Below are 72,089 nucleotides of genomic sequence, written 5' to 3'. Positions count from 1 at the left end.
ATGGTGGGGTTAAGTTCATCATTCATCATCCTTAAATAAAAACTAATGGGGAAAATAAAGAAATAAAAGCACAAGGAGAAGAAAACTCTCAAATAAGCTATTGCCGTGAAGCTAGGACCAGCGCCATGAACCTCTTTACCTAACTAGCCTCTCTAAAGGTCCTAGCTTCTACCCCCTTGAAGCTCGGCTATGGAGGACACCACAAAAAATAGGGGGAAAGGAATAAGATGAGGAAATGGTGACTTTTCGCCTCATTGCTTAAGTCACTCCCAAAAGTCCTTCTAAATGTAGGGTATCCTTAGGTATTTATAGTGGGGAATTTTCTAGGGTTTTAAGCCCAAAAAATCCATTTAAACCCTAGGAATCACACCCTACACGTGAATATGAGGCAGCCTAGCAGGTGGTCCTAGAAATATCAGTAAGGCAGTGCATTCATGTGAGCTTTGCAGAGCTAGCAGCTAGTTATGTTTTGCTATTTTGTCCATTTCTTCGCCCAGATTTGTTGTAAAGTTTTTCTGCAGCAAAAAATTTTGTCCTTTGCTCCAGAATGTTATAGAGAAACTTTTGGCTACCTTCCTTTCCTGCAAAACACCACTGCCACAAGACCCTTCTCTTCAGTAGCATCAGTTTTATCAATAAATTTACGATGCAACAAAACTTTTCCACCACAGGCAACTATATGACCTAAATACAATTTAATGCTTCTAAATGCTATGAAAATGACTTTTAGACAATCACTAGCTTAAGTAAAAGGATCTTAAAATATCATTCTTTCACAGAGTTATCAGTGATGAATGAGAAATTGATGCTCAAAGTATGGTACTTGTGAATTGTGTTGTGTAAGGAAAAATGGGAAAACCCATATCCTACATTGGTGAGATATCAAGCAAGAAATGGTTTATATACACAAACCAACTTACTAGTCATTAAATGACTTGGGTTGAAACTGTGCCTCACACACAGGCACAAGTGGGACGGGTGCAAATTCAAGTACGCTGAACCCATCGAGGTGGAGGTGCACCCACACAACGTGGGCGACACGAATGTCCGAACCCTTCGAGCCCTCCGAGGGCCTGCAGATATTTTACCCACTACTAATTAAATTAAATGTGGCTATCTTTTTGAATATTTTGAATTAAAAATGATATTATATGATTTCCTTTTAATTCAACTACTAATTTGGTATGAGTTGCAGTTCACCAGTATATTTTAATTAAAGCAATGTTAGTTGATTATTTCTAATTTTATTCACATACTAACTAATAGCCAGAATATATTATTTCTACTTTTCTATTATGTAAAAACACTATAAATATTTTGTAAACCAACTAGGTTTTACACAACCAAAAATATTTTATTTTCTCTGTTTTTGTGATATTCCCTAGTAAGAAAAAATTCGTGATCTTGCAAGTTGTGCTATTTTAAGTTGATCATATCGTTGTTGTATCCTGGGAGATAGAAGACCAAGATATCTCAAGCACCAGGGAGTGACCGAAAATCTATCTTTAGGAATCTGTGTAATTCCAGGCCTCAACTCATACCATTTATTACTCAGGTTATCTACTCTCAATTGTATTTCTTCTCCTTTACTAATAAAATTCTATTTTATTTTATTTTATTTTCATCTTGGATTGTGTAACAATCTTAAAAAAAATCTTCTACCTTTCTGAAACAAATCTGAGGCAGTTTGAAATTTTTTTTGGAAATCAAAGCAAATAATTTGTTTTAGGAATTATCCTGTCATTTTAACGGGTTTTCATAGAGTAAAAAAATTTGTTTTAACAGAAATTATCGATGTAGTTACATTGGTTACTAATTTTTGTTCTATTTCATTTACAAAACAATGGAAGCAATATATTCCAGTTGGTTGCCCAATATAGACATAAGAATGATGGTTCCAGTTCAAAATCAAAATCTAAATAGGAATCATTCAATAGTAGAAGTTAACCACAGTGAAGGACCATCGAATTTTTTGGAGAAATTTTTATAATATGGTAGCAAAATATGAGATTCTATCTGATCATGGTGAACTATGCAAAGTTCTTGAATGAAGATCCTCTTGCTTTTAAAGAATGAGAATGTAAAGGAGATGTGGATAATATAATCGCCTTCAACATGGTATAAGCTTGGAAGCACACTGACTTCATATACTGGAATTATATCATGAATTGTCTACATGATTCAATGTATGCAGTGTATTCTACGTATCAAACAGAAAAGAAATTATGGGAGGCATTGGACCACAAATATCAATCCGAATATACTAGAGCTAAAAAGTTTTTAATTTCCAAAATCTTGAAGTATACTATGGTTGATTCCAAACCAGAAGTAAAGCAAGTAGAGGAATTCCAACTGATTATTATAAGAAATATCACTGAGAATATGGTCATAAGTGAATGGAATTATCAAGAATATGGAGGACTTGGATCTATGTGTTGTCATCTCTGAATTCAACTTGGTTGACTCTAACCTAAGAGAATGGTGGCTTGATACTGGAGCCACATGTTATATTTATTGCAACAAGGATTCTCTTTCTGAGTTGATATACTACAACAATAGGGAGAAGTTATACATGGGAAATGTTGTGACTTCTGAAATCAAGGGGAAGGGTGTTGTGGTCTTGAAGATGACTTCTGGATGGTATTTGAATCCCATAAGATGATTTTGTCTAAGGAGAATGTTTATGGGAAGAGGGTTTGTATCTAATGATATATGGAAATTAAATGTAATCTCTGTAAAAGCCAAAAGTATGAATAAGAATATCGCTTCTTCTTCCGTACATATGCTTGACTCATTTAATTTATGGCATGGTAGGCTTGGACATGTTAATTATGATACCTTGCGTAGGATAATTAACTTGGAACACATACCTTTATTTCATATCAATTATAAACATAAATGTGAAACACGTGTTGAGGCAAAGTTAACAAGATCTTTGTTTCAAACAGTTGAAAGAATCACTAAACCTCTTTATCTAATACATAGCGACATTTGTGACTTAAAATTTATACAAACGAAGGAAGAAAATAAATATTTTATTACCTTCATTGAAGATAGCACGAAATACTGTTATGTCTATAGAGAAATTTAAACTCTATAAGCCAGAAGTCAAAAACTAAATTAATAAATAGATTAAGATGGTAAGAAGTGATCGTGGTGGTAAATATGTTGAACCATTTGGTAAATTTTGTTCACAAAATGGTGTTGTTCACAAAGTAACTTCACCCTATTCTCCTCAATCTAATGGAGTAGTCGAACAAAAAAATAAGACTCTAAAAGAAATGATGAAGGCTTTATTAGAATGCTTTGGGTTATCAGAAAACATGTGGGGGAAGTTGTTCTTTCAACAAATTACCTTTTAAATAAGGTACCCCGAAAGAAAAATGACAAGACACCATATGAGTTATGGAAATGCTGAAAACCTATATACAAACACTTGAAAATGTGGGGGTGTCTTGCCAAGGTAATGGCTCTGTTACTAATGTAAATGAAATTAGGTCCTAAAAATGTGGATTGCATTTTCATTGGCTATGCAGAACATAGCAATGCATATCGATTTCTTATGTATTAATCAAATAATCCTGAGATTTATAAGAACATGATAATGGAATAAAAGAATACATCATTCTTTGAAGATGTGTTCCCTTACAAGTCTAGGGTGGTTGATCATAGTTTAATAAAATGAACTTTAGAGACTAACAATAAAGATAGTCCAAATAATCAACAAGAGATTGAAACTGAAATAGAGCCAAGAAAGAGCAAATGGGCTAGAGTGGAAAGATTGTTTGGATTAGATTTCCTAAATTTTATGCTAAATGTTGAACCTCAAACGTACAATGATGCTATACGATATTCAGGAGACACCTTATGGAAGAAAAGCCATCAAAAGCGAGATTGATTCCATCATGTAAAATCGCACATGGGAATTAGTGGATCTTCCTCTGGGAATGAAACCACTAAGTTCAAAATGGATTTTTAAACATAAAATGAAAATTGATGGAACAATTAACAAGTATAAGGCTAGATTAGTAATAAAAGGTTATCGAAAAAATGAAGACCTTGATTATTTTGATACATACTCTCTTGTATCACGAATAAAATCCATTAAAATGATACATGTAATTGTTGCTTTATGAATAAATATACATGGAACAACTTGATGGTCATGTAATTTCTAGACAAGAAAGAAAAGTATGCAGATTGGTGAAGTCTTTGTATAAACTAAAAAAAGCACCAAAACAATGGTATGAGAAGTTCGATAACATCATGATGACAAACGGCTTTAAGATAAATGACTGTGACAAGTGTGTATATGTCAAAAACAAAAACATATGATATATGATTATATGTTTATATGTTGATAACAAACTCATTGTTAGAAGTAACAATGAAATGGTAAAGAGTACCAAAGATATGTTAAATTCAAGATTTGACATGAAAGATATAGGATTGGTAGACGTGATTTTAGTCATCCAAATTAAAAGTTCATCTGAAGGCCTCATACTGACTCAGGAACATTGTAGGGACAAGATTCTTGAGAAATTTAACAAGGATGATTATCGTATAGCCAGAACCCTAATAGATCTAAAAAACATGGTCAAAGTGTTCACCAAGTGGAATATACAAGGGTCATAGGCAGTCTAATATATCTTATGAGTTGCACTAGACCGAACATCGCTTTTACTGTGAGCAATTTAAGTAGGTTTACAAGAAATCCAGGAAAAGATCACTGGAAAGCAATAATTGAGATATCTCAGATACAGTTGAGATTATGGATTGCATTATTCTAAAGAACCTGACATTCTTGAAGGATACTTTGATGCCAGTTGGATATCAAATATTCAAGATGCTAAAGGTACAAGTGGATATGTATTTACTTGGGGATGAGGAGTTGTGTCAGAGAAATCCTCAAGACAAATGATATAACTAGATCCACAATGGAATATGAGTTTGTAGCTCTAGATAAATTTGGAGAGGAAGTAGAGTGGCTTCGATATTTTCTTAAGGATATACTTGAATAGCCAAAACCTATGCCCACATTATGCATATACTGCGAAAACCAAGCAAAAATTGCTAGAGCACAAAACTTCATGTACAACGATAAATCGAGACATATACATCGTCGATACAATATCATTAGAAAATTGATCTCAAATTGAGTTATCTCTATTGATTTTATAAGATCAAAGGATAACAATGCATATCCGCTAACCAAAGGGTTAAATCAAGATCAAGTTGAGAACACATATAAAGGAATGGGACTAAAGCCCATGAAAATTAAAGGTGTTATATGAAGGAAAACCCTACCTTGTTGAAAATAGATGTGTAGATCCAAGTTCAAAGGGACAACCTAATTATATAAAATATGTACGGTCACTGTGGGGTTTATTAATCCCAAGTTCGTTCCTAGGATGTAAACAGTGGTTAAAGTTATATGGGCTAAGCAAGGTTTTTAATTACCATATGTGTTTCGATGACTCGAGCAACATAAGTCACCTATGTGATAGTAAAGTGGGCCGCTTCAAGAAAACTATAGGGCATAGTTTCTTTCAAACTCTTGTAGAACCAGGTGATGTTCACGGTTATATGGATATACCCATGAGAACTAATATGCTTATCAGAAAGACATGTGTGTTAAGTTTATCATTGTTTACATAAATGGCAAAACAGTTCAAGGACATCACGTCCACAGGTTAGCCAGTAAAGTAATATATTGTCACACGTGAAGGGTCAAAGGAGGAAACCTACCTATCCTATGCAACTATTGTTCGTAGGGTCTATCACCACATCGAGTCAAAATATTTTTGATAAAATCATCAATTTCATTCATGTGAAGAATTGTTGGAAAAATGTGATAAATTAGGAACTTTGAGGCATATTTTCTATGTGTAATGATGGAGAATCGAATAATGAATTTACGAATTCATATTATACTCTGTGAGTTCTTTACAATGGTATCTTATATACTCAAAACAGTTGAGTGATGAATGAGAAATTGATGCTCAAAGAAGGGTACTTGTGAATTGTGTTGTGTAAAGAAAATGGGAAAACTCATATCCCACATTAGTGGGATATCAAGGAAGGAAATGGTTTATATACACAAACCAACTTGTTAGTCATTAAATGACTTGGGTTGAAACTATGCCTCGTGCGTAGGAGAATGAGTTCAAATCCAAGCACACCGAACCTATCGGTGGTGGGGGCATACCTGCACAACGTGGGTGAATAGAATGTTTGGACCGGTTGGGCCCTCTAGGAGCCTATGGATATTTTACCCACTATTAATTAAATATTTTCCTTAAATAAGGCATATCCTTTTGAATATTTTGAATTAAAAAGGATATTATATAATTTCCTTTTTATTGAAATACTAATTTGGTATGACTTGCAGTTTGCGATTATATTCTAATTAAGGTGATATTAATTGATTCTTTCTGATTTTATTTGGATACTAATTAATAACCCGAATATATTACTTCCTACGGATATTTTACCCACTACTAATTAAATATTTTCCTTAAACGTGGCATATCTTTTTGAATATTCTAAATTAAAAATGATATTATATAATTTCCTTTTAATTCGAATACTACTTTGGTATGACTTGTGCTTGCAATTATATTCTAATTAAGGTGATATTAATTGATTATGTTTTATTTTATTAGTGTCGTAACCATCCTTCGGGTGGGCCCAAAATTGGGTTTCGACTTGAATTAATGTATTAGAGCTGCCACTGATCATTTTAAAATTAGGTTGATCATATACCTTAATTTACCATTTTACATTATATGTGTTTTACTAGAAATTAATCGGATCCGGGAGTCGATTACAATCAAGGAAGGATTAGCAATATTGTACTGCCCTTTCAATACCAATTTAATTTTTCGGTTGTCTTAATTGCAAAAATTAAAAGTTAAATTAAAATTTATAATTTGATCCAAATTACTTACCTTTGATTGATTTTAAAATAGTCCCTAAAAAACAAAGCCAAATGAATGTTAAATGATAAAATAAAATGATAAAAATAAATATTAAAATAAATATAAAAAGGAAAAAGAATTAAAATTAGGGTTGAAATAAAATAAAATTAAAAAAGAATTAATATTAGGGTTAAGATAAGATAAAATTTGAGAAATTAGAGGTCAAATTAAAGTTAATTGGAGGTTACAAAGAAAGAAATAAAAGTTAGGGGGTCAATTTTCAAAACATAAAAATATAAACAGGGATTAAATTGAATAAATTCAAAATTCAAGGGTAAAATTACACATGGTGACCAAAGTGGATTACGCTTCAAACTAAGGCGCAAAGGATTTAAAAATACTTTAATTACATAAGTACCCCCTCTATAAAAAACCCCCCAACACTCCATTTTGAATTCATTTGTACCAAACCACCAAAAACACTCCCTCTATTCTCTCAACCAAACCCCTCGTCCCTGATGAAAACCTGTAGTCAGACCGTCGCTCGCCACCACTTAAGGTAGTCGGAGAACATTAACCTAGCCCTAAAACACTCAACCAACAACCCTAAACCCAAACCCAATCACAAAAATTCCATGCAACAAGCCAAATACCTTAGATCTAGGCCAAAACCCCTCGATTCTCTTACCCTTTCTGACTACTCTTCGATTTTCGAAGGTGTTTGGCTCCTCTCGGTTTCGACGAACAAAACGATGCTCTGTTCCCTTTTTTATGATTTTTTGCTTTGCATCTTTGTGGGTTTCGAATGATTCTTTTTTTTAATGATTTACTCATGCCTTTTTGTTGTTCTTCATCAGGTTTATATAGCATCAAAGGGAAATATTTTCCCTTGAATCTAGGTGGCTCGATCCCGATTTAATATGGATTTTTATTTTCTGTGGAAGATTTTTCTGTTCTGGGGTTTATGGAACGTAATTGTTCTGTATTTTGCTATGATCTCTTCTGTTTTTGGTATCGAATGCTTTAGTTTAGCGTGTATCAACGCGTATTGCTCCTTTCGTCGGTGCGTGGTCCTCACGCGCTGTTATCAATAGCTTAATATCCTTATGATGCATTCTGGTAGTTGATTTACTCCCCTATTTATGGGCTCTTGATGATGCAGCGCTAGGGTTATGTGTAAAACCCTAACGTACCTTGGGTCTCTTGTTTGCCCGGTTTAGTGGCCTATTGGGTATTCGAGCTTTACTCATTGCTTCCCGGTCTTGTCCTGCTGGGTCATGCAGGGCTTGACTTGGACCCTTACCTTCGCTGTATCATGACCCTTTTTGGACTCAGACTCTTATTGGACCTTTAACAAAAACAAAATGAAAGTAAAAAATAAAAATAAAAATACTAATAATAATAATATGTAATAATATGTATATATTAAAAAAACTATATAATATATATTATATTTCTTAAAACAATATAATATGTTTTCAAAGATCATGTATATTATATACGTTTTCAAAATCCGTTTTAATATATATATTCAAACTATTATGTTTTCAAAAAACTATATATGTTTCAAAAAACCGTTTTAAAAAACTATATTATATGTTTTCAAAAATATATTTTCAAAAATTATATATTATATATGTTTTCAAAAAAATCGTTTTAAAAAAAACTATATATTATATGTTTTCAAAAATATGTTTTCGAAAACTATACTATATATCTTCAAAAACTATATATATATTTTATAATTTTGAAATTATATATATATATATTATCATATATATTATTATATGATGTAATAAAGACCCTTGAAGTCCCGGACGAAAATGAGTGTCTACAATTAAAATACTAATTAATAACCCGAATATATTATTTCCAATTTTTGCCTATGTAAAAACACTATAAATATCATATAAACCAACTAGGTTTTACACAACCAAAAATCTTTTTGTTTCTCTGTTTTCAGTGATATTCCTTAACAAGAAAAAGTTTGTGATCTCACAAGTTGTACTACTTTGCATTAATCATATCGTTGTTGTATCATGGGAGACAGACGACCAAGATATCTCGAGCACCAAGGAATGGCCGAAAATCTATCTTAAGGAAACTACGTAATTAGAGGCCTCAACTCTTACCAATTATTACTCGAGTTATGTAATGTCAACTGTATTTCTTCTCCTTTGATTCTATTTTATTTTGTTTTTGTCTCGAATTATGTAACATGAATTAACACACTCACTGTCTTCTACATTTAACCGATTATCTCTAGTTTTTTTATTGATTAATTATGTTTGTACTTAAATCATAATATTAATTTGTGGTTGCTATTGTGTTACAATTGCAGTTGTGGTATTGTGGTTGTGGGTTGATTTTTTCTCTAAAAATAACTACATTTTATGTTACAGATACGATTTATGGTATCGTAGTAACTTTGAAAAACGTTACGATACGATTGTTACACTATTTTGAGGTCGCAATTTAATATAATGAGTTAAACTTGTTTACTTTTGTTATACATATAATTTTTGGTTAGCAAAAAATACATATTATTATTATTAGAGTTAATTATGTTTTAAGTAAGTGTGAGCAAAACACGGCTTGACTCAAAAAATTAATTTTTTTCGATTAAATTTAATTCAAAAAAAATTTGACTCAAATTTACTTCGAGTTGTAATTTCATAAACACATATCTACTTGAAAAAATTTTAAAGTTTAAGTCGAGTTATATAATACAACTCAAATAACTCAAATTTTTAGTAATTAATTGTCACAACCGTCTTTCGGTTGGGCCCGGAATTGGGCTTCGACTTAGGAAAATGTGGATTGGAGTCGCCACCGATCTTTTATTTTAAGATAAATAGGTAGATTGGATACCTTATTTCTTATCTGATCTGCGTCTTACCAAAGATGTGTTGGATTCGGGAGTCGGTTACAGTCAAGGAAGGGTTAGCACCCTTGAACTGCCCTTTCGGTACTATGTAATTTTCAGTTGTCTTAAATTAAGAAAATTATAAGTTAAAATTAAAAGGTAAAAATACGATCCCAATTACTTACCTTAGATTGATTTGAAAATATCCTTAAAAAATCGAGAAATGTGTTAGATAAACAAGGTAAAGAAAACAAATAAGATAAAGAGAATAAAATAAAAGGGAAAAAATAAAATAAATAATAAGATAAGGAAAAAAAATAGTAAAGTAATAATTATATATAGTAATATTTGAAAAATGAAAAAAAATATATATACATCAAATTATTAATAAAATAAATAAGCTATATATATATACAAAAAATATTTAAAAATAGAAAAGTTACTCTCTCACTTCACCGAAAGTGGGGGGCTTTAGTCAGAAATAAAACAAAAATAGGAAAGTGAGAGAGGCTTTAGTTAGAAATAAAACAAAAAATGAGTTCTCTAGGTTAGTAATATATAATATAATGTTTAATAATTATAATGATAAAGACACAAGGTTTTAAAAAAATAATATAATAATGAATAAAAAAATGAAAATAATAAAAATAATAATATATATATATATATATATATATAAAGTTATAAGATATATTACGTAAATAAAGAAATAATCAAATAAAAATAATTAAGAATATATATATTAATAATAGGTATATAAATAAACTATTAAAAGTATAAAAAAATATATAACTAGATAAAGATAATTACAATATATATAGTAATAATAGACTTATAAGTAAAATATTAAAGAAACATATATATATATATAATAATAATAATAAAATATAGTGAAAAAATCAAATGAAAATAATTTAAAATATATATATATATATATACATATAATAATAATAACATGAATAATAAAAATAAATGAATAAAATATCCATATAATAAATAAAGGGACTAATATAGATTTTTAAAAAGCTCTTCCCCTCCTTTAACCGAAAATCAAACCGGTTTTTCAAAATAAGCCTCGAGGAAGCGTAGATCTAAGAGAAAAGATTTCGGTTCCCTTGCGTTCATCGGCCCTTTCAAAGTAAAAACGGAAAAGAAGAAGTGAAACAAGCCACATGCAAGCGAGAATCGAAGCAATATAGGTAAAAATACCTCTTTTATTTCTCTGTTGAAAATTACAAGCGAGTCTTTGGGGCTTCTTGCGTATTTGCTTTGGGTATTTTTTTATGTGTACGTAATCCCGTATGATAATCGTTTTACAAATGGGAAGGATTACATGTATTTATAGTGAAAAATACTAACTAACAATAGAATCCTAATGCAACTAGACTCCTTGCTCGGTTATTGCATCTTTGTTGTGTGGTTTTTGCTTTAAAAGATATGGTGGTGGAAGAGTCCTCTTAGGAGATGAACTCTTGCTAGTTCTATATTTTAAGAAAATGGGTGTCTACAGCTGCCCCTCTTTGTCTTTTCTCGTGGAACGAAAAATAGGACAAAGATAAAAAGACACAAATTTTCGTTCAGTGGAGTTGAAGAATAACTCCCTGTTGAATTGAGTTGCGGATGGCTCCTCCGTCGCGAAGTCGAGTCCATCTTGAAATGATTTGAATCAGAATGTGGCTTCTCGTTGTAGTTCACTTTGGTCTTCTTCTTGGTTTAAAGACCTTGGCTAAAAATTCGACTGGAAAGTAATCCCTTGACTCTATAATGTGGTTGATATGCTCTCGAGCTGAATGAAACCGAACTCGAAAAGTCTTTGTTGACAGATAGCTTTTCTCGACTTAAGCTATGCTGACGGAAAAAAAGGCTTCTTGCTATTAAGGCACGGCTAACCTAGATCTTCTTCTCGGCTTAAAAACCTCGATTGTAGCCGGACAATAGTGTGATTGAGGTGTCATCTAGCTGAATGGAATAGAACTCGACAATTTTCGCTGACAGATAGCCCTTCTTGCCTTGAGCTATGCTATAAATTTGATTTACCTCTGAGCTGAATGTAATCGAACTCGAAGGTCTTTGATGATAGATAACCCTTCTTTGAGTTGGATATCCTTCGTCGTGAAGTTGAATTCCAATATAGAGATGGATGCTGCTTGTGTGCACGATTCCCCTTCGTCGTGAAGTTGAAACCACGAGTGGCCCCTTCGTCGTGAAGTTGAGCCTGGTAATTGGATATCCTTCATCGTGAAGTTGAAATCGAAGTGGGTAGTATTGTTCCGAGTCCAATATCCTCCGTCGTGAAGTTGAAATTGGCTCCGGAACTGGGAAATTGTTTGTTGACAGCTAGCCGCCCCTTCGTTGTGAAGTTGAGCTTGTGTTGTCTCGAGTTCAATATCCTTCGCTGTGAAGTTGAAATTGGCTCTGAAATTGGGAAATTATTTGTTGACAACCAGTCGTCCCTTCGTTGTGAATTTGAACTTGTGTCGTCTTGAGTCCAATATCCTTCGCTGTGAAGTTGAAATTGGCTCTGAAATTGGGAAATTGTTTGCTGACAACCAGCCGTCCTTTCGTTGTGAAGTTGAACTTGTGTTGTCTTGAGTCCAATATCCTTCGCTGTGAAGCTGAAATTGGCTCTGAAACTGAAAAGTGGTTTGTTGACAACCAGCCGTCCCTTCGTTGTGAAGTTGAACTTGTGTTGTCTTGAGTCCAATATCATTCGCTGTGAAGTTGAAATTAGCTCTGAAACTGGGAAATTGTTTTGTTGACAACCAGCCGTCCCTTCGTTGTGAAGTTGAACTTGTGTTGTCTTAAGTCCAATATCCTTCGCTGTGAAGTTGAAATTGACTCTGAATAAAACTGAAAAGTGGTTTATTGACAACCAGTCGTCCCTTCGTTGTGAAGTTGAACTTGTGTTGTCTTGAGTCCAATATAATTCGCTGTGAAGTTGAAATTGGCTCTGAAATTGAGTAATGGTTTGTTGACAACCAACCGTCCCTTCATTGTGAAGTTGAACTTGTGTTATCTTGAGTTCAATATCCTACGCTGTGAAGTTGAAATTGACTCTGAATGAAACTAAAAAGTGGTTTGTTGACAACCAGTCGTCCATTCGTTGTGAAGTTGAACTTGTGTTGTCTCGAGTCCAATATCCTTCGCTGTGAAGTTGAAATTAGCTCTGAAATTGGGTAATGGTTTGTTGACAACCAGCCGTCCCTTCGTTGTGAAGTTGAACTTGTTTTGTCTCGAGTGGCGCAATATCCTCCGTCGTGGAGTTGAAATCGCTGATGGCCCCTTCGTCGTGAAGTTGAGCTTTGACTTGAATATCCTTCGTCATGAAGTTGAAATCCAAGTATCATATGTTGTGGGTGGACACGATTCCCTTCGCCTTGAAGTTAAAACTGTGGATGACCTCTTTATTGTGAAATTCGGCTTCGAGCTAGATATCCTTCATCGTGAAGTTAAAATCTACTCTCGAGCAAATTGTGTCGCTTTGAGTTCAATATCCTTCACCGCGAAGTTGAAATTGACTCTAGCTAAAATCTATCTGGAATATTGACTCTGGAATCTTGAATTTTCGATCCCTGGTCTTGAATTCTTTAAATATTCAAATCTAATTTTTTTTATTCTTGATCTGAAAAATACTTCTCGATCAACTCAAGTATGTGCATGAGCCTTTATCGGCTTCCAAGTACCTGTACTTTTCAATGAATCTTTGTATAGTAATATACAAATATCTTCTGCATAAGTAAATAAATCAATAAGCTTAAGCTCAATCCAAGATGCTCAAAAGGAATTGGTGTAGAAAAAGACTGTCTTTTATTCATGAGGAAAAAAAAGAACAAATAATACATGGCAAATATTCTGGAAGATGAAGACATGATGAGATGTAAATGAATGTCTTAGATTTCAATAATGTGGGCACTTATGAGCTGAAAAGCCGTTAGGTGACCTTGAATACAGCCTTTTCCAGAGGATCTTTGAGAGTGCGACAACATTCAGGAGAGTGCAACCTTTCTCCAACTCGTTGAGTTTGTGGAAAATTCAGATGCGGGGAGTTTCAACCGTCTGGATTTCTTGAATTATCCAAATCACCCTTTCGGGTTTTCAACTTAGACCCATCCTTGGTTGCAAGACGCCCTTTGCGGGTTTTCATCTTGAACCCACCTTATTTTTGTTCTTTTTTTTTCAATTTAGGGCGCCCTTTCAGGTTTTCACCCTAAACGTTTTTTTTTATTTTTTGTTCTTTTTCTTTTTTCCTTTTTCTGACTTAGGACGCTCTTTCGGGTTTTCATTCTAAGCGAAGTATTTCTTGATTGCATCCAAATTGATTGGATGGGGCAGCTCGGGTCCGTCTATTTCAGCCAGGACAAGGGCTCCTCCGGAGAAGGACTTTTTCACGACATAAGGTCCTTCCCAATTTGGCGTCCATTTCCCTCGAAAATCTTTCTGAACTGGCAAAATTCTCTTTAGTACCAGATCTCCTTCACGGAATATTCTCGGGCGTACCTTCTTGTCATGTGCTCGAATCATTCGTTTCTGATAGATCTGACCATGGTGAATGGCTTTCAGTCTCTTTTCATCTATCAGATTAAGTTGATCGTATCTGGATTGCACCCATTCTGCGCCATCCAATTTAACTTCTGTCAAGACTCGTAATGATAGAATTTCTACTTCAACGGGAAACACTGCTTCCATTCCATAGGCTAATGAAAATGGAGTTGCCCCAGTCGAGGTTCGGTAAGCGAACAAAGCGAAAGTCAACTTCTCATGCCAGTCTTTATGGGTCTCAGTCGTTTTCTCCACTATCTTTTTTATGTTTTTGTTTGCTGCTTCTACTGCGCTGTTCATCTTTGGTCTGTAAGTAGTAGAATTGTGATGCCTTATGTTGAATTGCTCACAAGCAGCCTTCATCATTTTATTGTTCAAGTTTGTAGCATTATCGGTAATGATCTTTTCAGGTAAACCATACCGACATATGATCTCTTTCTTTAAAAACTTGCAAATAACAGATTGAGTTACACTGACGTAGGAAGCAGCCTCTACCCACTTAGTGATAGCTACAAGGATGAAACAATGACCATTCGAAGCCTTCGGATGGATTTGCCCAATAACATCTATGCCCCACATAGAGAAAGGCCATGGTGATGTCATAACATGAAGCGGATGAGGCGGAACATTTATTTTATCGCCGTAAATCTAACATTTATGACATTTTCTAGCATAGTTGATGCAATCACTTTCTAGTGTGGACCAGAAATATCCGCATCTCATTATTTGTCTCGACATCATATGTCCATTTGCATGTACTCCACAAACTCCGTCATGTACTTCTTTCATTATCATCTTTGCCTCTTCAGCATCGACGCGCCTTAACAGAACTTGATTATGGCTTTTCTTGTATAAGACTTCCCTGTCAATGACGTATCCAACTGCCATCCTTCTGATGGTTCTTTTATCAGTTTCAGTGGCTTCTTCTGGATAACTTCGATGCTTGATATACTGTAAAATATCGTAGTATCAAGGCTTAGTGTCCTTTACTTCTTCAATCTGGTAGCAATGAGCCGGGTACTCATACGACTGCATATCAATTGGCATCATTTCAAACTTTCCTCCAGCTTTGAATGCGGCTGCCAAGGTAGCCAAAGTATCATCCATTTGATTTTCTTCTCTTGGCACATAGTGGAATGTGACTTCATCGAATTCCTCGAGCAGATCCAGTATTAGCTTCCGGTATTCCACCAACTTTGTATCTTTGGTTTCCCATTCCCCATGGAGCTAATAGATTACTAATGTTGAATCTCCATATATCTGCAAGGTCTTTACATTTTGCCCTAGTGCAGCTTGAATTCCCAAGACCCGAGCTTCATATTCTGCCATGTTGTTGGTGCAATCGAAGTTCAGTCTGCTGGTAAATGGGTAGTGACTCCCTTCTGGAGAGATCAGGATTGCCCCGATACCACGTCCTAATGCATTTGATGCCCCATCAAAATACATTCTCCAGGAACTGTCTGTTGAAGTACTTGCTTCTTCTAAGGATAAAGCCATCAAGTCTTCGTCTGGGAAATCAAAGTCTAGTGGCTCGTAATTCTCATCAGTTCTGCTTGCTACGAAATCTGATATGACACTTCCTTTTATGGCTTTCTGGCTCACGTACTCAATGTTGAATTCAAACAATAACATCTGCCATCGGGCTAACCTTCCAGATAGAGCAGGTACACCCATCATGTATTTTAGAGGATCTAACTTGGAAATCAACCAAGTGGTATGATACAACATGTATTGTCTAAGTCTTTTTGTAGCCCAGACTAAAGCACAGCAAACCTTCTCGATAGGAGGATATCTAACCTTGCAATCAGTGAACTTCTTGCTCAGATAGTAGATGGCTCTTTTCTTTCTTCCAGATTTATCATGTTGACCCAAGACACACCCCCATTGAGTTCTCAAATATGGATAAATACAAGAACATAGGTTTTTTTGGGATAGGGGACATTAAAATAGGAGAATTAGACAGGCACTCATTCACCTTCTCGAATACAATCTGACAGTTTTCATCCCATGCTCTAGGGTTGTTCTTTCGGAGAAGGCGAAAGATTGGATCACATTTATCGGTTAACTGAGATATGAACCGAGCTATGTAATTCAATCTGCCCAGAAAACCTCGGACCTCTTTCTGTGTTTGAGGGAAGAGGTAGATTCTAGATAGCCTTAACTTTGTCTGGATCAACCTCAATACCTTTTCTGCTGACCAAGAAGCCTAACAATTTCCTCGATGTCACCCCAAATGTACATTTTCTAGGGTTCAGTCGGAGCTGGAACTTTCTCAATCTCTGGAAAAGCTTTCTCAAATGCTCGATATATTCACTTTCGGTCTATGACTTGACAATCATGTCGTCATTATAAACCTCGATTTCTTTGTGCATCATATCATGGAACAGGGTCACCATGGCTCTCTGATATGTTGCCCCAGCATTCTTTAATCCAAAGGGAATCACTTTGTAACAGAAAGTTCCCCACATTGTGAAAAAAGTGGTCTTCTCCATGTCTTCAGGATGCATCTTGATCTGATTGTACCCCGAAAATCCATCCATGAATAAAAAGTAGTTGTTCCCGGCTGTATTGTCCACCAGAGTGTCTATGTGTGGCAGAGGAAAGTTGTCATTGGGACTTGTCTTGTTAAGGTCCCGGTAATCGACACACATGTGTACTTTCCCATCCTTCTTTGGCACAGGTACTATGTTGGCCACTCACTCTAGGTATTTGGCTACTTGAAGAAAATCGGCATCAAATTATTTCTTGACTTCTTCCTTGATCTTAAGGAGCATTTCTGGTCGCATTCTTTTCAGTTTCTGCTATACTGGTTTGCATTCTAGTTTGATAGGTAGTTTGTGGACTACCATATCTGTGTCTAATCCTGGCATGTCTTGATACGACCAGGAGAACACCTCTCTGTATTCCCGAAGTAAGACTATCAAGTTATATCTTGCTTTAGTTGAAAGAGTTGTGCCAATTTTAACCTCCTTTCGATCTTCCTCAGTACCCAGATTTAAGATTTCGATTGTCTCTTTATGGGGCAGTATTTGTTTATCTTCTCTTTCTATCATTCTCAATAATTCGGTAGGCAAGTTGCACTCCTCTTCAGTGTCGCATTCATCAAATTCCCCGAGACAAATGAACGATTCAAAATCCACCTCTGGATCAGGATCATTAGTGCCTACATTATTGTTATCTGGGATCTGAAAGAAGGAAAAATGTGCATGTGTGAGAGAAAAATACCCCACATGAAATAGTCAATAATTAAATTCAAGAGAAAGTGGAAATAAAGTATCGAAATGAAGAAGATAGCTGATGAACTCAAAAAAAAATAAAGGAAAATTTGTTTGCCGTGGGAAGAGGAAAGAGGGAAAAAATGCATCTTTTATTGAACTTAAACATAATGTTTATTCACTCTTACAAAAGATCACCTATTGCCCCGGGTATAGGTAAATAGGAATAGTTCGAATATTACTCTGAAAGACTCTTGTAAACCATAGGTAGTTCTTCGACCGACCAACGGCTAGGCACGAACCCAGGTGGCAGAGGGCATATCCCAGATCTATCCTCGCTGTCAGTATTTCCAGTGGTTAGGGCATTGATGCTCAAATCTTCCAAAGCCACTTCTAAATCTGACAAGGTAGTCTAAAATACATAACCACCTGACCTGAATGTGTGGCAAAGAGGCGGGAATGTCATGGGTTCCCATTGAAGTTCACTTCCAGTCAACCTGACTAGTCTTCTCTCTCGGTTCTTCTGAACTTCCTTTCTCTTTTCAAGGTAATTGGACTGAAAACCGAGCCCAAACTGATCTAGCTTTGAAATAGGAAGGACTGTATTAATCCTTCCATGTAGAGACTTCCCAAACCCTCTTCCAGTCCTGGCACCTTTTCCCAAAGTCTGCATGATCTCCATTCTAGTACACTTGAAAAGTCGGGGTTTAGGAATCCTTCTTCCTTCTGCCAAAAAGGTAGCATTCACAAATTCCAAGGAGCGGAATGAACACTCCACTGCTTTCTCGTCTACTTCGATGTATGGGGCCTCCGTGGTCACACTTGCCACAATATCTTCCTTAGCATTGATAATTACTAAGGCCCCGTTCGTTAATGACACCTCAATTTGCACCTAAATAGCAGATTATGCTTTTCCTTTGACAGCAGAAGAATTTTCTTGTGGTCTGGGTAGAATTCCGGGTGAAATAACCACCTGTGGAGTTGGTGATGTGGTTTCCCCCTCGGAGGGACTTCCCCCTACTGCACTAGCTTGATGCAAACCCGATAACTTGGCCACGATTTGGTCGGCCAAGGACTCCTGGTTTTTCTTGATGGACTCCAGAGTGCTCTGACTATTTTAAGCCATCTTATCTTCTAGTTTTTTTGCAGTCTTGTCATGCTCTTCTCGAGTTTTTTCATTCTAGCCTCCATTTGTCTCTTCTTTGCTCGAGTATTGTGCGGGTGATGCATATTTAATGCTTGCGGTGGTAAACTTGGTGTTTGCTCTTTCTCTTGTAAAAACATGGAAAATATGAAAATAAAAATGCAAGTATGTAATGTGTGATGTATGTAATTTATAGCCATTGATCCAGAAAAGTGTTCATTATTATAAATAATCCTTATTCAGACAAAAATGTTTTATCTTGTAAAAGACATAAAAACAATCAAAGGTATGTTCGGACTAAATCTTCTAGACATCCATCCCAGATACTTTCTTCTATGACTCGGTTGCTTCTTTGATCATCTTCTTATAACTATCACCGTGATACCCAAACTCTGACCTAGATAGTCTGCATGTTGTCGGGACAAACTGACGTGCCCCATACTATCTCATTGCTAACAATGGAGCATACCCAACTGCACCCCAAAGTCCAAGTAAGGTCATAGTGTCAGAATCCCCACACCTGAAAAGAACATCACTGAGGAACAACCAGGGGGCTCTCTAGGCAATATCTCGGTCCTAAAGATGAGTGAAGACTTTCATCCACTTCTCTTTTGAAGTGCCTTCATGCCATTTCATGGTGATGAACTCTCCCAAGGGTGAATAGGTAGTGCTAAATCGGCGGTAGACAACCCTATTGGTCTTCCAGAAATGGCTGTGAATCCATACTTGAAGGAACTGAACACACCCAATGAATCTTCCTCCACCAGTTCTTCTGCAATGATTAAGAGAATGAAAGGTTTCGGCTAAGATGGATGGTGTTGGGTTGACTTGTCTCGAAAGTTGTTTAAATAGTTCCACCACGGCTGCGTCAATGCACCCCAAAGCCTTCGAAAAAATAATCAAACCGTACAGACCCAGTGCAAAAAGGTCTATAGTCTTCCACTCATCAGGGTGGCTCTCCATTAGTTGCTTTATGTGGATCCATTCAATTCCTTCCCCGTTGCCTCTGTGCTGAGTCCGATCAATTACCCATTTCTCGTCCACTCCTGCAACTCTGGCCAGTGTATTCTTGAAAGGCTTACTTTTGATGTGTTTAACGTAGACTCGCTCTAGTTTGATGTTTTCACAGTGCAGCAGGGTAGTGTATTCTTCGATGGTGGGCACCATGTCCTCCCGGTTAAAAGTGAAGCAACTGTATCCCGGGTTCCAGAATTGAACCATGGCTCAAATCAAGGGCTCATCAGTCTTAACATGAAGCAAAAGTGCAATGTCACCGTACCGTTGGCTGAACTTCTATTTCCGATCATCCTTCCAGCTGTCCCATATGTCTCGAAGCTCCTGCACATTGTTCTGTTTTAGGCTGATAGATGCGTAGCTAACCAGCTCTGACACATAGCTTCCTTGAAGACTGTCTCCATTTTCCTTCTAAGTCTTCTCGGACCATAGTCGTACCTCGGGGTTTTTAATCTCTTGTATTACAACACCTTTGTCTATGGATTAAGATTATTTAAGTTTTAATAAACACGTTTTTAGGGATCAATAAACTCTCGTTATGATGCAAATGCTAAAAAAACAAACACAAAGGCAAAAAAAATGTTAGTAAGATAGAAATAAATAAAAATAAATAAATAAATGGTAAAGGATAAAATATATGGACAAAAATAACATGGTTAGAAAAAAAATGTCATAGGTTTCGGAATGTAGTTTCGGGGTAGGCTCAATTTCTTCATAGTCTCCCGGATTAGGTTCTAAAAAAACAGTACCCGAGTTCTCCTTGTCGGTGCCCCCTTGGGCTTGCCAGACCCTTAGTCCTAAACCCATCACAGGCTTGCGTGGACTAAGTTAAACTCGAGAGGACACATTTCCTTATGCCCATACGGAGAATAAATTCACACGAAGGCATAAGGTATATGAATCCCGAAGGCTACTTGCTAGGCCCATACGGTGAATAAATTCACATGAAGGCGTGGCTTTCACCCCCACTTAAAACGGGTTTGGAGTTCGGGCTTAGAGCCTTAGATGAAACAATCTTTATGGGCTGAAATCATGAGAAAACGATTAGTACAACTATTTACTCGAAAATAAAAGTAAGTAAAAAAGGATCGAAATATTACCTTAAAATTTAAACTTACCCTTTTCGTTAAAAAGACAACTGGAAATTACCTTAGCCTAACTCACTTACCTGTCCCCAGTGGAGTCGCCAAGCTGTCGCAACCGTCTTTCGGTTGGGCCCCAGAATTGGGCTTCGACTTAGGAAAATGTGGATTGGAGTCGCCACTGATTTTTTATTTTAAGATAAATAGGTAGATCGGATACCTTATTTCTTACTTGATTTGCGTCTTACCAAAAATGTGTCGGATTCGGGAGTCGGTTACAGTCAAGGAAGGGTTAGCACCCTTGAACTGCCCTTTCGGTACTATGTAATTTTCAGTTGTCTTAAATTAAGAAAATTATAAGTTAAAATTAAAAGGTAAAAATACGATCCCAATTACTTACCTTAGATTGATTTGAAAATATCCTTAAAAAAATCGAGAAATGTATTAGATAAACAAGGTAAAGAAAACAAATAAGATAAAGAGAATAAAATAAAAGGGAAAATAAAATAAATAAATAAATAAGATAAGGAAAAAAATAGTAAAGTAATAACTATATATAGTAATATTTGAAAAATGAAAAAAAAATATATATATACATCAAATTATTAATAAAATAAATAAGCTATATATATATACAACAAATATTTAAAAATAGAAAAGCTACCTTCTCACTTCACCGAAAGTGGGGGGCTTTAGTCAGAAATAAGACAAAAAGAGGAAAGTGGGAGAGACTTTAGTTAGAAATAAAACAAAAAAATGGGTCATCTAGGTTAGTAATATATAATATAATGTTTAATAATAATAATGATAAAGACACAAGGTTTTAAAAAAATAATATAATAATGAATAAAAAATGAAAATAATAATAAAAATAATATATATATAAAGTTATAAGATATATTACGTAAATAAAGAAATAATCAAATAAAAATAATTAAGAATATATATATTAATAATAGGTATATAAATAAACTATTAAAAGTATAAAAAATATATATATATATATAACTAGATAAAAATAATTACAATATATATAGTAATAATAGACTTATAAGTAAAATATTAAAGAAACATATATATATATAATAATAATAAAAAAATATAGTGAAAAAATCAAATGAAAATAATTATATATATATATATATATATATATGTATAATAATAATAACATGAATAATAAAAATAAATGAATAAAATATTTATTTTATAAATAAAGGGACTAATATAGATTTTTTAAAAGCTCTTCCCCTCCTTTAACCGAAAATCAAATCGGTTTTTCAAAATAAGCCTCGGGGAAGCGTAGATCTAAGAGAAAAGATTTCGGTTCCCTTGTGTTCATCGGCCCTTTCAAAGTAAAAACGGAAAAGAAGAAGTGAAACAAGCCACATGCAAGCGAGAATCGAAGTAATATAGGTAAAAATACCTCTTTTATTTCTCTGTTGAAAATTACAAGCGAATCTTTGGGGCTTCTTGCGTATTTACTTTGGGTATTTTTTTTGTGTGTGCGTAATCCCGTATGATAATCGTCTTACAAATGGGAAGGATTACATGTATTTATAGTGAAAAAAACTAACTAACAATAGAATCCTAATGCAACTAGACTCCTTGCTCGGTTGTTGCACTTTTGTTGGTGTGGTTGTTGCTTTAAAAGATATGGTGGTGGAAGAGTCCTCTTAGGAGATGAACTCTTGCTAGTTCTATCTTTTAAGAAAATGGGTGTCTACATTAATGTATTGATTTTCAAGTTTGAGTTAAGTCTCTCGACTTTGTATGATATATGTATATCATATCTGAAAACAATACAAAGAAATATATATGTATTGTATATGATTATAAAAATTATTTAAATTTGAATAAAAATAATACCATAATATTAAAAATATGTATAATGAAATTGAAGTATAAACTTGAAAACTAAACTTTACTCGACTCGACTCAAAAATATTTTAAATTAAGTTTGAGTTATAAAATAGCACTTGTCAAACTCTAAACATTTTGATGTTTCGATATAACAAATTAAGTATAAATGAATTTTAAGATTTTACATCATTTTCAAAGTATATTCGATTCAATTATTCGAATATCAAAATATTACTCCAAGTTTTTCAAAGTTCAATTTCAATCCTTACTAAAGTGTAAAATTGTTTTTAAACTTAAAATATTTTTGAAACAATTTTCACAAAGTATTTCGAGCAAAAAATGAGTCAAAAATCAATTCCATGAAGGGATGTACCGATGCACTCAATAATGCATCGACGCACACCCCATTTCGAATGCATTTTATGCATCGATGCACACCCATGCACCGATGCACAGCCATGCATCGATGCACTCTGAATTTTATTGGAACACAGAATGCATTTGATGCACCGATGCACAGACCATGCATCGATATACTCCTGGCTTGTTTGAAACATCGAATGTAATTAGTGCATTGATGCACCCCTAGTGTACCGATGCACTAAGTCTTATAACGGTCGAAATATTTGAATTTTACACATAGTGTACCGATACACCTTGGCTATGCATCGATGCACCTCACGCTCCCACCAGATTTTTAAATGATAATTACACAATAATGGCTCTATTGACTTCACCAATGATTCCCCAACGTTCAGAAGTGATCCAAGGTGTATTTAAACAAGCTTAGGAGCCATTGATCAACAACAATTAAGAAGAGAAGCTAGAGAATCAAAGAGAAAGCATCAAACCTCAAGTTTGAGCATTTCAAGCCTATTTTTCATTCAATATTCATTTTGCTTTCAAGAACACTTATTGTGCTCAATTGTATTTATTTTTAAGTGTTCTTTCTTTGTTCTAGAATTGTGCAAACATCTTACCTTGTGAGGTTTTCTATAAGTTTGCAAATTTGTGTATTTCTCTTTGGGAGAGAGTGTTCTCAAGAATTTGGGGTATAATTCTTGAGGGAGTTGTAAGGTTACTCTTTGTCCTCAAAAGAAATAACAAATTAGTGAATTTGTTGGAAAATCCTTAGTGTGGATAGCTAAAGTAGTGGACGTAGACTTTGGTTGAGAAAGTCAAATAACTCTAAATCGCTGTACAATTATTTTCAATTTTCTGTAAAAACTTCCACCAAATTTTTTTTTGCCAATTCACCCACTCTTGGCCGATTCGTCGATCGATTAACTCAACAAACTCAAATAAATCGAAATTTTTTAGTCAAATCGACTCGATTAGATCAAACGCCCACCCCTAATCATAAATCTTCAAACTATTATCCTTATTTTAAATTGATACCAAGGCTTTTGAACTTTTAAATTCTATCTCAAACTTTAAGTTTTATTCTAAATTGATCTTAAACTTTTGTACATTTCAATTTAGCTACTTTTTGTAAACAGGAATGGATCGAGCGGTGTTGGGGTACAGTCACACACCTAAAGTTTTTAAATTTTGATTAGTTATCTAATTTAACATCCCTAAATTTATAATATAATTGCATAGTTCACCATTTTTTTTTGTCGTAACTCGTGCGAATTGAGATGTGAAAAAAAGGAAGGAAAAAATAAAAAATAAAAAGTTTTACATAATCCTCCAAAACGATATTATTTAGGTATTAATAAAATTATATCAAAATATTATTTTTGAACACATTATCATACTGATAATAAAATTGTCGTTCACATCATTGCATTGTTTCCAAATTAGGTTTAATGTTAGAATTGAATTTTAAATTAAAGTTCAATATTAGATTTGAATTATGAAATGACCATCCAGCTCAGTTGGTAGAGCACAAGATTATTAACTTTGAGGTCGTAGGATCGAGTTCCACGGAAGACATTTCATAATTCAATCCTACTATCTTACCTCCCTCTTACCCCATACATATGAGAAAAAAGAACAGTCATTTCAATATTAGAATTAAATTAATTGAAGGTTGGTATAAATAATATATTATTTAAAGTTAAATGATTATAATTTTATCGGGTGTGCCAGGTCTACGAAGAGTAAAGATCCTGACCACCAAAATCGCAACAGCATCCAGCAACTCGGCACTACATTTGTTGCATCAGATATAAGTTTGTGGTGGTGATTTTTCTTTTAATTTTTTGACACGTGTTAGAAAGTAGATTTGAACCTCTGATCATCACCGGCAACCAGATTCCTTATCCATAATATCAATTCGGCTGCCTTCAAAACTCTCCTAAAGCAAGTTCAACGATCGCGTTTGTAAAATGTTTGTGTAAATATCACAGCTGATGGCTGCCGATCCCTTCTTCTTCACCTCTCTCGAATCTCGCTCCATGAGTCGTTTCCCCTGCTGTAATCAAACATCACTCTTCTGGCGCTTCCGCTTCCCTCCGTTACACTGCCACACGCTTCGACTCTCTCCGACCAAACCTAAGCTCAATCACCACTTCGTTGTTTCCAAGTGCTCCAGTTCGGATTCCGTTTCTGCTGACGTGGATATCCTTTCCTCAACCGGTACGTTGTTTTATCTTTGATTCCTGTCTTTTTGTTACTTTTGAATGAATCGAGTCCGCTGCTTGTTTGTTGAATCTCTTTCAAGTATTGTTGCGAATAACAAAATCGCTTTTGCTCTTTAGCGACTTTGAGATAGAAAAACTGACTTTCAACTAAAAGAAACTTAAAATAAATCTAGTCATTAATCTTTATAATAATTGTGAACATTGGTGAACTGTGCAGAGTGTTCTGATGGCAGCGTAATCTTCCGGTTTGGAGACGCAAGTGAGATGGCAATAATCGAAGATCAAACTCAAATGACCGATGAAAGTGCTAAGGTCGTTGCCGAAGTTGGTCGTGAAAATTTGGACAAGGAAGATGAGAGCAGTTTTAAAGCGGTTGTTGTTTCTGATGGCGATGCTGAAGCAGTAGAACATGTAAAGAAGAAAGTTGGCCGTAATTTGCAAGTTAAATCTTCACTTAAGAGAAAACAAAGACGAAATGCAACCAAAGCAACTGAAGTTAAAGAGAGAGCTGCTTCTGTGGACAGTGATGACAGAGAGAGTGAAGAAAAATCAGTTGATTCTTCTAACCATATAAATCTTAAAGAGGGATCTGATGAGGTAGATGATGTTGTTAAAATAGAAACTAATGATGTGCCCGGGGGAAATGGTCAGGGCACTTGTAAAAATGAGGGTTCAAGTAATTTGAATGTGGTATTAGATCAGGATTTAGTTCATCATGTAGAAAATGTTTCTCCTCCATTGGCAGCTTCTGCTGTTGAAAGTACAATTACTAGTCAATTAGATTCCCCGGAGTTGGATTCCGAAGTTGAAGTGCCCCATGGTGTTACTGTTAACTTCCAAGAAGAAAATAAGGGTAGTTCTGCGGGAAGTGACGAGATTGATGGTAAAACTGAGGAAAGTGCTTTGAATATGGTATCAAATATTGGTTTCGTTCCTGATATAAAGAAGGTTTCTCCTCCACTGGAATCTTCTGCTACTGAAACAGAAATTATAACTGAACTAGATTCCTTAGAGTCTAGTTCCAAAAGCAAAGCTCCCCACGGTGTTAAGCTGGAGGAGGAAGAAAATACTGATGCTGAGGAAAATGGGGAGAGAATTGGTAAAACTGAGAGTACCACTCCAAATATGGAGTCTAAGATAAATTTAGTCCCTGATGTAGGACAGGCTTCTCCTCCATTGGCAGCTCCTGCAATTGAAAGTGAAATTAGGACTGAATTAGCTTCTCCAGAGTCTAGTTCCAAAAGCGAAGTTTCCCACAGTGTTAAGTTGGAGGAGGAAGGAAAAACCAGTGCCGAGGAAAACGGAGAGATAATTGGTAAAATTGAGGGTACCACTTCAAATACGGAAGGGTCTAAGATAGATTTAGTTCCTGATGTAGAACAGGTTGCTCCTCCATTGGCAGCTCCTGCTATTGAAAGTGAAGCTAGAACCGAATTAGCTTCTGCTGAGTCTAGTTCCAAAAGCAAAGTTCCCCACAATGTTAAGCCGGAGGAGGAAGAAAATACTGGTGCTGAGGAAAATGGGGAGAGAGTTGGTAAAATTGAGGGCACCACCTCAAATAAGGAGCCTAAGATAAATTTAGTTCCTGATGTAGAACCGGCTTCTCCTCCACTGGAAGCTCGTGCTATTGAAAGTGAAATTAGAAATGAATTAGCTGCTTCAGAATCTAGTTCCAAAAGCGAAGTTCCCTCCAGTGTTAAGCTGAAGGAGGAAGAAAGCAGTGGTGCTGAGGAAAGTGGAGAGGGAATTGGAAAAATTGAGGGCACTACTTCAGATATGGATTCTAAGATAGAAAAGGTTTCCCCTCCATTGGCAGCTCCTGCTATTGAAAGAGAAATTAGAACTGATTTAGCTGCTTCAGAGTCTAGTTCCAAAAGCGAAGTTCCTCACAGTGTTAAGCTGGAGGAGGAGGAAGAAAATAGTGGCGCTGAGGAAAAAGGTGAGAGAATTGGTAAGATTGAGGTTGCTACTTTGAATACAGAACCAAATATGGATTTAGCCGTGGAAGAGGTTTCTGCTCAATTGACAGCTTCTGAAACTAGTATTGAAAGTGAAATTGCAATTCAATCTACTCCTTTACCCGAGGTGGATTCAGTTTTCAAAGAGGCTACAGTCCATAAAACAGTGAATAAATCTGTTGATAGTGACATAATCAAGAGCTCAAAAACGGTCAGTTCTCTATTTTTCCTTATATTCAATTTGGGTGTTTATATTCAATTTGGATATCCCAGTGAACAATGTATAAATGTAATACTATAAATAATGAAAGAATTGATGCGATTTTGAATGGTTTTCCCTCTTCTCCCAGTTCAAATAATATTACATAGAAATTAATCATCATACTTCATGTTGCTTTTTGATGCCATCAGAACTGTAAAGACTAAGGCCGAAAGAATATCATAGTAAGGATCCTTCTTTTGTGTAACTAGCCCAAGATTCAAACGTAAAATATGAGTTTAAAAATGATAAAAGATGATGACATTGGTGCATTAACATAAATATTCTGGCTGTCTAGTTGCTAGGGAAGTTCTTCTGTTATTATCTGCAAAGCAATGCAAATAAATTTAGGATTTAATCATCTAACGTTGAGTTTCAATACAAGGTTTAGGCATGTTTGTGTTTAGTTTTCTGAGCAATTTCTTTTAAATTGTGGACTTCTCATGAGCATGACATATTGGTAACATATTTTATATTCTTCAGAGTTTGAAGCTTTATTAAGCTCCAGAAATCTAGAATACCTTTAAAAAATATATTGAGCTTTAAATATGGTTCCTCCCTCCTAATTTTCAAATGCTGCCTGCCTAAGCATGTCATCACCACTTATTGTCAATAGAATACTTTATTTGGAAGCCTATTGCGTTACCATCACAAAGAACTCACGCATTGAGGATCTGGAGTTATTTGCGCTATCAAGTCAATTTGCCTGAAGTTCTTTGTATATTTGTTATTTTCAGTCAGATGAGGCCATGCCTTTCTCATTTCCCAAAGAAGAGACAACTGAGGCTGATGCACTAAGTGATAACAAAGTCAGAGTGACAATGCTTAAAGGTGTAGAATTACAGTCAAGTGGACCAACTTTGGAAAGGTAAATTACTCCATTGTCAAACAAATGCACAAAGAGTTTTCTATCTGTCTCATAGATTGATGCATTAGTTCTTCCTATCAGTAAAAATACTAATACGCAATTGATTGATTTTTCACCCTTGTCTTTTAGCCAGATTGTTGTTGTTTCTTATGATTTACATTTTAAAATAATTGATTGATCTTTCACCCTTTTATGAAAATTGTGAGGAAACAACAAACATTATTTCCCATGCCCAAAAAATGGCTGGGGTTTTTGGGGAGTGGGGATCAGCGATTGCTGAACTTTATATTATGGTCTTTTTTCCCTTTTTATATCGATATTGTATTTGCAGTGAGTTGATACTAACATACCAGATTAAAGATGATAAGCTGGGTCAGTATGTGAATCACTTTTTCGCTTCTTACGTCCTCATGTTTGTTTTTATAAATGTATCCAAACAGGGAGGAAATGCCAACAGCAGGATTTTTCTTATATTCCGGTGCTGCTCTATTGCCAAATCCAACTAAGGTACTTAAGGATGGCCATAATCAATGACACCTTTTCAATTAATTGTTTTAATTTTCCAATATTACGATTAGTAAATTATTTTCAAATTGGATAAAAGAACAAATCAAAATTCTCTGTTAAGTTTACAATCAGATTTTGCTAGTTTGACATTTTAACATGGCAGATCAATATAATGCTAAAAATGCAACTCTTACACATTAGTGAGAGTAACTTTATGAACTTTGGATCTAAAACAGTAAAAGTAACAACACTATCGTTAAAATGAATTTTAAAAGACATCAGTTGCTTGGGCACTTTGATGTATGTTTGACTTGAGTTTGAGAATTCCGTTTGAGTAATATGAAAAGTAATAATTCCAGGCCTTCGCAGGTGGAGAGGATGCTTATTTTATCGCCCGCCAGAACTGGCTAGGTGTTGCTGATGGAGTTGGTCAGTGGTCACTTGAAGGTACCATTCTCTTTAGCTATCCCGTTTTTTGTTTTCAGCAGAACCAATTCTTGTTGCATTTTTTTCCTTGCACTGCAAACCGTGAAAGAATTGTTTTGCAATGTTTGGACTGAATTATTTGTTTCCTATCTTATTCTTCAGGGATTAGTGTTGGAGTATTTGCAAAAGAACTTATGGAAAACTGTGAAAGAATTGTGTGTGATAGAAATGGAGTTCCGAATCAAATAACTGACCCAGTTGAGGTCCTTAATAGAGCTGCTGTGAATACTCAAACTCGTGGTTCATCTACTGTTTTGGTTGCTTACTTTGATGATAGAGTATGTGGTCATTAAACTTGACAAGCTTTTCTCCTATGCAAATTTCATTTAGTCATTGTATCAATGAAATAACTTACAACCTAATCCTAATCAAACTAGACTCACAATTGGAAACCAAGGTCTACCAAATCTAGGATTTTACTACTATTCCTTGAGTCAGAAATATAAGGAAACCTTTTTAATTTCAAGGGAGGAATGGTAAGTGGTAACTTAATATAGAGACTTTTCATTTGATGAAACTTAATTGCTCATCTTTTTTCTTTGAACTTCTTGTCTGTGTGAAGTAAAAGGTTAATGAATTAACAAAATATTTTCAATTTCTTAGTTGGAGTCTCATTTGCATGAATGATTGTTTTTTCAAAACATTGTTTTCTGTACTTGAGAATATTTCTTATAATATACAAAAAAAAAAAAGAATTATTCATATTTAAGTGATAGAGTGTGTTCACTCGTGTGATTGAAACAGAGTTGTTCATATTGGTACTGGATCTAAAGACCACATATTTCCAGAAGTTCATAATGCTCCTGCATACACTGAAATGTATCTTGCGTGTCTTATGATTTGTAAAACTGTTGTTGGTCAAAATATGCATAGGCTGACAACTGATGCTAATGTTAGCCAGTCAATCTACTTTGTTGGAATGAATATATTTATTTTCTCAGTGATATAATGTTTGATCTAATATTAATCAAGAAAATAAATAAATAAATCAGTGCTGAGAATGAACTAGGTGTTCCTTTCTACAACTTTTACCTGGAAGGCTATGCCTCTATGGATCTGCAGGCTCTCCATGTGGCCAATATTGGCGATTCAGGCTTCATGATCGTAAGAAATGGTGCTGTATTTAAAAGGTCTTCCCCAATGCTTTATGAATTGAATTTTCCTGTACAAATCGAAAGAGGAGATTATCCCTCTGACTTTGTGGAGGTATACTGTTTGAATTCCATTTCTAATAAGAGTTATATATATTATACTATTACATAGAAAGATAAAATATATTCGTAATTGTCTCCTGCACTTTGAATCGCTGATTTGAGCAACACTGTATCTTCTGCAAACAGATATTGAGTTTCATTTAAATTAGGAAGTGAAGGTAAAATAATATGGTCGATCTTTTTACACATGGCTGCTGATTTCTTGCAGGTTTACAAAATTGACTTGGATGAAGATGATGTTATTATCACTGCAACTGATGGACTTTTTGACAATCTCTATGAGAAAGATATAGCTTCAATTGTCTTCAAATCATTGAAAGAGAATCTGAGGCCCCAGGTGCTTATCACTGTTTTTTCATTTCCATCTCCTTTCCCTCATATAGTAGTAAAATGCATAAGTTGCATATGCAAAATAATAAAATATAGTCTATGTACATGGTAACCCCACATTTCTTTCATGGGCAGGAAATAGCAGAACTCTTGGCAACTAGAGCGCAAGAGGTTGGACGGTTATCATTGGTTAGGAGTCCAATATCAGATGAAGTGCAGGCAGCTGGGTATGTGGGATATAGGGGTGGAAAGCTTGATGATGTGACTGTTATTGTGTCGTCGGTGAAAAGGCGATTCAGTAATCATGTACAGTAAGTTTGTTCTCTTCGCCTTAGTTTTAACATTTATCAGTGTCATGAGGAAATGCTCATATTTGTAACAGAATCATCTCTGGTCTCTTCATAGCTTCACATATGATATCTGGCTGTGGAAGGCCAGTGGGGATCCAGTAGCTCAAATTCGACCAACAACTAGGAAACTAATTAGATAACAAAACAGTATTCTCTGCACATGCATTGCCTCTGATCTGATCATGTACTTTGTTGCACAAAACATCCATGCATGTCGGCTTTGTTACAATAACTCTTAAGATGTTTATCACAAGTTGCCTCATTCTCTCTCATTGCTTTCTTGTGAAAGGAGCTAAGACCACCATGGATTCATGTCGTCAACCAGCTGTTTATTGATAAAATAATCGAACTTGGGTTGCCACAGCTCTGTTAAAACTGAAAACTGGGCAGAATTATATTTTATTCCTCTAACTTTCAATTACAACAAATAGGTCCTTTATATAAACAATTTCCTCAATAACTGATATCTAACAAACTTAACAAACTAACAGAATATGTAAAATCAGTTAACACTTTCTACACTCCCCTTCAAGTTGGTGGTTGTAAAGATGTCTTTAAACCCCAACTTGGAAACTAGATATTCATGTTGATGTACACCTAAGGCTTTAGTCATTAAATATGCTTGTTGCTCCCCTGTCTTGATGTGTTCTGTTTGTATCAAGCCTTCTTGAATCTTTTCTCTGACAAAATGACAGTCTATCTCAATGTGTTTAGTTCTCTCATGGAAAACTGGATTAGCTGCTATTTGCAAGGCTGCTTTACTATCACACATTAGCTTAGCTGGTGCTATATTTTTCAAGCCCAATTCAGCCAACAAACCCTTCAGCCATACTATTTCTACAGCCGTCCCTGCCATGCTTCTATATCCTGCTTCTGCAGAAGAGCGTGCAACAGTGTTTTGCTTCTTAGACTTCCAAGAAATTAGAGACATTCCAAGCTTGATACAGAAACCAGTTATAGACCTTCTAGTCATAGGACAAGCAGCCCAGTCAGAATCACAATAGGCAAATAACCTGCACTTACTCGCAGCACTTAATAAAATCCCCTGTCCTGGATTTTTCTTGATGTATTTTACCACTCTCAATGCACCTTCAAGATGTGATTGTTTTGGTTTATGCATGATCTGACTGAGGAAATGTACAGCATAGACAACATTTGGCCTTGTGTGAGTCGGATATATTAGTCTACCTATAAGTCTCTGAAAAACATATTTGTCTTGCAACAGTTGTTCATTGCTACAAACTGCTTCATCATACTCAGCTGTAGTAAACTTCTTGTTCTGCTCAAGAGGTGTCAAAGCTGGTTTAGCTCCCCCTGCTCTAGTTTCTTCAATTAACTCTAGAGCATAGTTTCTTTGATTTAGCACAATTCCTTCTTTTGATCTTAGAACCTCTAATCCTAGAAAGTATTTCAACTCTCCAAGATCTTTTATTTTGAAATTCTTATTCAAAATGTGCCTCAGTTCTGCTATCAGTTTCTCATTACTCCCAGTGATTAAAAGATCATCAACGTATACCAATAAAACAACAATGTCACTCCCTTGTTGCTTAGTGAACATTGAATAAGCATACTTGCTCTACATGTAACCAGCTGTAAGTAATGCTTCTGATAGCTTCAAATTCCATTGCCTGGAGGCTTGCTTCAGTCCATAAAGTGATTTATGCAGCCTACCAACCTTAGACTCCCTTGACTGCAAAAACCATCAGGAAGTGCCATATAGACTTCCTCAACTAAGTCACCTTGTAGGAAGCCATTGTACACATCCATTTGATAGAGAGGCCAAGAAAAGATGGAGGCAACAGCAAGAACAGTTTGAACAATGACTAGTTTAGCAACTGAAGAGAAGGCATCCACAAAGTTAACTCCTTCTCTTTGATTGAATCCTTTAGCAACAAGGCGAGCTTTGAAACACTCAACACCTCCATTAGCCTTGTACTTGATTCTGTTTACCCACTTACAACCTATTGGAACTTTCCCTGAAGGCAGAGTAACTATAGACCAAGTGTTGTTTGATTCCAAAGCATCAATCTCTTCCTTCATTGCTTGGATCCACAAAGGGTTGGTGATGGCTTCAAAATATGTTTTTGGTTCACTTAAATGAGAAGTAGAAGATAAGAAACTTTGAGTTTTATAACGTAAGTGAGAATAACAAATGAAATTGGAAATGGGATACTTACTTGGAAGAGATGAAGATTGGTAGGATTGAACATAGTCATGTAGCCAATTAGGAGGTTTGATAGTCCTAGTAGACCTTCTTTGAGGTAAACATTAATTTTGAGGTAGATGAAGTGAACTAGAACATGGACTTGAAGATGGAATTGGTAAACTAGTTGAAACTTGAGGTGATGCAGAAGAATAAGAAGAAGAAGGAGGAGGAGGAGGAGAAGATAGAGTAGGTGAAGCAGAATTTACTGGATTAGATGGTGCATAAATTTCGAGAGTAAGAAAATCAGAATCATCAATGAAAGGCTGAGTAGGAAAAAAAGGGGAAGGATTAGTTAATGGAAATGAGAAAGGAAAGATAGTCTCATGAAAGACTACATCACGATTTACAAAAAAAGATTTTGTATGAAGATCAAAAAGAAGATAGCCCTTTTGAGTTGATGAATAACCCATAAAAAACTGAATGTAAGGCCTTTGGAGAAAATTTATCTTTATAGTTAACTTTGGTTGCATAGTAAAGACAACCAAATACTTTCATATGAGAAAGATTAGGTGATTTTTTATAGAAAGCTTCAAATGGACTTTTCCAGTCTAAAACAGTAGTAGGGAGCCTGTTAATGATATAACAGACTGTTAAGACACACTCGCCCCAAAATTTGATAGGAACATGAGAATAGAATCTAAGAGCACGAGCTACCTTTAAAAGATATTTGTGTTTTCGTTCAGCGACCCCATTTTGTTGGGGTGTGTGAACACAGGAGCTTTGGTGAATAATACCAAGGGATGAGAAGAGTTCAGAACAATTTTCACTAAAAAATTCACCACCATTATCACTACGAACATACTTAACTAAAGAAGAATGATGAGTTTGAACAAGAGTAAAAAATTGTTTAAGAAAGAGAATTGCATCACTCTTAAATCTCAACAAGTAAACCCAAGACAACCTAGTGTGATCATCTACAATAGTCAAAAAAGATCTATGACCACTGTGTGTTGAAATTCTATGTGGACCCCACAAGTCAACATGAATTAGATCAAAGGGTTTAAGTGACCTAGATGAACTAATATGAAAGGGTAATCTAGATTGTTTTGCAAGAAGGCATACAAAATATTGCTTAACAGAGTTTTCATTTAACGGAACAAAACACAAAAAAGGAGTTTTATGCATTTTAACAGAAGTGGCATGCCCTAAACGTGCATGCCAAAGCATTGTATTATTATTAGATGAAACAGACATACAACCAGAACCAACTTTGCATTTAGAAGATAACAAATCAGAAGTAACATTTGTAGAGGACAAACCAGAAACAAGGTCTTGAGAATTAAACAAATAGAGATCCTGCAACATGCATAAATGAGGGTAAAAAACAATACTGCAGTTGAGGTCTTTAGTGAGTTTTGACATTGACAACAGGTTATGATTAAAATTAGGAACATACAACACATTTGGAATAACATCAACTGAGTTAAAATGAAAACTACCAGTATGGGTGATTGGATCAGTTTTACCAGTAGGCAATTGGACAGAACTAGGCTCACATGAAGTTAGAGATTGCAAACAATAGATTTCAGACACCCCTGTATCTAGTATCCAACAAAAGGAATTAGAAGAAGTAGGTGAGCACATAGAAGCAATACTGCCAGGTTGACTGCTGCATCAACCGAGGGAGTTTTATTCAAGAGTTCAAGAATTTGATGATATTGAGCTGTTGTGAAAACTGGAGCAGGATTAATCGTGCTTGATTCACCAGAACGGGACTCATGATCGGAATCAGCCAATGAGGGACTAGTAACAAGAGCTGCCTGAGAATTCCTCTTGTTGAATTTGAAGTCTGGAGGAAACTCGATTAAACGATATCAGTTGTCTCGCTTATGGCCTTTTATTTTGCATTAATCACAAACGCCAGTGAATTACCTTCGATCATAATTTCCAGACGCATTAGAGTACATGGCAGTAGCACCCGAAACACCAGATAGATGAGCTCGTTGTGCTTCTTCTTGCACAATCATTGAGTATGCTTGATTCACGGTCGGTAGAGGCTGCATAAGTAGAACTTGACTACGAACAGCCGAGTAAGTATCATTAAGGCCCATAAGAAATTGCAACAGCTTCTGTTGGGTAATATGTTTAGAATTTTGCTGAGATGCCTCGCAATTACAGGCTGAAAGAGGAACTAGGGCATGATATTCATCCCACAGCAATTTCAATTTGGTAAAGTAAGTGGAAACTATTGAATCACCTTGATGTAGAGTAACAATTTCACGATGAAGAAGATAAATTATGGATCCATCTACCTTGTCGAATCGCTCCTTCAAATCATTCCAGACATGAGCAGCGCTTGAAGCAAACACGATTCCAGCCGAGAGATCGCTGCTCACTGTGCTGAGAATCTAGGACGAAACAAACGTAGTATAGCGTTGCCATTGAGAGTGCAAAATTTCATCGTAATCTTCTTTGCAGCAAGTGCCATCAACGATACCTAACTTGTTCTTAAGCCAGCAACGCGATTCTCATAGATCGGCTCCAGATGTTGTAATTGTCGATGCCAACTTGAAGTCGAGCACGGCGGTGGTAGCAGCGGTGTCAGGAGTATCCATCTCGTTGAAGAAAATCGCACAAAGCAAGACCTAATCGAGAAGAAAGGATTATGGGTTGAAGGAAGACACGGGAAGAGTGAGGACGGCCCAAGAATAGCCTGGGCTAAACTGATACCATGTTAAAACTTAAAAGTGGGCTGAATTATATTTTATTCCTCTAACTTTCAATTACAACAAATAGGTCCTTTATATAAACAATTTCCTGTAACTAACTCAATAACTAATATCTAACAAACTTAACAAACTAACAAAATATGTAAAATCAGTTAACACTTTCTACAAGCTCCTGGTAGGTCAGCGGCACTTCTCTAGCACCCTTAACCTTCAATTAGTGAATTGTTGAAATGCATGCATAGGGGGTATTGATTGCATCCGTAAATGCAGAAACTTGAGTAGGATGGTCCACGTAGAGCTTCCCGGTGGGCGGATGAAACGGAGAATAAGCTATTTCTGAGAAATAACACCAAGGTGTGGATGGGATTCTGTGTAAACTGTAAAGTTTAGTGCAAGTTACTCTATAACTTAGTATCTATTGTTTATCCTAAACCCTTTGATAATCTTATTTTATCACCATATTATATTCCATCTTGAAATTTGGATTAGTATAAATTTTTATAAATCTATTTTTTTTTAATTGTAAAGTTGATATAAATAGAAAATTTAAGAATTAAATTAATAGAAGTTATCTAATTTTTGGTAGAGGAATAAAAAAAATTTGGCATCAAGCCATTGAGTCTCCACTTTTCAAATTCCTTCTAGAATTGAATTCCTTCATGTCTTTAGTTGAGTTATTGCGCTGGACGATTCGAGAAACACGAATATCAATTAAAAACACGTTTCACGCAAAATTGTCTATATTTTTCTTTTTAAGTAAGATATTGCTCAGGTTTCTTATTTTAATACAATTATTAATTTTTAATTTATTGATAGATTATATTCAATTAAAAATCATAAATATTTATGATAGAATAATTTTTAGATTCAAGTTATTTTATTTACACCGTTAAAATTTAAAATTTATTTCTTATTTAAGATTTTATTTTACTATGTCAATTGATAATTTATTCATATTTGTTTTATAAATTATAAAAATTAATTATTTTAAGTTATGATTGTTTCTTTCAATAATATCTTGAAAATTTTAAAACTGTCGTAATCGTCTTTCAGTTGGGTCCCGAATTGGGTTTCGACGTGAATGAGTTGGGTTAGAGTCGTTATCGACCACTTTAAAACGAATTTAGGTGGGTCGGACACCATCTTACCTGATTTGTGTTGTACAAAAAACGTGTCGGGTTCGGGAGTCGGTTAAGGTCAAGGAAGTATTAGCATCCTTGAATCGCCTTTTAGGTACAAATTAATTTGTCGGTTATTTTTAATTGTGAAAATTAAAAATTTAAATTAAAATTTAAAAATTCGATTTTAGTTGTTTACCTTTGATCGATTGAAAGTATCCCTAAAAAAGAAAAAATGTTAGATTGTAAAAATAAAATAAAAAAAATTAAAAGGAAAAAAATATATAATAATAGTAATAAGATAAATGAGGGAAAAATAAAATACATAAAATGGAGTAAAAATAATGAAATAAAATAAATAATAATAATAATAAACAGGGTTAAATATTGAAAAAAAATGTTAATAAGATAAATATTAAAAAACCAAAAGAAAATAAAAAATAAATAAATAAATAAAAGGACCAAATTGAATGATATTGAAGATGGAATGATTACACCAAAGATTAATCCCTTAAAATCCAAAAACATTTACCTTACACATGTGTCAAGCACGTGAACCCCTATTAATAGATCAATTTGTGCGTGAACCCCCAAAACATATTTAAAACATCTTTTTAAATGTATTTCTAAAACCATATTAACATAATCAACTTGATTCCAAAACATGACACCCACAGTGGCATTTAAAACATATTTTATTAATCCTAAATTGCATCTTCTTCTCACCTCACACTGTCGCTCAAAGAAGAGAAAGGAAACTCCTTTTTTTCTCTACTTTGAAACTAGGAATTTCATAGAAGAAAATGGTCACCGTTCTTTGGCTATAAATTTGTGACCACCTTCATCCACCCATAGGTTCCTCAACGGAGATCCAGTGCACGAGAAAGGGAACGCGAAGGCTTTCCTTGAAAATGAGCTTTCCTTTTCGAACTGAGGTAATATACTTCTCTCTACAATCCTTTCTCTCTTATTTTTTATTTTTCGAATGATTTTGGATATTTTTCCTCGGTACTTGTTGCTTTCGAAACAAAACCGTATCTCTCCCCTTGACTTGGTTCGAATGCTCTCCCGAACCCCTTCGTTTTCTCTTGGATTTCTTCCCTTTTTTGTATATCTTCTGCGTGAAAATCTCCCCCTTTTGTGTTGATTACAAGGGATTTTATAGGGCCTAAGAACCCCTATTTTGGGTGTTTAAATCATACTAAAACATTAATGCTTCGTGTTTGTTGGTGTGTTGGACTGTTCCGAGGAAACCGGTGTGGATGCGAGTCATTGGGGTGAGACGTACGGCTGTGGGAATCTACACGTCTAGTGGAATGGCGCTGGCTTGGAATGACAGAACTAGGGTCACTGCTGTTGGGCCATTGTTTAACTAGCATTTGGGCTGCAATAACGGGCTGGATGTAATGGGCTGATTGGATCTGTAAAAGAAAAAAAGAATAAATATGTAATTATAATAATAGTGTATTATAGTATATAGTATAATATATTTATGTAACACATCTGTATGGTACAAATTAATACTATATAATATAATAAACTAATTAAATGAATGACTCGAATTGGACGAAAATGAGTGTTTACAGTTGCCCCTCTTTGTCATTTTTCGTGGAACGAAAAATAGGACAAAGATAAAAAGACACAAATTTTCGTTCGGTTGAGTTGAAAAATTGACTCTGAAAGAATAACTCTCTGTGAAATCGAGTCCATCTTACAATGATATGGAATTGAATCGAAATGTGGCTTCTCGTTGCCAAATTATAGTCAACTTAGGTCTTCTTCTCGATTTTAGGACCATGGTTAAAAATTCGATTGGAAAGTAGTTTCTTAACTCCACCATGTGGTTGATAGGCCCTCGAGCTGAATGAAATCGAACTCGAAAGTTTCGTGTTTCAAGAGAAACAATTTCAAAGTTTTTTTTTATGTTTCAAGAGAAATTATCTAAAGGGAGGCAAAATTTTGTTTTAAGAGAAACATATTCAAAGATTGGTGTTTCAAGAGAAAATGTCACAAGAAAGACAAAACTGTCTCAAGGGAGACAAAATTAGTTTTAAGAAAAACATATTCAAAGATTTTGTTTCAAGGGAAACTGTCTCAAGAGAGACAAAATTTGTTTCCAGGGAAACTGTCTCAAGAGAGACAAAATTTGTTTCAAGAGAAACTTTCTCAAGAGAGACAAAACTTAGTTCCAAAAGAAACTATCTCAAGGAGACAAAATTAGTTTTAAGGAAAACAAATTCAAAGATTTTGTTTCAAGGGAAACTGTCTCAAGAGAGACAAAATTTGTTTCAAGGGAAATTGTCTCAAGAGAGACAAAATTTGTTTCAAGGGAAACTGTCTCAAGAGAGATAAAATTTGTTTCAAGAGAAACTGTCTCAAGAGAGACAAAATTTGTTTCAAGGGAAATTGTCTCAAGAGAGACAAAATTTGTTTCAAGAGAAACTGTCTCAAGAGAGGCCAAATTTGTTTCAAGGGAAACTGTCTCAAGAGAGACAAAACTTAGTTCTAGAAGAAATTGTCTCAAGGGAGACGGAATTTGTTTTGAGTAAATTAGTCTCAAGAGATACGACCCCTTGTTTCGAGAGAAACAATCTCAAAGGCGATTGATAATCTGCTCGTTCCTGCATGTTAAAGAAATCTTTTCAGAAGCTCTAATCGTTGACTTAAGGAAGTCAAATATGTGGATGACATGTTTGCTGTGACACAAAATCACTTCATCGGGCACGATATCCTTCTTCGTGAAGTTGAAATCGTGGATGGCTCCTTCGTTGTGAAGTTGAGCCTTAACTTGAATATCCTTCGTCGTGAAGTTGAAATCCAAGCTGAAGATGAATGTTACTGGTGAGTATGATTCCCTTCGTCGTGAAATTGAAACCATTGATGGCCCATTCGTTGTGAAGTTGAGCCTTGGAATTGGATATCCTTCGTCGTGAAGTTGAAATCCAGTATGCTATTTCGAGGCCAATATCCTTCGCTGTGAAGTTGAAATTGACTTCAAAACTGGAAAGTTTGTTGACAGACACTCCTTCTCTGAGTTGGATATCCTCTATCGTGAAGTTAAAATCCAATCTGGAGATGGATGTTGCTTGTGTGTACATTCCCTTCGTCGTGAAGTAGAAACCGTGGGTGGCCCCTTCGCCGTGAAGTTGAGCCAGGAATTAGATATCCTTCGTCGTGAAGTTGAAATCCAAGTAAGTTGTATTGTTCTGAGTCCAATATCCTCTACCGTGAAGTTTAAATTGGCTCTGGAACTGGGAAATTATTTGTTGACAACCAGCCGTCCCTTCGCTGTGAAGTTGAACTTGTGTTGTCTCTAGTCCAATATCCTTCGATGTGAAGTTGAAATTGGCTTTGAAACTAGGAAGCCCCTTCGTCGTGAAGTTGAGCCTCAAAATGGCACGACCTCCATCGTGGAGTTGAAATCGTGGATGTGTGGGTACGATATCCTCCGTCGTAGAGTTGAAATCGTGGATGGCCCCTTCGTCGTGAAGTTGAGCCTTAACTTGGATATCCTTCATCGTGAAGTTGAAATCCAAGTATTGTATATTGCGGGTGGACACGATTCCCTTCGCCGTGAAGTTGAAACCGTGGATGACCCTTTTATTGTGAAGTTTGGCTTCGAGCTAGATATCTTTCGTCGTGAAGTTGAAATCTACTCTTGAGCGAATTGTGTCGCTTTGAGTCCAATATCCTTCTTTGTGAAGTTGAAATTGACTCTAAATGAAATTGGAAAGTTATTTGTCGACAGACAGTTGCCCCTTCGATGTGAAGTTGAGCAACCACCATTAATTTCTGAATGTGCTTTGAATCGAGTTTCTTTCGTCTTGAAGTTGCAACTTGACTCTAAAGTTGCAAAAATTATATATGTGAAAAAAATGATGCTCTAAAATACATGCATAATGAATTAGTTCTTGTTTTATTCATCGGACAGAATCTCATTTTTGTCTGCTGGTTCCTGCATATGGATGAAAGACCTTCGGAAGATTTGATAATTCACATCAGGATATTGAATTCCCAAAGATGCCCCAATATTCGATGTTGAATCTCAAAAAATGCCCCAACATTTGATGTTAAATCTCAAAAAATGCCCCATCATTTGACGTTGAATCTTCAAAGATGCCCTTATTGTTCCTCATTTCTTGCTTCAACATTGATCCTAAGTATGAGATTAGTGTTTGGGAGCCACATGCCATTTGCCAAGATCCACTCTAGAGAGATTGTCTTGTTTGAAAAAATGTTTTTCTTTCTCTTTTATTTTCAAAGTTCTGAAAATATCAATTAAAAGAGTTTCAAAAAATGTTTAATCATGAGTTTTAAAAATATTTCCCCTTTCACGGTTTTACAATTGAGACGAATCATAAAGCTAGTGTTTTATTGGATATTAAAGAATTAATTACATTGTTAATCCTTTAATAAATTATAGTTATTTGACAAGTGTCAAGATCAAAACTATTTTTGGGAAATGGTTAAGTAAAGAAAGGATAAAAAAGTCTCAGGTTATTGTGTTTGGTCAAAGGTTTGATGGGGCAGCTTGTATGCTCCTCTACTGGAAGTGTTCTCCGACTCTCAGCTCTCATGGTAATGCTCGGATTGTGCGATGCCTTATCAAGGAATTTGTGTGATCGCCTCAACTGCCCAATTTTTATATTCGAGCCGCCTTTTCAGGTTTTCAACTCGAATCCTCCTTTGGTTTCAAGACGTCATTTGGAATTTACGTCTTGAACCCCCTTTGTTATTTTTCTCTATCATGCATTAATTATACAATTTTTGCAAAAAAGATTAATCCTGATGGGCGGGATGAAATCTGAAGATAATCTCTTCTGTTCAGAACTTCATGTATGATTAGAAGGGACTTTTAAGGCACGTAATGTAGGTCATGGTTCATGGTTATGAAAGAAAATGATAAATATGCCCAAACAAGTGTTTTAGGGTATTACACCAAGGATCAATTCATTCTGATGTCTTCAATCATATCTTGCTCAATTTGAATATGCTCATATGTGTCTATCTCTTGACTCTCTATGATCTTCGAGTGGAGTGATTCAGTGATTCAGAAATGATTGTGCTTGATCAATCTCACTTGATGCTCTATGATCTTCGAGTGAAGTGGTTCAGTGATTCGGAAATGATTGTGCTTGATCAATCTCATAGTTTGAATCTCGATGCGTCGTTTGAATCGAGAGAATCTTTGCATATGCATCTTGTCTTCTTTTTTCTTCAATTTTCCTTTGTTTTTTCTTTTTTTATTTTCTCTTTGCTTTTTTTCTCTTTTTTCTCTTTTTGTTCTGATTGAATCTTCGCACTTGACATTTGGTTCACCTTTCGGTATCTCATCTGAATCAATGTCTTCACTTATGCGAGCAGATTTTCTCCACTTTTCCCCCCAATGTGGAGGGTGATCCTTGGTTAGGGTTGAATCAGAAGAAAAATACTATAGGCTCAAAAGGGGACACAAGGGATATATATTTTCTCCTATTGTGAAGGGGTAAAGAAAGAAAGTCGTTCATCATTTCATACATGGAATCTTTCACAGAAGAGGTATCCCCAGGGGGATAGATTTTCAGGATTAATTTTATTCACATAAAAATAATGTAATTAATGCATGATATAATTATTTCGAGTGAATTCTTCTTTTTGCTTCTTGCCCCCAACATGTCTCAATGTTCAGGCTCCTTGCGAGATGCCCCAAGTTGTGTCTTAGAAGAATGCTTATGTTCAAATGAACAACTCAATGCCTTGGATTTTAATGGTATAAAAATGTCAATTTTGAGTCTAAAAAGACAATGGTGTGACTTTATTGACTCAAAGAAAGGTTTGGGTATATCAAAAAGATAAATGCATTGTTAAAAAAAATTCAAAGGGAGGTAATGACAAAATTTGGTCTTTTTGGTAATGAAGGTATTTTATTTTAGGGTTTGAGACATGATAAGAAAGGTCTAATCTTGCCATATGTCAAAAATCTATAATTCTTGAAGAATTAAAAGAATCCTTAATTCATTTAATATTCGAAGAACTAAAGATTAAAATTTGTTCAATTGCTCCACCTTAGAAAGTAGCATAAATTCAATCGTTTAAAAGATTAAGCAAACATGAAAGATCAAAGACGTGTTCAAACAATACAATCCTCTAATTGCAAATGATATATGCAATGCCCCTTCTTCGGTTGTCTATACCCCTGAATCCATCAGGTTTTGGATCTCGCGCTTCAGCGCCTTATAGTTCTCAGAGGAATGTTTGGAGCATCCTATGTGGCAACTGCAAACAGCTTCAACATCGTAGCCCTTAGGATATGTGGACTCTTTTTTCATATCATCGTGACAGGCTTAGTCGTACAACCAGCTGATTGGGCTCATTCGTTGTGATTTCAGTTTTTTTTCTTTTGATGTTACAATCTTGCTTCCATGTGGTTTCATGTGGTTAAAACCACTTCATCGAATTCTCCATGAAGAAATTTCATGTTTATGAAAATGCTTAAAAAATGAAATGTACATGCAAAATGCAAAAATGCATGAAATGTTCGAGGCATTGATCCAAAAACATGTATGCTATTATAAATAATCTTTATTAGGACAAAAGTGTTTTATCTTTTAAGAGACAATAAACATATTTAAAGGTACATCCGGACTAAATCCTCTAGACCCGGAACAGGTTGACTAGTCATTTGCCTTCGTCTTTCACCGGTTGAATAACTTGTCGAACCGCTTCGGCCTCTCTGGATGAACCTTGAAAATGTTGAGTTGTTTTTTGTACTGGTTCCCAAAAGTATCGAATGACTGCATCTCTAGCTTTCATCCTTTGCTGAATCGGAAACTCCATTGAAATCCTCCATCAAAGGGATTATCCGAAGTTCATTTGCTTGTTTCTTGAATTTGTCGACAATGGCCTCCAATTCAGCTATCATTTTGCCATCTTGTTCTTGTTGTCTTTGAAGGGACTCTTGAGGTCAGTAACCTTTTTCTCGTCTTGCCCCGGCCACCTTTATCAACCCATTTTTGAAAAGTTGACTTTTGATGTACTTGATTGTGGGCACAACGTCTTCTTGATCGAATGTGACACATAGCTGCCTTGTAGATTATCCTCCTTTTCTTTCTCAGACTTTTCTGACCATAGTCGGACCTCTGAGTTTTTTACCTCTTGTATTATAACCCCTTTGTCCATTAATGCAGATTATTCATGTTTAACAAACACATTTTTGGTGGATCAACACATCTTTTAAATAATGCAAGTGATGAAAATAAAATAAAAGAAAAAAAAAGTTAGTGAGGTAAATCAAAACAATAATAAAATGAAAAATCCTACCCCATATGATATCTGCCCCACATGCTATCTACCCCACATGCTTATTATTCCTACCCGGACATGATATCTATCCCGCATGCTAATTTCAAACAAATCATAACCGTATATTTGTCTAGTTCGCATGCTTTGAACAGAAAGTAAAGCAGGAAATAAAAACAACTTAGGGTTTGGAATGAGGTTTTAGGGTGGGCACTAATTCTTTGTACTCTCTCAGTTTAGGTTCTAAAAAGGTACTCGAGTTCTCCTTGGCGGTGTCCCCTTGGGTTTGCCAGACCCTTAATCCTAAGCCCATTACAAGCTTATGTGAACTAAGTTAAACTCAAGAGGAAACATTCCCTTATGGCCATACGGAGAATAAATTCACACGAAGGCATAAGGTATATGAATCCCGAAGGTTACTTGCTAGGCCCATACGGTGAATAAATTCACACGAAGGCGTCGCTTTCACCCCTACTTAAAAGGGTTCAGAGCTCGGGTATAGAGCCTTAGATGAAAATTTTGAAAATATGAAATCATCAAAAAATGTCAGTACAACTATTTATTTGAAAAATAATCAAAGGTAAGTAATTGGAATCAAATGAATAAATTAAAATTAAAATTAAAATTAAAATTAAAATTAAAATTTACCATTTTCGCATAAAAAGACAACCAAAAATTAATTTCGGCCTGACTCACTTACCGATCCCCAGCAGAGTCGCCAAGCTGTCGTAATCGTCTTTCAGTTGGGCCCCGAATTGGGCTTCGACATAAATGAGTTGGGTTAGAGTCGCCACCGACCACTTTAAAACGAATTTAGGTGGGTCAGACACAATCTTACCTGATCTGCGTTGTACCAGAAACGTGTCGGGTTCGGGAGTCGATTACGGTCAAGGAAGGATTAGCACCATTGAACCGCCCTTTCAGTACCAATTAATTTGTCGATAGTTTTTAATTGTGAAAATTAATAATTTAAATTTAAATTTAAAAATTCGATTTGAATTGTTTACCTTTGATCTATTGAAAGTATCCCTAAAAAATAAAAAACGTTAGATTGTAAAAATAAAATAAATAAAAAAATAAATATGAAAAAAAGGAAAAAAAATATATAATAATAGTAATAAGATAAATGAGGGGAAAATAAAATACATAAAATGGAGTACAAATAAAAAAATAAAAAAATAATGAAATAAAATAAATAATAATAATAATAAACATGGTTAAATATTGAAAAATATTAAGAAGATAAATATTAAAAAACCAAAAGAAAATAAAATAAATAAATAAATAAATAAATAAATAAAAGGCCCAATTTGAATGATATTGAAGATGGAATGATTACACCAAAGATTAATCCCTTAAAATCTAAAAACATTTACCTTACATATGTGTCAAGCACGTGGACCCTATTAATAGATCAATTTGTGTGTGACATATTTAAAACATATTTTTAAATGTATTTCTAAAACCATATTAGCATAATCAACTTGATTCCAAAACATGGCACCCATAGTGACATTTAAAACATATTTTATTAATCCTAAATTGCATCTTCTTCTCACCTCACACCGCCGCTCAAAGAAGAGAAAGGAAACTCCTTTTTTTCTCTGCTTTGAAACTAGGAATTTCATAGAAGAAATTGGTCACCGTTCTTTGGCTATAAATTTGTGACCACCTTCATCCACCCATGGGTTCCTCAGTGGAGATCCAGTATACGAGAAAGGGAGAGCGTGAAGGCTTTCATTGAAAATGAGCTTTCCTCTTCGAACCGAGGTAATATACTTCTCTCTACAATCATTTCTCTCTCATTTTTTATTTTTCGAATGGGTTTGGATATTTTTTCTCGGTACTTGTTGCTTTCGAAACAAAACCGTATCTCTCCCCTTGACTTGGTTCGAATGCTCTCCCGAACCCCTTCGTTTTCTCTCGGATTTCTTCCCTTTTTTGTATATCTTCTGCGTGAAAATCTCTCCCTTTTGTGTTGATTACAAGGGAATTTATAGGGCCTGAGAACCCCTATTTTGGGTGTTTAAATCCTACTAAAACATTAATGCTTCGTTGGTGTGTTTGACTGTTCCGAGGAAATCGGCGTGGATGCGAGTCGTTGGGGTGAGACGTGCGGCTGTGGGAATCTACACGTCTGGTGGAACGGCGCTGGCTTGGAACGACAGAACTAGGGTCACTGCTGTTGGGCCATTGTTTAACTAGCATTTGGGCTGCAATAACGAGCTGGATGTAATGGGGTGACTGGGTCTGTAAAAGAAAAAAAAGAGAATAAATATGTAATTATAATAATAGTATATTATAGTATATAGTATAATATGTTTATGTAACACATTGTATGGTACAAATTAATATTATATAATATAATAAACTAATTAAATGAATGACTCGAATTGGACGAAAATGAGTGTTTACAAAAGTTAAATTAAATATGTGTATTATATAATTAAATAAGGCATTTTATCACGACATTTGTCTCGGTTTGGGTCCCCCTTTTAACATGGCCTGTAAGCATAAGCATCTGGAATCATTTCGTTTCATGCATGCCATGGCAGCCAGATAAAGAAAGAAGAACGATCTATTTCATCATATCTTGCAACACTAAATGCATGTTTGAACATTTCGATGCCAAAAGTTGAAGAGAGTCTGTCGTCGGGAATTTTCTTTTAAGAAGTATTGCAAAAAATCAGCATTATAATAATTAATACATATTCCAATATAAATTAAAATTAATTTTCATACAAAATTTCACAAATATTTGACATAATATGTGAAATGTCTTTAATTAATTGATCCATATTTTTATAGATAATAATTTGTCCTATTATTTTTATATTATTTTGATTAAAATTAAGATTTAAAAAGAAATAATTAATGATTAAATTAAAGTGTAAAAATAAATCCACAATGTGTGTATAATTTAGAGATAAATATTGGGATTCAAACCTTTATGACATGATCATGAAATTTATGGTGAAATTTGAATATATAAGAATTTAAAAACAAAAATTCTTAACAAGTAAGGCAAAATTTTTATAGATAATAATTTGTCCTATTATTTGTCCATATTTTTATAGATAATAATTTGTCCTATTATTTTGATTAAATTTAAGATTAAAAAATAAATAAATAAATAATGATTAAATTAAAGTGTAAAAATAAATCCATAATGTGTGTATAATTTAGAGATAAATAATGGGATTCAAACCTTTATGACATGATCATGAAATTTATGGTGAAATTTGAATATATATAAGATTTTAAAAACTAAAATTATTAACAGGTAAGGCAAACTTTTTGTTACTTTGTTAGAAAATATTGTTTTAAAATAAAAAATAGGGAAATTAATGTTGTTTCCTTTTTTATATACTCTCTAGTCTCATTTTTGGATGAATCTTGGGTAGGTGACAGAAACCCCTTCGGCCACAATTGTGTGAAATTTTGTTTATTCTATCTAAAATATATAAAATAAAAGATAAATTATATCAGATATCATTAAACTCTGAATGACGTATTATTTATATTAATAAATTTTTAATTTTTTCAATTATAATATTAAATTTTTATTTTAACTTCAATTATAACACCGAGTCATTAAATTTAACAACATGATAACATTAATATATCTTTTTATCACTATAATGAAGTAGACAAAATAATATTGTTTTGATCATGACTATTGATGCCTAAAATGATGTCATTTTAGGCACATAACTTTAAGGGTGTATCAATTTATCACTAAACTATTAATCAATTTACTTTTTGGTATTGCATTTTTCGATCGTCGTTGGTAACAAATCATTGCCCGTCATTGGTTCTCTTTCGCATCAAGATAGATACTAAACTATTAATCACTCTTATTTCTTCTTATAGGATTGTTTTTCTATGAAACTCACTCAAAATCAATACAAATTCATTTAAAATAATACTTCGATCTCTTCTGATGACCATTTGATGAGGCTAGTTTTGAGTTATATTATTACTTTTTTTTAATAATGCTTTCCATTGTTCGAATTTTTGAACAAACACCCAAGATCCCTCAAATCTAAAAAAATCCTCAAACCCCTAAAAATAATAATTTTTTATTTAATTTCGTCAATTTTGAGTGTGGTTCATAGAAAACTAATCATAGGAGAAGAACGTTGGTAACAAATCATTGCCCGTCATTGATTCTCTTTCGCATCAAGATAGGTACTAAACTATTAATCACTCTTATTTTTTCTTCTAGGATTGCTTTTCTATAAAACTCACTCAAAATCGATAAAATTTCATTTAAAATAATACTTTGATCTCTTCTGATGAGGCTAGTTTTGAGTTATGTTATTAGTTTTTTTTTTGAAATAATGTTTTTCATTGTTCGTATTTTTGAACAAATACTCAAGATCCCTCAAATCTAAAAAAGTACTCAAACCCCTAAAAATAGTAATTTTTTTGTTTAATTTTGTTAATTTTGAGTGTATTTCGTGGAAAACTAATCCTAGGAGAAGAACGTTGAGTGAAATACGAATGTTTCTTTACTAACTTTGTAGCGAAAGATGACTGATGATAGATGATAATTGGCTATATATGACAATAAAAAAAGTGTAGTATCGAAAAGTGAATTGTTTAAAAGTTTAGTGATAATATCGATACAACTCTAAAGTTTAATGCTTAAAAGTATGTCATTTTAGACATCAATTATTGCACAAAAATGATATTGTATTGTCCATATGATCACATCTTTTGAATTTTAACAACATAATTATATAATTGAAGTTAAAATTAAAAGTTTAGTAGAATAAACAATATACACCTAAACTTCAGTGGTATTTTATGTAGTTTACCTTAAAATAATATAATTTTGAATTCAAATTTCAATTTTTTTTTTTGATATGGTAAGAAACTTGGATCAAGGGAACCTTGACACCTACACCCTTCTACCTCTGCATTGTACCGACGAGTGTGCCTTTCTCTGTCTCAATCCCCAATAAATCCCCCCTTTTCCCCACCTTTTCCCCGTACTCTTATTTCTCACAAAAAAGCTTATTTTTTCTCTTCATCTTCTTCCCAAATAACCCACTCTTTTGTTGATTCCCCTGTACTGTTGTTTACTCTGTTCAACAATGGCAACTTCAAAATTCAATCTTGCTTTGTCCCTCGCCATTCTCTCAATGTGGGCCATCGATGCCGCCCACCACCATGCGACGGCGCCGTCTCCTTCCGTGGACTGCTCCACTCTGATTCTCAACATGGCGGATTGTTTGTCGTTCGTGTCGAGTGGGAGCAAGGATACGAAGCCCGTGGGGTCGTGCTGTTCCGGGTTGAAAACCGTGTTGAAATCCGGACCCGAATGCTTGTGCGAGGCTTTTAAGAGCAGCGCTTCTTTGGGTGTTACTTTGAATGTCACAAAGGCCATGACTTTGCCCGCTGCTTGCAAAGTCTCTGCCCCTTCTGCCACTAACTGTGCATGTAAGTTAACTCGGCTTTAACTCGTATTCTGGTTGAAAGTGTAGTTTACCTTTTGTTCGGTATGATGTTGTTGGGGGAAGTGAATCTCTAATTGCATGGATTTTCAAAGGGGTGCAAAAATTTGTATAATCTTTACCAAAGTTGTGATCTTTTTGAGCGAAAATCTGCCATTTTATGTTGCAGTAAATGTTCATACATTATTTATAATAAAAAAAAAACATATGTTGTATATTAGAACTGATGACTAATACTTTTTGTTAATTCTTGCAGTGTCTCCTGCTGGTGCTCCAGGTATGTTCTGATACATCTAGTCCTGTCTGGTTTCCCTTTCCTAAAAAAACCCAAAATTTCAAGAGTTTTAAAGTTTTTTTATGCCCCTTTTTGTTTAAGCATTGGAAACTGTTTAATTTTCTTTGCAAACTTGTAGGTATGTCACCATCAGCAATAGCAGGTGCGCCGGAATCATTCTCAGGAGGAGCAACTGTGGCGGCGCCGGCACCGGCTCCCGGAAGCTCAGGCTCTCCGGTCCTTACTGTCTCAATCGGATCTCTTATCTTAGACCTCGTAGTTATGTTAACCTCTAGCTACTAAGCTATATGTTATGGTGTTTAATTAGTTTACCCTTTGGTTTCTATGCTGGGTTGGAATAGTAGATATCATTGATATGGTGACGAGCTTTTGGACTCATCCTTTAGAGTATTTTAGTATGATATTCAGAACTCGTAGTGTGTATGGATCTGCCATTAAATATATCTACGGTTTTGAATTCATAGATTATGTTCAGTCCCCACCATGTTATTCTGTCACGTGAACTCATTGATGGGTGTTTCGAAACGCCGTTGCCGATGCGATCTTTGTGGTCCCGGCGTGCCCGTCTTTGTCTACGGCATGCTTTAGGCCTTGTGAACAAAATCTCGCTCTGCCAAAAACCAAAGAGATTTCTGATATAATCCTAGAAAGCTAAATTTGAGAAGAGGCGTAAACATGAACCACATAAATGTAGGGTTCTAATTCCGATTTTGGAGCAACATATCCGAAATGCATCAGCCACAATAAGCATCAACGCCGGGATTAGCAGATGAGTTGATCTCATCTTGCGGGAGACTGCGAAGCAACAGAGACATCACCGCCACTGGCCTGAGCTATGATATCCGGTGACCTACCCATGAATACATACAATATAAGTATACAGACAACGGGTAATGGTCATGCGAGTATATTTTTAAATCAACGCCACACTTTCTATCCGATCATATACCTATCATTCATTGTCTAACAGCAACTTTACATATTACATAAATAATAAAATATAAAATAAATGCAGCATAAAAAAATAAATTAAATTTTAATTGAGTTTATGTCCTAACATTTGGTTAAATTATAACTTATGTCTTATAAAATCTTAAGATTTATAGAATAGTTTTTGAAATTATACCTAACATTTGGTTAAATTACAATTTATGTCCTATAAAATCTTAAGATTTATAGAATAGTTTTTGAAATTATACCTAAATTCATAATTGTTTAAAATTTAGGTGGTAGGTAATTAGTAGGTGGGTAGAATGTTGAGCAATCGCAAAGGCGAAATTAGGATTTTATTATAACGAGTTAAAATATTTTTTATTTTTCATAAATACATTTCAAATTCATTTTTAATTGAGGGGTCTGATAAATTTTTTATTTGTTTTTAAAAAATATATATTTTTATATTAATTAATAGTTAAAAATATAATTGGCGGGCCAAGACTCCCCTTACCCGCCCTTGGGAGCGAGTGAGGTCTTAAAGACTTAAACTCATTATCTATATGGGTAGGGTGTAACTTCACATCCATACTTGTCTACTACCCACTAAACTTATATCTATCTATCTTCAATTAAAACGGATGCGATACAAAATCTATAAAATTATATCCGTATGTGATCCCTACCGATCACAGACAGTGTTAAACTGCAGACATAGCTCATGGAAACAGAAGACAAAAGTCAATATGTTTTCTATATATATATATATGCACACACGCCTTCCATTTTGGATAAATGTTTATTCACTTTAGCAGCACAACCTTGACAATGAATGGACACCAGCATGACAACCACCTGTAGTGTCTCATTTACAACATTAAAAGACAATCCATATATACAGAATTATGTGCTCCTTGTAGGAAATAAGAGTTTTAGTATGTATGCTGAATTATGTAGGAGAACCAAATCGACAAGGAACATTAATCTCGGTTATGTTTCAAAGCTAGAGGTGACGATCAGTAAGTTCGTATTTATCTATGTATATATATGGATATTACAATAAAAGTGGTTCAAACTGCTGTATCATTTCCATATAAAGAAAGGGTTATATAAACTTCTTTCCAAGATCTGTTCCTTAAAACATTAGATCATATATTAGCAGTATAATGGAAGGTAAGGGTGTGCAAAAATATCCGACCCGGATGACTCGATCCGTCGATCCGAACCTAAAAAATAAGGTAATTTTTTTAAAAAAAATTACCCGGTTAGGTTAGGCCCAGGTCACAAAATTAAATTTTTCCGAGTACCCGAGTACCTGGTTAGGGATTTTTTTTATATATAAAATAATATTATATCATTATATATTTAATTATTAATAATATTATATATTAAAGTAAAGTAAACAACTAAACAGTGTTTCGTCATTTTAATTCTATTAAATTTTAGTTATATCTAACAAAACAAGTGAAGCTTTGGATGTCACGTATGAAGAACAATTTTCATAAGCCATAAGTTCGAAACTTTGGTAAGTTATTCAATTTTAGTTATATTTTCATTGATGAAAGTTTTATTTGATACTTGTTTTGATGAAAGTTTAGTTATGTTTTCGTTTTGCATTTTTGTAAGATATTTATTGTTGTAAACTTATGATTTATTTATATCTAATAAAAGAATTGATTGTAAGAAAGAAGAATGACAAATGAAGAAGTGTAACCATGATCATGATTCAAGTATCAAGATATCTACTCATATATTTAACTATGAACTTTTATGTTTTATTTATGTAATGGATTATTAGATTTTGTATTTCAAACTTTTAAATTTTATGTTTGGATGTTGGACTATGTAATTCGAAATTTCAAACATTTAAATTTGTGTGTGTGTTTTAATTAATAATTTGAAAAAAACCCGGGTATCTGGGTACCCGAAATACGAGTACCCATAAAATCCGGGTACCCGTTAACATCCGAGTCAGGACACGGGCCAAGAAATCAATTATCCGAAGATTCGGGTACTCGGCAATTCGGGTACCCGGATTTGCACACCCCTAATGGGAGGCATGATCAAAGATTCAAATAGCGTCCGAGGTATAAGGATCGTTATATCGTGGTCGCGAAGCCGTCCATTATTGTTATTGTCCAAAATAACAGTGTGAAACGGATTCACATCAATAGCGATCGATAACGACTGCAATTTAACTGCTAGCAGCCGATCACGGTGGTAACAGACAATTATTGCCGTTTTTCCCGTTACACCAAGTCAACAACACACCAAGTCAAGAACAAGAATTCAATCATTTAAAAAAAAATAAAAATAACCCAACTGAATAATTACATGATCATCTTATTTCTTGCTTCTTGCTTTAACTGCTTCTTTCTTCTTGTTTTTCTTTTGGTGTAATATGCAAAATTTTGAGAAAAACTTGTGCGTATTTTCGGTAGGAATCGAAGTAGAAAGCAAAGTAAATTTAAGAACTTAAAAAATTAACAAGAAAGTGGACATTTTAAAAAAAATTAAACCCAATTCTCTCTTATTTTTGTTCTGCTGTTTCTGCATCCCTTCTCTCACTCAAGCACACGATAGAAAAGGAAGAAGAAGGGATATGGGGAGTTAATAATTTATGTTTTAATTTTTTTTACTTTTAATGTTTTGGGTTTGGACCAAAACAGATCCAATAATTTAATTAGATTTAAGTTATAAACTTATAGTATCATGAGTTTTCTATTAAATAAATAATGGGTTATTTTTAATTTTATTAGTTTTAAATTATAATATTTTGATTTTGGTAAGTGAATAATAATGAGTAATTTTATGTAGATCTGAAAAATTTGATTCGAACCCGATTACCTGAATCGATTTACCCGACCAAATACCCGATATTAACCCGAACATGATAATCAAATTTGATCCAATACCTGACTCATACCCTATCCAAAATTTAGCGAAACTGAAATCAATCAAATCGAAATTGAAATTAACTCAAACCGAAAATAACTCGAATCGAAAGCAGCCCAAACCGAAAGCAACCCAAACCGAATTTAACCTGACCCAAAAGCAACTTGAACGGATTGAAATTGATAAAAGTTATTAAACAATAAAAGTTATTTTCAATAATAAATTAATTTAAATAAAATTAATAATTTATTAAAAAAATTATATTTATAACAAAATAATATAAAGTTTAAGAAGAATATAAAAGTAAGAATCTAATTGTAAGAATGAAACAATAATAAATAAAGTTTACTTATCTTACTTGTTATGAATATATTAGATTTATAATAAAAATAATAGAAAACAACTTAAAGAAAGGATATAATATTAGATTTATAATAAAAATAATATAAAGTTTACTTATGTTACGACTAAAACTTAACAAATAAAGTTATATATATATTTTTTAAATTTAATAAAAAAAATTATAATTGGAAATAAAAAAAATTAATAAAAAATTATTTTTTATCAAATAGTTCTAATTATAAACTTTTCATACGATACCAATATAAAATTTTGTTAACAAATTCTAACATGTATTATATGATCATATTTTTGTTAAATTATCGATATATCATCTCTAAATGATGATTTAATTCAAAATATTGAACGATTGATAATTGAAATTAAACATAAATGATAAATTTAACAAATAAAAAGACATAATTTTACAAATATATATCAATTATTCTATATAAACTTGATTTTGATTAGACTCGTAACCAATTCAACCCGAATTGACCTAATCTAAAGGTTTACCTAAACCGAAAATCAACAGATCCAATATTGACCCGACCCGAAATATAACCGATCTGGTATTAACCCGACCAAAAAAAATCAATCGATCTGGTATTGACCCGATCTAAAAATCAACCGATCTGATATTGATCCGAACCGGAAAACAACCGATCCAATAATCACCCGACCCGAAAATTTACCCGATCCGATTCACCGTACACCCGAACTAGATCCGAACCAGATTCGATTCGATTTGAACAAAATTAAATCGAATTTAATCTAGGCCCGAAATTATACGACTCGACTCAAACCCGATCCGGATGACCCGTTTGCCGCATCTAATTTATGGGTTAATTTTTTTAAAATAGGTTAAGATTTATTTGTGAGACTGAATGTTCAATTTAAATTTTCTACGCCAAAACTATTTTTATAATTTATTATTCTATGCAATAAGCTTAATTTTTTCTTTATTAGTAATGCATATTATTTTTATTATATTATTGATAATAGAAGTAATGGATTGTTTATATTTCTAAATTCTAATTCTATTTTCATGTTTCTTGTATATAAATAAGGGGTAAATTTATAGGTTAATTTGTTCTTTCATAGTTTTAAGATTTTAATAAATATTAATTTCTGTAGAAACATCCAATTGTTGCATTGAAAACTTTATGCAACTCTCGTTCCACGTTGAACTCAATTTTTAAAATTATGTTCACATACTAATAGAAGTTTATATGTGTTAGAAAGCTCTCCAAAAACCATTAAAGGTGATTTTTTTATAATTATGATTATGATTATAATTATTATATTTTATAATAACTTGTGCAAATTTAAAAGAAAATTTACGTCCACGATACTTATAGTGACTGTAATAGTATCCGTTACGTCTGCAATTACTATAAACGTAAAGCGACTGCGACCGCAATTTAAATCCCTGGATATGATCACCAAGAAAACATGCTCCGATGAAGCTAATTGAACTGGCTCTGAAGGAACTTAGGCTTGTGTTCTTGAATATGTTCCTTTCTAACGAAAGGGCGACGAATGTTCTCTTGTCGGCTCCAACATTGACAATTTGTCGAGACTCAACAAGCCTAGAATGAATTATGGAAATCGAAGACGAGGAATAAATGGAGAAAATTGAGTTAAACGTGGGAGAACAAGAAATGAATTGAAGCGAAGCGAAGGTGAGAAGAGTAAGGCTGATAACATAACACACCTAATATGTCAGAACAAGACCAATTTTCGCACCCATCTTTGTTGTGCCAGATGAACATGGTTTTCTTGAGATTTACCTTCCATGTCCAAACCGTCGGTCTGTCACTACTCCACTGCCATTTTTGTTTATAAAAAGCAAAAACTTCGTAAGTACTTTGATTTGTACGTTTTACAACAACGACTGGCGCAGTTGGCTAGCGTGTAGGTCTCATAGCTTGTAAAGTGATCATGTGGTCAAGATCTCGAGCTTAACTCGCCCCATTTTTTTTCCGTGTTTATCTTTTTTTCTTATTTAATTCTTTTAGATTTGTTGCGATTAAAAGATTTAAAATAAAATTTTAATATATTTGTATTGATTATTGTTTTATTTTCATTATAATTTATTCTGAATATCTATTTTTATGAGTGTGATTCACTTTATTATTTTGAATAAAGAATCATATGAATAGAATTGAACATGTATAAGTAAATGCTCAAAAGATATTATCATACATCATAGCTCTTCGTCTAAATCAATCGGGATGAATAATACACAACAACTTAACGCTCTAGTTAAAAACAAAATAATTTATAGATGGCGTTTTCATTGATCGGATATATCCTTTTTAAGCGTCGAAAGAGTATTGTGAGATTAAAACAACAATATAAGATACATTTAGGGGTGGGTATGGGACACGAACCCAACCCTATCGGGTCGATATTTTTTTAAAAAATTTGGGTTCGGGTTTTTTAATGTGATGTTCGGATCGGGTTAGGTTCGGGTTTAGGGTGAAAAATATCCGACCTAACCCGAAAAAATATAATATTACCTTATATATTTAGGTATAATTACAATAATACCCATCTATATATTATTTTTTTCAATTAAGTCATTGTTTTTATTGAATAATTTTTTTTATTATTTCAGGTTGGATTTTTAAGCTATATATCGGGTCAGGGTTGGGTCGGATTGGATCTCGGGTGAAGAATTCCTTGTTCTCGGGTCGGGTGGACAAAAAATTCGACCCAACCCGACCCATTCCCATCCTTAGATACATTGTGAATATACTATTATCCAATTATTGAGAATTAAACCGTGCATCGGAGAGATCCTCCAACAATAAATATATAAAGCATATTTGTTTATCATAAAATTTTTAATTGAATTTATTATTTATACTTTTTATATGATTTTAAAATAAAAATAGACCAAATCTAAAACTAATCAAATTTTAAATGTGTGTATATATAATGTTGTTCACGCGTAACAGACTTGTGTCCTTGTACAAATTACCAATGGATTGGGTCAAAAGCAAAAGCTCAAATGATTCGTCTACTGGCTCAATTCGTCTTGCCGTGAATTCTAAGGTTTCATTCCTTTTTACCCTATTTTCTCACTTTCTGTTCTTTCCTTTTCGTTAAAGAAATTATTTTGCTCTCTGGCTTAGTTTTCTGCGATTCTACTGCTTATGAATTTGTTCGTAGCCGTTTTATTGGAAAATTTGTCACTTGGGATGAAAACATAGAAGGTGGGTTCTGTAATGTCTTCTTCAATTCGTTTCATGGCTTGATCGTAGATAAATTGTTCGTTCTTAATTTAGCTGTTACTTGTCTCAACTTTACGATTACTGCAATTTTTTAATTGCGGATTTTGTGAAGAAACCTTGTTGAATTGCTGAAATTGGGAATTTGGGGATTTCTCTTTTGTTCTTGCTGGATGAGAAGTGATCAAAGCATTGACCTTTTCTATTCGACTTTTATTTGGTTTCTGAGAAAAAATCAAGTATGCTTGGGGAAGTAACTTCTGATAAACAATCCATTGAGTAATGCTTATTTTTTATTGTTTCTCTTTGAATAGATGCTTATATCGAAACTGAAACTAAAGCTTTTTCGCCTTTTAATTCAAGTCTTGATGGTTTTGAGCAGGTTCACGTAGGATAAACTTTTGTGTGGATTACTATCAATAGCTATCAAAGGCTGCTCTGGCACTGATTTATTAATATATTGCGATCAATTTAGATATCGATGGGATCATTCTTAAGTCTAAATAATTCCAGGGGTGGTGTGAGCCCTTGGATGTTTCCCAAGATGGAACGTGCAAAAGGCAGTTGTCATCATCTGGTTTCGAAGAGAATCCGAGATTGATTTCCAGCCTTCCTGATGAGATATCTTATCAGATTCTTGCCAGAGTTCCAAGGATTAATTACTTGAATGCGAGGCTAGTGTCTCGAGCCTGGAAAGCTGCCATCACGAGTACTGAATTATTTAATAAGAGGAAAGAACTTGGAACAACCGAGGAATGGCTCTATATATTGACCAAGGTTGTATCCGACAAGCTTTTGTGGTATGCTTTGGGCCCATTGTCTAGAAGGTCGCAAGAGGTTGCCTCAAATGCCCAATGTTACTTTAGAAGATAAATTAAGGAAATGTTTTGTAACACTCATAACACGTATAATTATACCTATATAGATTATAGATGTCACTCGAATTTTTAAAAACCATTTAATATTTTCAAAAGTGATTTAAAATTTATTTTTTTAAAATAGTAAATGATATTATAAAAATATTATATCATACGAATTATGTTTCATTATAACAAATTTAATTCAAAAGATTTTTTATGAATAGTGAACAGTGCACCGATGCACTGCTATTGTAACGTGAACAGTGTATCGATGAATCAAACTTTCGAATAAAAAATGTGTATCGATGTACTGCTACAGTAATTTCTGAAAATTACATAAAACTCATAAAAACTTAAACTTTCTTCACTCTAAGGTTACCATTTTGTTTCCAAATTTGTTCAACAAAATTAATTGAACATTAATAATTACATGTCACTATCTAAGTCAAATTCCATCATAGGATGTCTTACTGATATTGAAATATACTCCTCGATGCTTGATGTCACTTTGAACTCTTTATTCCACTACTGGCTTTTTACCTACGCGTGAAAATCATCACACGCTAAATATATACTTAGTGAGGCAATTAAAACAATAAACAATGTAATACAATTCATGCATGAATTTCAATGACTTTATACAATAGGTATCCTTTAGTGTATCCCACATGCAGCCTGTTGCTGGACTCTATGGCATGCCAACTATACTCTGTCCCTCAATGATTTACTTGGACATACAATCTATTTTATTTGATCCATCCATGACAAAGTATATTATAAATATTTAACATTGGACAGTTCATACCCGAAATAACATTCATGATAAAAATCATATATATTCATGATAACATCATATGCAAAAATCAGTGTTCAATGCATTTTATTTTCAACCTTTGACATATTTAGAATATATCAAATATATGATAAATGACATAAATATCATGTCAACATAAACAAGATTGACTTATCGCAAGTCTTCATGATGATGTATAAAACATCCATGTATAATTTCATGCATGTATTGCACTCACCTTGACACTTTATATATTTCAAAATATGTGCCTCACTATTGTCCACAATATACCCTTTTATACTTGACTTGCTTCAATCGCAAATCAATCATAATCTGTATAAATCACAATTTCATAATGATACATATGTTAGTATTTTACTAACATAAACATATCCCAAAATAACTCCATAATATACTTGAACTCATTTTCTATCAAAATACTTAACACTTAATAATTCCTTTAAACATTGGAACCAACTTTTCCAATTTACACAAAATGGTCTTTCACCATTTTACCACTTAAATTCTTAATACCAATAATTTTAGCATTGAAATTATTTCCATTCAAATGCTTCTACAAAAGCATAATTACATTTAAGTACCCCAACTATAAAATTGTTGTACTTAAACCACAAATCTTTTCAAACTTCCAAAAATAATCAAATTTCACATTCTAACACTCATTTCAATTCCCAAACAACAATTTCCAATATAGTACATCAATTATACAACACTTACACAACAACCCATCAATTTTTCAGAATTTATGAATTGATCCCCAACTTTTCAAAAATTATAAAATAGTCCTCAAATTTTCTAAGGCTTGTAAAATACTTCATCATTTCCAACCCTTATATAATTTTTCCATAATTTTTCTCACTCAAACCATCAATGGCCGAAACTTAAAGAACAAGTTGTAGAAAGACTAAACATGTTCTAATCATCATACATGCTTGAATATGAATCTACTACCTCACAAACATCCATATTCATCATCAATTTCGTGATCCCTTATATGAACACAAACCCTTAGATTTGGGATAGCGAGATTATCATGCAATATTGATACAAAATGATAGAGTTTTTCACATGTAACAATTTTCTATTTACAACATACTCAAAATCCTAAGTAAAATGCTTGAAAATTGAGTTGAAGCTTTCTCTTACCTTAGGAGAAAACCCACGCAAGGTTGGAGAAGAAGATGAGCAATTTGGGTGAAATGTTGGGTGCATTTCATCTTTGTTTAAATTATATTCCACGTAGGGCATTTCATAATTCGGAGGTCTCCTACGGAAGCTGCTCTCAACCTGGCGTTGGGGGCAGCCTACTATCCTACCTCCCCCTTACCCCATTACATATGGGAATAAGGGTCATCTAATTTTATAAATGAATATAATATTCATTTAATTGGGATAAGACCAAATCACCCTTAATAAATCTTCTTATTCACCATAAAATCATGACAACTCATCCTTATCATATTTCAAAGTCAAAGCTGAATTATTTTGACTTTCATTTCCGAAATTTCCCCTAAATTTTTCAAATCTTGCATTTTAGTCACTAAATTCCACTGTTTCGGTTAAATCTGAAAAATTGCACATTTCCAAAATATTAAAATAATATTTCCAACCATTTTATAACATCCTTCAAATTTTTGTAAAATTCCAATTCGATCTGAATTACTGATTCCTTATCGAACTTTAACCCTTTCTAATTTTTCTTTACTAAAATTCCAAATCCAAAAATATGATTTCTATAAAATCCCACTCTCAAGAGTAAACTATCTATTTATGGAATAAAATTCTTTTTAGGAAATTTATTACTTAATTCCCTAAATTTTCCAACTTTCTACTTTGACCTTCAAACTTTCCAAATTTTCATTTTGGTCATTGTCTAAATTTTTGGGTATTACAGGTTTGGCTAGTCTCCGGATGTGGAATGTTGTCGGATCCGGCACTAAAATTGCAGATGTTGTTAGGGCTTGTCTTGGGAGGAAGAATGCATTTGAGAGAATGCCGTTTTGTGGATGTGCAATGGGTGCTGTTGATGGCTGCCTCTGTGTTAGGAGGATTCTCTAGAGCTTCTGCCCTGAGGTGTGTTTGGCAGTATAATCCAGTTCTAAATTCATGGAGTGAAGTGAGTTCAATGTTAACCGTTAGAGCCTATTGTAAGACTGCCATCTTAAATGATAGGCTATACGCCATCGGAGGGGTTACCAGGGGCCATGGTGGTTTAACTCCACTTCAGTCTGCTGAAGTATTGAATCCCCGTACTGGTGTATGGTCCCAAATTCCGAGCATGCCATTTTCGAAAGCTCAGGTTCTACCCACTGCATTTTTGGCTGATATACTCAAACCGATTGCCACGGGATTGACAACATATAGGGGAAGATTATTTATGCCTCAGAGTTTATATTGCTGGCCATTTTTTGTTGATGTCGGAGGGGAGGTATATGATCCTGATGTAAATTCTTGGGTTGAAATGCCGGCAGGCATGGGTGACGGTTGGCCTGCAAGACAAGGTGGAACGAAATTGAGCATCGCCGTGGATGGCGAGTTGTATGCACTTGATCTGTCTAATTTTCCTGAAAGTGTGAAGATTAAGGTATATGATTACCAAGATGATGCTTAGAAAGTTGTAGTAGGAGAGGTCCCGATTCCCGACTTCACTGATTCAGGCTCTCCCTATTTGCTTTCTGGTTTAATAGAAAAGATTCATGTGATTACTAAAGATGGCAACAGTATCTCTATCCTGCAAGCCGATTTGCAAAGCCATGTTTCCTCACCATCAGCTTCGTCATCGGACAGCTACGCTGATGCACATCCCGAGTCTGCAGGACCTGCAACAGCAATCAAAACAGTTCTTTGGAGGGTTGTTGCTACAAGGACGGTCGGATCTTTTGAACTAGTAAGTTGTCAGTCTCAATATCTAGTGCCTCCATCGAATTTTTTTTCTGAAAACCATTCTGTTGCTGTTATTTGTTTCACCAGAAAGATTTGATTATACAAGAGGCAAACTTTTCTCTTGTATCCTTGTTTAATGTAAAGAAATTCTATTGAACCGCAACACTTTGAAGAGAAATACCAGATGATGGATATAGTTCTTGTAGAATATAGCTTAAAGTTCCAAATCAGTTTGGGATTACATATACCATGGTAATGGCATGGCCGGTGAAAACCACTTCATTCTTTGTTCTAGACAGTTAAAAAGGGGGATTTTCCCTTGGACAAGAGTTTTTCCAGCCTCCAAGATGCTTCTATGACGAGCTCTCTTTGCCCAAAAGCACTGATTCTGATATACTCCGTGCCACCGGGACCGAAACCAGATCCTGGTACTGTTATTATATGAGTCTTCTCGAGGATTTCCGTAAACACGTTCCATGATTTTGAACCCGGAAAATGCACCCAAACATATGGGGCATTGACACCTCCATAGACTTCTAAACCAAGCGAGGCAAATGTGTCTACCAATATCTTTGCATTCTCCTTGTAGTAGTCGATCACCGCCCGGATAGCCTGAGAATTATATCATCGGATTCAGCGGTTCTGGTTTCTAGAATACTATATCATCGAGCAATTAAAAGAATATTACATCAGAGTATTTACACTTACCTGAAAACCTTCCGGAGAAAGGCATGCTAGGCCACCAGCCTGAGCTATATTGGATGCTCCATTGAAGCAGGTGCATACAATGCGGTTGAAGTCATGTATGACAGGAAACCCACCAGAAAACAAGAGTTCTTCAGGGACTACAGTCCAGCCGAGACGAACTCCCGTGAACCCAGCAAACTTGGAGAAGGATGAAATTTCAATTGCAACCTAAGGAAATTTTATTTTCCTTTTTCAGTCTAAAGATAATATACACAGCTTCATGAAGCAAATTAACAAACTATATATTGTCTGAGCCATCTCAGAGATGTCAGCAAGGTACCTCTTTGGCACCAGGAATTTCAAAGATTGATTTAGGACTATCATCGGAGATATATGTGGAATAAGCGGAGTCAAAAACAATAATTGATCCATTATCCCTTGCAAAATCTACAAGCTGCTGCAATTGCTTCCTTGTTGCAGCATGACCTGTAGGGTTATTTGGCGAACAAAAGAAGATGATATCTGTTCTTGGAGTGATTCTCAAATCAGGGAAAAAATTATTTTGAGGCCCAAGCTGCATGTACTCGATGTTCTGATACTTCCCGGTTTTGTCTTGAAAATCACCAGCCTGCCCGATAATGACACTTGAATCTATATAAGCCTGTTACAAATAACACTTTTCAAATTGAATATTTCTGATACAAGGATCCACCATAAATTATTGCCTTCTATACCACACTAAAAGCTACATCAGTTCCTGTAACACCTAATTTTGGAGCAAAATAGTAATTATTTTCAATGTAAAAATGAGTTATATTCTTTGCTACTAGACAAGCAACATTCGTCCCACATGATAATTAATAATAAGTTCAACAGGGGGAAGCATATAATCTCACTGGAAAAGATGGATCTTGCACAGATATTGTCACTTTTGAACCTAGAAGCAGCTGCAAATATTGAAAGAGAAGAGTGCTTAGTACTTTCAACACAATAAATCTACAGTTTAGCTCGGTTGTAAGATTACTGGCATAAGATGCTGTCTAAAGGATATCTTCAAAAAAGAAAGAAAGAAAGATGTTGCTAAAGGAACAAATAGGAAGGAAAGAGACACCTGAAGGCGGGAAATATCACACTGAGAACCATCTGATACAAAAACTTCCGTGTCCTTTATGGCAACATCTTTATAGAATGTTTCTGCAATTGCTTTCCTCAAAGCCTGTTATGTATACAAAGTTAATATTTGAAAACTTTCCTGATAACAGTTGCTTAAAGAATCATTCCTAGAAAAGCACGATAAGATACACAGAAGCAGTGCAAAATTACACTCGGAGATCAAAAGGTAATTCAGTATATTAGAGAAGTGTAACCTTCAATCTTGCACATGTAAGCATGGTTATGTTTCAAAACTGTGTATACTGGAAGAAGGATAAGTAAATGATTCCACTGAATTTCCAGCTAGGCTTATAAAATTAATTTAATATGTGAAGAGAAAATCATACTACCGTTGATTACTTAGCTTGATTTGGCTACAAAGAAACAGAAAGGTCCAAGAATCAGAATTAATGACGGTAACAGATATGTTGAACCTCGAGAAATGAAGAAAAGAATCCGATAATCAGCTAACAAACAAGTCTTCTTTACAATAAACTGGAATAAATGAAACAAAGCCAATATACCTGATTCCCTTGCTCAGCTCCATATCCTCTATAACCTTCAGCAGTTGAAAGGGCATGTGCATACTGCAAAATAACATAGAAGTGAAATATTCATCTCTCAATTAATGAAACAATTTTCCTTTTTCTCACATCACAAAGGCAAGACATTGGATTATTTAAGATATCTCCAAAAAGCATAAAATATTGATTATAGGTGCTTCACTGCTTGCGTGCAGCACCTAGTTGTGCTCCAAGACAACACTGGCCTTTAGTAAAAAAAAGTAAAGAAAACACTTTCTGAAAGCAAGAAGACAGGTGTATAATCCCATGAACTCTTTATTTAGGAATATCTCTCTTAAGAATTAATGCTTAAACTCAGGACAGAATGATGACTGCCAAAATATATTGACAAGTTCAGAAACATTTCAAATGCAGGGATGATAACATCTTTGAACAAGTTAGTTGCACTGGATGAACCCTGAACTAGACTGCTATCAACTAGCAGGCCATCAAAACTTTTCTTGCGCTTGAAAATTCTAAAAGAAGTTAATGTTAACATAAGCCAGTCCCATCAAGATCCTTATCTGACAGCTAATATGGATGCCGATGCTCTAGCAAAGGCTGGTATAGGTTGATTATTATGTTGTTGACTTCTATAGTTCGGTTTTAAGGCTCAAGAATTGTTGTAAGGGTTCTACTTGGATTTCTCTTTCCAAGGTTGTAATTCTTATTTTCTTCAATGAAATTATAAGGCACTCTTTTCCTCCTTCCGATGATTAAGAAGCTTCTTTACAAGCTCCATTAATCAAGAAGGAGGTTTTTAAAGAGACCTTCAAATCTTATAAAAAAAAATCAAGATCCTTATCTCGGATTCTTAACCTAAAAGACTATATCAGCACAAATTACAGCAGACTGGAACTGATCAAGACTTACATTAGCCATGCTAAGGCTGATTTTCTCAGGAATGGGCTCTGTGGTGTCACCAATTCCAAGGCTAATCACTTTTGCATTTGGGTACTTTTCCAGGTGCTGTAGCTCCCGCTTTGAAATCTGTTAGAGTAGTTTTAGAATAAGTAAAGAGCTTGGTAGAATGGATGAAGCCAAGGGGCAAGCTGAAAAAGAAACTATTTGTTCTTCAAGAATCAACTCAATCATTAAAAAAAGGGAGGGAAACTATGATTTCTATCCTTTTAGAAAGAAAAACAGCAGTGTGAGAATAAATGTCCGTAACCATTGACAAAAGAAGGGCTACAAGTGTTCTCCACTCTTATTATAGTGGACTGCTACCATGCAAAAGCTAAAATTTTAAACTGGTTAGAATAGATGACCTAATTCCTAGCAAAAAGGAAGTAATATGAGATTTTAACAAAAACCTCAGGAAACAAATAGTTATTTTGCAGCTTTTCCAAGTTTACATTGCGGGGTACATTTGTGCAACGACCTGTGATCAGACAAATTAAACAATTCATGCCAATTTGTAGCTAATGAAACCTAATAAGAAAATGAAAAACAACAAACAAAAATGGATACAAACATATGCAATACATGGCACATACCACTTCCCTGCTTATAATTACGAACTTTCCAACTGTATGCCAGTCAACAAACAATGGAACAATTTTAGAAAGTGCAATGCATAAAATAACAGCAGGAGATAGGAAGAAAAATTTTGAACTATAATTTCAAGAGCATATGTACCTGTTCAGGACCATAGTCTGCAAGGAAATTCCACAAGCCATAGAACTGCAAGCTGATAGCTTGTACATTTTGGTTTTGGATAGTTAGCAAAACCACAAGCTCCTCTAACCTTGCTACGGTGTGGGATGAGTGGTAAGAATGCAACGCATCCACTTCGACAAATATATAGACCCATGCCACAGTCAAACAACACACTAAAAGTTTCTATAATAAACTATATGCCACCATCAACTGGATATATTATCAATGTCAAGGAAGTGACACATGCAAAAGTCAGTGCTTGGAAGTATACGTGTGTTTGACCATTTCAAACCAGATGTAGTAGTGGTTGGACTAATGCATGCATTGATCTTTAATAGTAATATCTATAACAAAAAGAGATAGACTATTTTCCACACCTTCACCTAATGCTCCTTTATTTCATTTCCCCTCTTTGTGTGATGCTCTTTACTTCTATAGTACAAGGAAAATGGTTCAATTTTTTACTTCAACATGGCATTTGCAATCCTTAAAAGTGTTAAATATCTTTTTGAAAGGGAAAGAACATTAATTCATGCCTTTCAATAAAAACCCTTGATTCCATAACTTGTCAATCAAGCTGCGCTAGCTTACATGAGACACATAAGTAGTCTAGACACAGTTTTTTTTCCTATGCATTGAAGGGTTAATCAACCCCTAGTAGCAAGCCATAACACATACACACATTTTGGTTACATACACATGTTCTAAAAAGACAAGTTCCTATAATCTTCTTGCTTCAACATTAGAAGAGTAGCAACAAGAATTGTTTCCAATCTGTATTACAAATATATAGGATCACACTGCAGTCAATCAGCAATCAAAAACTTAACATTGAAGGATATATTTAACACTCAGCCTCGATTTATGGATATGTGTTAGCCTAGGAAGAATAGAGATATTAAGTGATCCCCTTCAAACCAGAAGTAGGTGTTCAGAGCTTTTCTTTCTGATATTAGTTATTGGACTACAGAATGCATTAATACTTCAATAGAAATTCAGCAGAGAATGACATGTCTATTTCCACAGCTTCACCTAATTTCCTCCTTTACTCCTTTTTCCTCTTTTGTGAGATGCTCTTGCCTTCTATCACACAAGGAAAATGGATCCGAACTTTCCTCAATTTTTTGCATTTGAAATAATTAACGTCGCACCATCTCTTTTGAAAGGGAAGGGAAAGCAAAATATAACAGTCTAAATGAAATGTTCTAAAAGAACATAGAGATCCTACTGAGCCTTATGCATGGTGCACTCTCACTTAATTCCACTTCTCAAAATATTTCCTAGGAAGTGAATGATAAGACACTCCCTAAATATTAAGATGAAGTTTTTCCCCTGCGATTCAATCTTCCAGAAGAGCTAATACAAGTTAAACTTCCAGTCACTTCATAAAAGCTGCCAATAGAATCAACCTTTAACTTATATGTGAAACCATTGCATTAATAATTATGGACCTTTACGACTTGATTACCTAGCCACAAATTGGAAAAATTATACTGCCACATGAATGCTAAAGTAGAAATGCAGCACAATCTAGAGTCTACTACAGGGATTGACCCCCCCAAGCAGATACAAGTTTTTTATTCTTTTTGATAAGTCAAGTGAGGTATGTTCCATCATGTCTTGCATCACGTAAATGCATGCACCATAGGAAAATCTTGACTCAAAAGTTTCTTGTCATTAAAATAAAATCACATATCAGCCCCAACTATTTCCTTAGGTGAAAGTACTCGACCCATCCAAAAGAGGAACCACAAAGTTCCAAAATTCATGTGGAAAAAATCCAGTCTAAATTTCATAAGCTCTCTGAAAGTTAAAAAAAAACGATTTCTTAAAAGATCATCCTTGCATGCCACAACCAAAATTCCAGGAAACTTCAAAGCAACCAACCAGAAAATGCCACGAAACAAAGAATCTTGACTAAAAATGACAACATATTCAAATGCAATTTGAGTATAACCCAAATTGTTGTGGAAAAAAAAGCCCATATTGACTTTCATAAACAATATCAACCCTATAGTATTTCTCTGAATAACAAAGAAATTATGTTGAATACGACATATCCATCATATGAGCAGCATTTTCTGGAAAGGAAATGAGTAAGCACCTACCCTTCAACCCTAAAAATTAATGCCAATTGACAAATATTAAAAAGAGGGCTTAAAATATGTAATCTTTCAACAACAATATTTCTGAAACGAAATAGTCATCGACATTGAGGATTAATAAATTAGTATTTGACAAACCAAAATCTAAAACATGGAAAATAACAAGTCAATGAACACCAATGTGAACAGATTAGTTTTAGATCTTATTTTAGATTATCATATGAATCTAATCAATGTTAAAACGGAGAAAATTGAAAGAAACAAAACAAACTGAAAGCCTAAAGATACAGATAGGAACGAAACTGAGGGGAAAAGGAAAACAACTGAGCACCTAACCCTGTAAACCTGGAAAGGCAGAAAGCATTAGACAAAAGTTGAAGATTGAAACATTTCACCGGTGTTTTCTTTTTCCTTTTTTTTTCATCGCGGGAGTTCTTTGTAATCATCTTCCATTTTCGAACAACAGATTGTCTTCCATTATTACCCAAAAGGTGACGCTTGTCTACCAATTATCGCGGCAAAAACCATGGCTTTTGAGATTTCCAAACTGGGTTCCCGGGAAAATTAAAAGAGTAGGAAGCTGACAAACTGTTCATTTCAATGCTTGCAACCTTTACCACGCCGATTATAATTATTTATAGGCTTAACTGGTTAAAAAAACAGCTGCATTCTTCGCAAAAAAAAAAAAAAAAAAAAAAAAACAGGTACATTTTAAAAATAATAATATAAGAAAAATAACGGTAAGTTTAGGGATAATCATGATTTAAATTGAAACTTTGGTCTATTCAATTGATTTTAAGGTAAACGTTTGTATATTTTTATAAACCAGCTAATTTTACGAGAAAGATGAAAAATTAAATAATTAGGATATTTTTATAATCAATAAAAGTAATAATTAAATATTTAAGATCACACAATGATCATATGTTAAAGACTTAAACAACATATAGATATGAACATATCTTACCGCATTGGCAAGCTAACCAAAAAAGGAATAAAACTATTGAAAGACCACCGATAAACCGTAAATCAAAATCGAGTGAAGTGAAAAAAAAAACTATTTATGAACACAAATCGTATATCCAAATCAAATTTGATGGTCCAAAAATAGAAGATCATGATAACAAATAAGCATCAATCTTAATAAGTCACGACGATGTCAAATTCAACCCTAAAACACATAAACTAAAATAACAGTCAAACGACCGAAAATATATCATGAAGGTATAGAATGTCATAAAAACAGATAAAATCGTATCTTAAAAGCAAAGTTATTGAAAACTAAAAAAATAAAAAATAAATATTTGATATAAGAAATTAAAGGAAAAATAAAAAATATCGACTGCAACCAGTATAAAGGCTTGTGTCGTTGTGTATCAACCAATAATGAAAAAAAGTAGAAAGACGACTTTAAGATTTTTAAGAGAGAAGTGATTAAGATTTTTGATTAGGTCAAATAAGGATCTAATTAAGAATTTTTTTATATATATTATAGCAGTTATATCTAAATATATAAATGTCGATTATACTAATATTCTTGAGTTGGGTTAGATTTTTTTACTTTAGACCTAAATCTAATATAATAATCTTTCAAAATATCTAACTCGAACTTGATTTTCTTATAAAAATCTTAATTTTATAAAATTAAATTAGATCAATACTTATCAAATTTGAATTAAATACAATAATCGCATTATTTTCAATTAACTTATATATAATGTATGAACTTCCTTCTCAAAATTAACAATACACTATGAAATTCAAATCATCAAATTTATGTCACCAAACACATCGTTTATTCTTTATTTTTTAATTACTATGGATCATATTATTTATAGAAAGATATTGTTATTTTATGAATTTGCAAATGTGCAAAATGGTTGTTGAAAGATATATGAATACTTAAATTAGTTAAAACCATATAGATCTTACATCAAACTAAATGTTTTTAGATAATATATTAATACATCCATAAATATATATTTATTTAATGAATGTATAAATAAATATATTATTTAATAAGATGCTTTTAAGTCAATGGTTTGAATCATTATTCCAATAATTCAGTTCAAAAGGGATTTCATTAAAAAATTTGCTTTCGTTTAAATTTGTTTGAATTATAGTTTAATAAATAAAAGGGTCAACTACAAAATGATCACTTTCATTTGAGTTTTATAAACATTTTCTCACTAAATTCAGAAAACATAAAATTTAGTCACTTTTGTTTCCTTTTAATTAAGACGTGGTCAATGAAGGTTAATAGTTGTCAAACCTTTAACGGTTTACTGACTTGACACGATAAATATATAAAATTAAAATTACATCATTTCCATGTAGATAATACGTGGATTAAGTTTTCGTCACTTTCCATTCATATTTGTATATTTTTGCTCACTAAATTTAAAGAACATAAGTTTTAGTCACTTACGTTATCGTTTTATTAAGCTTTAGTCACTTGAACATTGAATGTCATTAGTTTGATAACGTGGTCCATTAGTAAAATGGTTTCGTTTTTATTTTAACTCCTAAACTTTAGATAAAATACTGATTATATGTCTTTTTATAAATTCAAATTAGTTTAGGGATAATATTTCAATTTATCCATTTTTAATAGGTTTTCTTCTCAACCCCATTGTTGTTCATCTTCTCTCTACTTCTTCTTAAACATCTTTGCTCTATTGCTCCACCACTCAATTTTCCTTCTTTCAAGGACTCATGTCGTATTTCAAGAATAATGAAAGAATTCAAATTTTTGATAACAAATAATAACACCACAAGTTCAGAGAAAAATAAGAGGGACGCATCTAGAGATAAAATGAAGCTGGGTAATCTCAGTTATACAAACTAAAATTCAATTTCCAAAGATTAAGATTGCAGAATGCCAAATCCAATAAGGAGCAAGAAGACAAATCAATGGGTCCAAATAACCCGATAACTGGATATCACTCTTTGGTGATTTTCCATTGAGAAAGAACATCCGGTGAAATATAACCAATAGATCCAAACAACCCATAATTGGATCAGTGAATTCATCCACTGAACTCCATAATTCATTATCTTTATCATCGAATCTTTGTTTTTGCTCAAGAACAAGCAATTTTCCGATTTTAGATACCTATGAATCACTGTTAACCCCTACGGCCTGAGCGATCTGTCGCACCACTACCACTACACCAGCCTCCGAGTACCTTATTTCCATGATGACCCGATCGAAAAACTCATCGTCAGAGTAGTGCTTCAGTACTAAGTGAATAGTGGTTTGATATTCGTAAACAGCGTGGAGGTCAATCACGCTCGAATATGACGAAACATTTTTTTATGATCTTTCATATCGCGGGGATTTCGTTGGTCAACAATGTGTCGGAGATGAAAACCTGGTACTATGTCATCAATAATTACACTATTGAATAAGCTCTAGTTCTAATGCCCTAAATCACGGGTTAGTAGTTTCAGGTTAACCCAAGTGGATTAGATAAGTCCATAAACATTATAAGAAGACTTGGACCAAGTTAGCCTTGAGTTTGGGCTTGGGTTTGGCCTAACATGAGTTAGAAAGATGTTTTCTCTTTTGGTGACCAAAACTTGAAGGACCAAAAAACAATTATAACACTTTTCAAAACAAAATCTGAAAACCTTAATGGTTTGATGAGATCACGTCTAAACCCTTCTTTTTTCCCTCATATTCCTTTTGTCGAAATAATTTTTTTAAAGGGAGCGGAGTGAGATTTTGGA

General features: G+C 34.2%; 3 protein-coding genes and 1 pseudogene across 4 annotated transcripts; 3 read left to right on the top strand and 1 right to left on the bottom strand.

Annotated features, from left to right (window-relative positions):
• Nucleotides 1-24,920: 24,920 nt before the first annotated feature.
• LOC120171752 (probable protein phosphatase 2C 62) lies at nt 24,921-36,514 on the top strand. 2 transcript variants are annotated; one of them, XM_039179403.1, is made up of 11 exons: nt 24,921-25,223; nt 25,446-26,602; nt 27,017-27,397; nt 28,183-28,313; nt 28,754-28,820; nt 29,180-29,267; nt 29,409-29,584; nt 30,369-30,512; nt 30,729-30,857; nt 30,986-31,161; nt 36,346-36,514. In XM_039179403.1, exons 1-11 carry the CDS (start codon nt 24,998-25,000, stop codon nt 36,413-36,415), a joined length of 2,745 nt encoding a protein of 914 aa, XP_039035334.1. In that variant the 5' UTR covers nt 24,921-24,997; the 3' UTR covers nt 36,416-36,514. The 2 variants fall into 2 exon arrangements, with proteins under 2 accessions (XP_039035334.1, XP_039035335.1); XM_039179404.1 differs by lacking the exon at nt 36,346-36,514 and having other exon boundaries at nt 30,986-31,340.
• A 13,012-nt stretch (nt 36,515-49,526) lies between these two features.
• Nucleotides 49,527-50,691, top strand: LOC120171762 (non-specific lipid transfer protein GPI-anchored 31-like). Its single transcript, XM_039179416.1, has 3 exons — nt 49,527-49,919; nt 50,190-50,210; nt 50,347-50,691. Exons 1-3 carry the CDS (start codon nt 49,574-49,576, stop codon nt 50,508-50,510), a joined length of 531 nt encoding a protein of 176 aa, XP_039035347.1. The 5' UTR covers nt 49,527-49,573; the 3' UTR covers nt 50,511-50,691.
• Nucleotides 50,692-57,494: 6,803 nt separating this feature from the next.
• Nucleotides 57,495-62,288, top strand: LOC120171714 (annotated as a pseudogene).
• A 115-nt stretch (nt 62,289-62,403) lies between these two features.
• LOC120171738 (aminotransferase ALD1, chloroplastic-like) lies at nt 62,404-66,956 on the bottom strand. Its single transcript, XM_039179391.1, has 10 exons — nt 66,232-66,956; nt 66,090-66,121; nt 65,907-65,974; nt 65,467-65,583; nt 64,555-64,617; nt 63,990-64,094; nt 63,775-63,825; nt 63,219-63,539; nt 62,900-63,106; nt 62,404-62,803 (listed from the first exon to the last, which is right to left on the bottom strand). The coding sequence occupies exons 1-10, from the start codon at nt 66,297-66,299 to the stop codon at nt 62,483-62,485; spliced, it is 1,353 nt and encodes a 450-aa protein (XP_039035322.1). The 5' UTR covers nt 66,300-66,956; the 3' UTR covers nt 62,404-62,482.
• Between the last annotated feature and the right edge of the window lie 5,133 nt (nt 66,957-72,089).

Source organism: Hibiscus syriacus, unplaced genomic scaffold, assembly GCF_006381635.1.
Source record: "Hibiscus syriacus cultivar Baekdansim isolate YM2019G1 unplaced genomic scaffold, ASM638163v2 tig00111835_pilon, whole genome shotgun sequence".
NCBI lineage: Eukaryota > Viridiplantae > Streptophyta > Magnoliopsida > Malvales > Malvaceae > Hibiscus > Hibiscus syriacus.
This window is presented reverse-complemented; position numbering and strand designations above follow the sequence as displayed.

What these genes read in the sequence shown, in the direction of transcription:
- LOC120171752 (XM_039179403.1), top strand. Translation starts at nt 24,998, where the DNA reads ATGGCTGCCGATCCCTTCTTCTTCACCTCTCTCGAATCTCGCTCCATG. An exon ending in GGATATCCTTTCCTCAACCG is followed by an intron (nt 25,224 to 25,445) that starts GTACGTTGTTTT and finishes TGAACTGTGCAG; the next exon opens with AGTGTTCTGATGGCAGCGTA. An exon ending in TAATCAAGAGCTCAAAAACG is followed by an intron (nt 27,398 to 28,182) that starts GTCAGTTCTCTA and finishes TGTTATTTTCAG; the next exon opens with TCAGATGAGGCCATGCCTTT.
- LOC120171762 (XM_039179416.1), top strand. Translation starts at nt 49,574, where the DNA reads ATGGCAACTTCAAAATTCAATCTTGCTTTGTCCCTCGCCATTCTCTCA. An exon ending in TTCTGCCACTAACTGTGCAT is followed by an intron (nt 49,920 to 50,189) that starts GTAAGTTAACTC and finishes TAATTCTTGCAG; the next exon opens with TGTCTCCTGCTGGTGCTCCA. An exon ending in GTCTCCTGCTGGTGCTCCAG is followed by an intron (nt 50,211 to 50,346) that starts GTATGTTCTGAT and finishes GCAAACTTGTAG; the next exon opens with GTATGTCACCATCAGCAATA.
- LOC120171738 (XM_039179391.1), bottom strand. Translation starts at nt 66,299, where the DNA reads ATGTACAAGCTATCAGCTTGCAGTTCTATGGCTTGTGGAATTTCCTTG. An exon ending in AAATTCCTGGTGCCAAAGAG is followed by an intron (nt 63,107 to 63,218) that starts GTACCTTGCTGA and finishes AAATTTCCTTAG; the next exon opens with GTTGCAATTGAAATTTCATC. An exon ending in TTTCTCCGGAAGGTTTTCAG is followed by an intron (nt 62,804 to 62,899) that starts GTAAGTGTAAAT and finishes TATAATTCTCAG; the next exon opens with GCTATCCGGGCGGTGATCGA.